This window comes from Blastomyces dermatitidis, assembly GCF_000003525.1.
Source record: "Blastomyces dermatitidis ER-3 genomic scaffold supercont1.2, whole genome shotgun sequence".
Taxonomy (NCBI): Eukaryota; Fungi; Ascomycota; class Eurotiomycetes; order Onygenales; family Ajellomycetaceae; genus Blastomyces; species Blastomyces dermatitidis.
Window position 1 is genome coordinate 1,875,213 of NW_025544775.1, and position 72,089 is coordinate 1,947,301.

General features: G+C 34.5%; 7 protein-coding genes across 10 annotated transcripts; 3 read left to right on the forward strand and 4 right to left on the reverse strand.

Moving 5' to 3' along the window:
* Positions 1–13,488: 13,488 nt before the first annotated feature.
* Positions 13,489–20,149, reverse strand: BDCG_01555. 2 transcript variants are annotated; one of them, XM_045417070.1, is made up of 6 exons: positions 16,092–20,121; positions 15,619–15,725; positions 15,206–15,554; positions 15,053–15,144; positions 14,863–14,976; positions 13,519–14,796 (listed from the first exon to the last, which is right to left on the reverse strand). In XM_045417070.1, exons 3-6 carry the CDS (start codon positions 15,537–15,539, stop codon positions 14,377–14,379), a joined length of 960 nt encoding a protein of 319 aa, XP_045279640.1. In that variant the 5' UTR covers positions 15,540–15,554; positions 15,619–15,725; positions 16,092–20,121; the 3' UTR covers positions 13,519–14,376. The 2 variants fall into 2 exon arrangements, with proteins under 2 accessions (XP_045279639.1, XP_045279640.1); XM_045417069.1 differs by having other exon boundaries at positions 13,489–14,796; positions 15,619–20,149.
* BDCG_01557 (cyclohexanone monooxygenase) lies at positions 17,158–20,573 on the forward strand. Its single transcript, XM_045417071.1, has 2 exons — positions 17,158–19,757; positions 19,869–20,573. The coding sequence occupies exons 1-2, from the start codon at positions 18,291–18,293 to the stop codon at positions 19,995–19,997; spliced, it is 1,596 nt and encodes a 531-aa protein (XP_045273988.1). The 5' UTR covers positions 17,158–18,290; the 3' UTR covers positions 19,998–20,573.
* On the reverse strand, positions 20,233–22,132 carry BDCG_01558 (mRNA cleavage and polyadenylation specificity factor complex subunit). Its single transcript, XM_045417072.1, has one exon. The coding sequence runs from the start codon at positions 21,458–21,460 to the stop codon at positions 20,705–20,707; it is 756 nt and encodes a 251-aa protein (XP_045273989.1). The 5' UTR covers positions 21,461–22,132; the 3' UTR covers positions 20,233–20,704.
* Positions 22,133–23,193: 1,061 nt separating this feature from the next.
* BDCG_01559 lies at positions 23,194–25,934 on the forward strand. Of its 2 annotated transcripts, XM_045417073.1 has the most exons (4): positions 23,194–24,365; positions 24,484–24,508; positions 24,615–24,846; positions 24,970–25,933. In XM_045417073.1, the coding sequence occupies exons 1-4, from the start codon at positions 24,232–24,234 to the stop codon at positions 25,776–25,778; spliced, it is 1,200 nt and encodes a 399-aa protein (XP_045279641.1). In that variant the 5' UTR covers positions 23,194–24,231; the 3' UTR covers positions 25,779–25,933. The 2 variants fall into 2 exon arrangements, with proteins under 2 accessions (XP_045279641.1, XP_045279642.1); XM_045417074.1 differs by having other exon boundaries at positions 23,230–24,365; positions 24,615–25,934.
* A 375-nt stretch (positions 25,935–26,309) lies between these two features.
* BDCG_01560 (uncharacterized protein) lies at positions 26,310–30,892 on the reverse strand. Its single transcript, XM_045417075.1, has 5 exons — positions 28,992–30,892; positions 28,274–28,491; positions 27,585–28,000; positions 27,372–27,493; positions 26,310–27,294 (listed from the first exon to the last, which is right to left on the reverse strand). Exons 2-5 carry the CDS (start codon positions 28,414–28,416, stop codon positions 26,989–26,991), a joined length of 987 nt encoding a protein of 328 aa, XP_045273990.1. The 5' UTR covers positions 28,417–28,491; positions 28,992–30,892; the 3' UTR covers positions 26,310–26,988.
* BDCG_01561 (uncharacterized protein) lies at positions 29,707–30,829 on the forward strand (the record flags this gene model as incomplete). Its single annotated transcript, XM_045417076.1, has 3 exons — positions 29,707–29,748; positions 30,301–30,423; positions 30,468–30,829. The coding sequence occupies 3 exons, from the start codon at positions 29,707–29,709 to the stop codon at positions 30,672–30,674; spliced, it is 372 nt and encodes a 123-aa protein (XP_045273991.1). The 3' UTR covers positions 30,675–30,829.
* Positions 30,893–31,593: 701 nt separating the features above from the next.
* Positions 31,594–34,015, reverse strand: BDCG_01562. Of its 2 annotated transcripts, XM_045417078.1 has the most exons (4): positions 33,953–34,015; positions 33,711–33,785; positions 33,158–33,655; positions 32,330–33,084 (listed from the first exon to the last, which is right to left on the reverse strand). In XM_045417078.1, exons 1-3 carry the CDS (start codon positions 33,986–33,988, stop codon positions 33,209–33,211), a joined length of 558 nt encoding a protein of 185 aa, XP_045279643.1. In that variant the 5' UTR covers positions 33,989–34,015; the 3' UTR covers positions 32,330–33,084; positions 33,158–33,208. The 2 variants fall into 2 exon arrangements, with proteins under 2 accessions (XP_045279644.1, XP_045279643.1); XM_045417077.1 differs by lacking the exon at positions 33,953–34,015 and having other exon boundaries at positions 31,594–33,084; positions 33,711–33,899.
* Positions 34,016–72,089: the final 38,074 nt, after the last annotated feature.

The window sequence follows — 72,089 nt, forward strand, 5'->3', positions numbered from 1 at the left end:
ACTATTCAGTCTGACAAATGCACCTGTCATCTTTCAAATGATAATGAATACAATTCTTTATAAACAGAATGAAATCTCATGTCTTATATATCTCAATAACATTCTAGTCTTTTCAAACTCATACAATGAATATCTGAAGCATTTCAATGAAGTGCTTATAACTCTGACAGAGTATAAGCTCTACATTAAATCAATCAAGTGTGTGTTTGAAATAAAAGAGTTGAAGTTCATAGAACATGTAGTAAGTGATAACTGTATACATCTCATCTCAGAGAAATTGAATATCATAGCAAATTGATCACAGCTGAGAAATGTACATCATATATAACAATTTCTTAGATTGATCTCATACTATCACAGATTCATCAAGAATTTCATATAAATATCTACATCACTCTCAGATCTCTTAAGAGAAATAAATGCAAATCTGTGAAAGAAGAAGTTTCATTCAATTATCTGAAATGCTGTGTGTGAAGAGGCTTTTCTCACACTGAGAGAACATGTAATAATATTCTCAGTGCTTATTCAATCAGATCATGATAAATCTTTTTACATTGAGATAGACATATCTGAATGAGCTATCAGAGACGCTCTTCTACAGATGAGTAAGAATGACAAGCTGCATCTGATAATATATGATGATAGAAAACTATTGAGCACTGAGCTCAATTACTCAGTGTATGAAAAGAAATTACTAGTGATCAAGCATGTGCTAGTGTTGTGAAATAGATATATTGACAACAGGTATACAATAACAGTGATCACAGATCATGAAAGCCTTATCTATCTATAATTAACAACAAAACCTTTCAAATGCTTAGTATATTGAATGTCAGAGTTCTAAGTGTACAATCTTCATATCAAATACTGAAAAGAATTGAATACAGTAATGCTGAACACAATCAGTCACAGACTCAATTTCATAAGTGAGAATTCTGTGAATCAGATACAAGAGACATTCACATTAAACACACTGAGAGAATACAAGAAATTAGAATGAGTGAATATCATGATCTCTCACTTGAAGAATGACAAAATGTTAGATAACAAGTGTCTTGTGAAAGTAGTAGAAGAGATGCTTCTGAACTTCAAGCTGAGAAAATTGAAAAATGACATTGTGCTTTATTATAATCTAGAATACACAGAAGCTCCCTATCTAGAACCTTCATTTAGATGTGACTTGATAACTTATATGCACAAGGAATTCAGTCACTTAGAAAGCTCTGAACTCATAAGTGTACTCAAATCAAGAGTATACTGACCAAGCATGACTGAGAACATTCAGGCATATACTTATGAGTGCCTGAATTGCCAGGTTATGAAAGAATCTAAAAAAGAGTTGAAACATGAGAAAGTATAATATCAGATGAAGTGTATGATACAACTGTTCAAACAATGAGAGATGAACCTCATAGATATATTACTATGAACATCAAATGAAAATCAATGAATAATCACTGTTATTGATTATGCTACTGACTGATCAGTTATGAAAGCAGTTTCAGAGACAACAGAGAAGATAGTAATGAAGTTTCTACATAATAAGATCTATGTCAACTATGAAATGCTATGTGAGATTCTAACTGATAACAGTGCAAATCTCATAGAAGAAGCAGTGAGGCATTTCATGAGTCAGTTACAGACAAGATATCATAGAACAATATCATATCATCTGCAGATAAACAGAAAGATGAAACACTTGAATAAAATTTTAAGTAACATGCTGATGAAATATCTAGTGAGCAAGTCTACAAGACTATGAGATAAATATCTCAGGCAGGCACTATTGACCACACAGATTCAATAACATGCAGTCTTCAAGTGTTCATCATTCTACCTGTTGTATGAATTGCATCCGCGCATTCTGAAGAATGCTTCAGAAAAGGTGGGAGAGAGAACAGCAGTTACAGATATAGCAGAAATAGCAGTTGTGAATACAGCAGAAACAGCAGTTGCAGATGCAACAGTTGCAGACATGAAACCAAGATTGAAAGAGATCAGCCACATACATACAAAAGCTAATAAGTTACTTCTGAATTAAGCAATTCAATTGAAAAGAATACAAGACTCACTTGTTAAGAAATTGAGTCTCAAGATGAGAATATGAGTTTTTATATACAATAAGAGTTCTGAAAAGTTTCAACCTAGGTGATTTGAGTCATATAAGATACTTAAATCACATTCTCTGAGAATGTATATATTGAAAGAATCAGAGAGACAGATCTTACACAACTTAATCAATAATTCATAACTTATGAAAGTAAAAGTGCAAGATCTGAGTAAATTATAATCATCTGCAGCACTATTATCAGTGTTGAAAAAGAAGAGACTTACAATTGAAAAGTCTCATAAAGTAAGAGAAATCATAGACACTTATAAATCAGATAATCTCACTTATTCTGATCTTTTCACAATTATAAGAAAAGAATGAGAAGAAATGAAGAAATTAGATAAATATCATACTTTAATAAGTGATGAGACTATAGCTGATTATATAATAATACACTGCAGATAGTAGATACAACACAGTAAAGAGCAGTCTTAAAGTAACAGACTTACACATGAGTCAGATCACAGAAGAAAAAGAAATTCAGAGTTAAATTCAACTGTTTACATCAGTTCAATTGCAGAGATCACAGAGAACAAACTATCTGAAACATTCATGAATATATGAGATCAAGTCATCTCAATCTCTGAGAACACTCAGAGATTGAGTGAGATTAATTTCAATGAACTGTTCACTGTAGTGATCTAAGAAGATGAAGAGAGACAGTATAATACATGAGACAGAATCACAAAGATGAAAGCTACTGAACCTAGTCACTGAACACTGTATTATATAGAGATCATGTAAAAGTAGTGACTAGCAGATAAAGAAAAAAGTGTAATCAAAGAAAAGAGATAATGAATTGATTATTAACTGTAAGAATTAACTGTAAAAAGATAAATATTATCATATACATCTCATTTATTTTTATATATTACATATTTAATCTATTTTCAACATCATATCATCTGAAAAATGTTAAAAACAAAGAAAATCTCAAAACTTGAGATCTGTAAGAGATTTGAGAGTTGTAAGTCACTCTTATAACAATGTTATACACATCTCTAATTCCTCTATCACTCTGTGTACAACATTAATATCATTTATTACAAGATTGACTGAAATGTCAATATAGAAATGTGCATACATATATATAGAGAAATTGAAGAAGAGCATGAAACCTGCAGAATCAGAAGCCAGAACAGAAAGAACAGAGATGAAAGAAATAGAAGAAGAAGAAGACATAGAACTGAATAAATAACAGAAGTCACTTGAAGTTAAACACTTATAACTCAGTGTATGCATAACTTTTCTCACAGAGAAGAGAGAGAAAGTAATAAGAGAAGCTTAAGAGCAGAAGAAAGTAGTCTCTACAGTATTATCATCTTCAATTAGAATAACCTCTGACATCAGAGCAACTAAGAACTATTATTAGTATATAAAAATTAAAAAATCAGAGATGAGAATAGTTATTAAATAAACACTCACTGATCTTAGAGTTATACACATAATTACAACATATACAAGACTTCTCAGAAAGAGAGAGAGAGATATGAGAGAATATAGAAAGCAGAATACAGTATATAAACAGCTCATTCTTACAACAATATCTTAGATAAGATATATAAGTCTTATATCTGTAAGTGTAAAAGAGTACAATATCTGCATTTTCATTTCTGAAAACACAGATATCTTTCACCTGTATTACAAAGTCAGATGACAGATATCAGAGAATAGACTGATACAGATCAATCATTTCAAAGAAATTTATTAAAGTAGATATTTCTATAATATTGAACTTTACAGTTATAAAAAGTTTCTTAATATCTGTAGACATCATAACTTTATACACAGTAAAACTTATAATGATTTTCTCTAAGAATAGAAAAATCAGTGTCAGAAAGAAAAAATGAAAAAGAAAAAGACTTATAATCTTAATACTATTAAGAGAGAGAGTGATTCTCTGAGATGAATAGATAATTATCTCATCATAAATATTTAAAATAAATGTAATAATCAGTGTCTGTGACTGAGCTTCAGATAGTTATATCATACACAGTCTTTATACAATAAATTGTTCTGAGAGTTGATAAGAAGAATGAGAGTGTATATACTGAGAGACATGATTTATTAAGTCTATGCAATATCTCCTTGAAATGAGAAGAGCTGATAATGAAAGCAGAGACAGTAAAACCAGAAGTTGTGAGAACAGAGGTAGCAGAAGCGGGAGAATCAGATACAGAGACAGGTGTAGAAGATTGAGAGAAAGTGACAGAGAAAGAAACAGAGAGAGCAGAAAGAGATATAGAAGACTTAGTTACATATAACACAGATAATTTCTTCATTATTACATTCTTCAAGTTCTCAATCAATGATTCTACATCAGGTTCACTATCATCAGCAGATATGAATCTGTCAACATATGAAGATTCTACACAAATAAGAATAATATATCAGCATCTGCATTCATGCAAAATCATGTCAGAAAACACAATCAGAAACTCACTGAGAAGAGAAACAGTTGAGAACATACAAGAAGGTGAAAAGAGTGTATAAGAAGATAAAGAAGATGTGTTATTATTCATGATAATACATCATTCTGATGATTATTAGAAGATAAACAAGTTCTGATCACATTTCACAATGTGTTACACTTACTGCTAATAAACTGCCTGGTATGAGCACTACAATAATACTTATTGTGAGAACAGAAGATCATTGTCAGAAACGCGTATAATGTAATAGATGAACAGATAGAAAGAGTTGAACAGAAGAAGAGATAAATCTTGAATAATGATGACATTCAATGATGATGAAATGAGAAAGATGATTGAAGAATGAGAAAAGTTAGTAAATGAGTGATGTAATATAGTGAAAGTTTCTTTGTGAGAGTGTATACAGAACACTAGCTGAATCAGGAATAGATCATACAATCATGAAACACTAGTGGTGAGCTAATCCGCATGAAGCTAGGGCATACAACATGGTCATATGAGCATGACTGAATCTGGTGAGAGAGAATGTGGTTTGAAAGAATGTATGACTGTTGAATAATAACGCGGCTGCTTCCGAACTACTAGCGTACGCGTACGAGTGTAAAGGGGTCATAGCGGCCGCTAATTATAATTAGTGTACGATATTACAATATATAAGAAGCCGGCGTACGCCTGTAATCGTACGCTGGCTTAAGCACCTTTGAATCACACAGATAGATAAGATATCTGCAGAAGCTGAGATATGACTTTTATATTATAAATTCTGATAAGTCAGAATAATATAATCTTCACTAAGAACCTGATTGTAATAAAGATATTAACACTGTTATTTATAAACTCTAGTCTATAAGATGATAAGTTTCTACTGAGATGAACAGTCTGTAGTGTATATAAGAGAAGAAGAAATCATATTCTTATTAAAGTTAAAAAACAGAAAATAAACAGAGCTGTGAACATAATTTAGAGATTAATAAAGAAAAAACAAAGAAAACTTATACTCACACTCTTAACACTTATAACACTCAATTCTCTCACAACTATCAATTTTTCTCTTCAAAGAAGCAGAGAGTATTATACTTATAATACAGACAATTATTGCATTTAATATAAAGACTATTAGAAATGCACAGACTTCAGAGAAGCTTAATATCAGAGTATATATAGTTATAACAGAGTCTTGAGAGCTGACTGTCTATGCATGTGATCAGATATCTCTTATAAAGCTGTATTTACTTCTTCAGTTATGCTGAAGTATTCAGCCTGAAAATAATTAAGACATAGAGAGAGAACTTATCTACTCAGATTAACTTCTATTATGAATTTATAACATTTATATTGTCTTAATTACTCAGATTTTATAAGTATCTGAGAACTTATCTCTCATTGACAATGAGATTACAGAAATGCACTGCAGTACAAGAATCATTGATAGAGAATCTAGACATATTTACATATATCTGATCAGAGATTATGTAAGCAGAAAGAGAGTGATTATAGACCTGTGAGACTGCAGAAGATACTGACAACACTGAGAGCTTTATAAGAACTGTTAGCTAAAGTCTGTAAGAAATTACTTATAAGAAGACTTACAGTAAAAGAGAGAACTACACTGCTTAAAGTCAGAGACTGATCTGAAAGAGGCAGAGAGTTGATCACTGATCTGAAGATCAGATACAGTGATAAGACTGAGAGAGATAAAGATACAGTTATAAACAGTGATACTTCTACTTTATCAGCTAGTAAAAAGTGATTAGAGAAGTTATAAGAATACTTATAAGAAGCTCAGTAGCAGTCAGACATTATTTACAAAGATATTGAAATTGAAAAAATTTTTTATTCTTGAGAAGTTCTTGAATTAATATATGAATATTATCAGAAACACACTCTCTCTCTATCATCTGAGTGAAAACACTTTATAAATGAATGAGAATACTCACAGTTTAAATAAATGAGAGCTGTTACAGAAAAAGAGAAAAGAAGATGAGATTCTACAGACAGATCTGAGATATTTATACTACTTTAGAGAGATTTGTTTACACTGTGAGTAATTCTGCAGAACAGTCAGATCACTCTAGTAAATAAGAGTGATTGTGAATCATAGATCTGAATCTTTCTATGTAACTATAAAGAGTAATTGCAGACTGTAGATATCTTGATTCTACAATTCTATAGAGTTAGTAAAAGAATGAAAAATTTCTCACAATTCTACAGTATCAAAGAACAATAATTCATAAGAATGAATGAAAGATCAACTCATAAATACTTCTCTTTGATAAGAATAATCTTATAGAGAGTGATTCATCTGTGAGATAAATCTATATAATAATTATATAAGAATTTTATGAAAATGATTGAGAGTCAACTGAAACTCTTCTATATAAAAGATATGAGATGAATCTGTGTAGTAGTTAGAGAAGAATCTGTAGACTATAAAGAATCTCACAGAATAAGAAACTGAGTGACAGACTCTTTTCTCTTTATAATAATAAGAGATTTTTTCTCACTGAGGTTTTTTTTTTATAGATGTGAAGAATTTTTAGTGAGTATCACTGCAGTGCTGAGCTGATTCTATGAAGTCACTCAGTGAAAGACTTTACAGATGAAGCCTTAGAGAGAGAAAGATATGTAAGAAATCTTACTTCTTACAGATTCTTTATCTCTATTTCTATCTCTTATATAATCAATAGAGCTAGCGGCTCTTGACTACACACAACTATATAGACTGAAGTTCACAAATACTATTCATAACTCAGCTTGAATACTATTATACATTTTATCTTTCTATTATAAATACTTCTAGTAGTTAACAGTACATATCACGCCAAGCTGTAAACACTCGAATAATCACCTGCGAGCACTTATTCTTACAAGAAGAAGTAGTGAGACATTTCATAAGTCAGTTACAGATAAGACATTGTAGAATAACACTATATTATTCACAGATGAATGAGAAGATGAAATACTTGAATAACATCTTAAGTAACATGCCGATGAAATATCTAGTGAGCAAGCCTATAAAATTATGAGATGAATATCTCAGTCAGATACTATTAGTCACATGAATTCAGCAGCATACAGTCTCTAAGTGTTCATTATTCTACCTGTTGTATGAATTACATCCGCGCATCCCGGAGAATGCTTTGAAAAAGATAAGAGAGAAAACAGCAGTTACAGACACAGTAGTAGCAGTTGCAGATGCAACAGTTATAAATGCAGAATCAAGATTGAAAGAGATCAGCCATGCATATGCAAAAGCTAATGAGTTACTTCTAAACTGAGCAATTCAATTGAAAAGAATACAAGACTCACTAGTTAAGAAATTAAGTCTCAAGATAAGAATATGAGTTCTTATATACAATGAGAGTTCTGAGAAGTTTCAATCTAGATGATTTGAGTTATATAAAATACTTAAATCACATTCTCTGAGAATGTACACATTGAAAGAATCAGAGAAATGAATCTTATACAACTTAATCAATAATTCATGACTTATGAAAGTAAAGATATAAGACTCAAGTGAATTATGATTATCTGCAGCACTATTATCAGTGTTAAAAAAGAAGAGACTTATAATTAAAAAGTCTTGCAAAGTAAGAGAAATTATAGACACTTACAAATCAGATAATCTCACTTATTTCAATCTTTTCATAATTATAAGAAAAGAATGAGAAGTAATGAAGAAATTAGATAAACATCACACTTTAATAAGTAATGAGACTGTAGCTGATTGTATGATAATGTGCTGTAGACAGCAGATGTAACACAGTAAAGAGTGATCTCAGAGTAGCAGACTTGTACATAAGTTAGATCACAGAAGAAAAAGAAATTCAGTGTTGAATTCAACTATTTACATCAGTTCAATCACAGAGATCACAGAGAATGAACTATCTGAAACATTTACAGACATGTGAGATCAAGTCATCTCAATCTCTGAGAACACTCAGAGATCAGATGAGATTAGTTTCAATGAGCTGTTCACTGTAGTAATCTAAGTGAGTGAAGAGAGACAGTATAATATATAAGACAGAATTATAAAAGATGAAAGCTGCTGAATCTAGTCACTGAACACTGTATTATATAGAGATTGTATAAGAGTGATAACTAGCAGATAAAGAAAAAGTGTAAGAAAAGAAATAATGAATTGATCATTAATTATAAGAGTCAGCTGTAAAAGATAAATGTTATTATACACATTTCATTCATTTTCATACATCACATATTTAATCTATTTCTAATGTCATGCCACCTGAAAAACATTAAAAAACAAAGAAAATCTCAAAACTCAAGGTCTGCAAGGAATTCAAGGGCCGCAAGCTGCTCTTGTAATAATATTATGCATGTCTCTGATTTCTCTACTGCTCTGTATATGACATTAATGTCATTTATTGCAAGATTGACTGGAATGTTAATATAGAAATGTGCATGTGTACATGTAGAGAAATTAAAGAAGAGTGCAGAACTCACAGAATCAGAAGTCAGAACAGAGAGAGTAGAGATGAAAGAAATAGAAGAAGAAGAAAATACAGAACTGAATAAATAATAGCAGAAGTCACTCAGAGCTGAACACTTATAATCTGATATATGCACAACCTTCTCTGCAGAGAAGAAAGAGAAAGTAATGAGAGAAGCTTGAGAATAAGAGAAGATAGTCTCAGTGATGTTATTATCTTTGATCAGAATAATCTCTGACACTGAAGCAACTAAGAATTATTATTAGTATATAAAAATTGTAAAATCAGAGATGAGAACAGTTACTGAATAAACACTCACTGATCTTAGAGTTGTATATGTAATTACAACACACATGAGACTTCTCAGAAAGAGAGAGAGAAACATGAAGAAATACAGAAAGTAGAATACAGTGTGTGAATAACTCATTTTCATAATAATATCTCAGACAAGACATATAAGTCTCATGCCTGTAAGTGTAAAAGAGTATGATATCTGTATTCTTATTTCTGAAAACACAGATATTCTTCACCTGCATCATGAAGTCAGACAATAAATATCAAAGAATAGGCTGATACAGGTCAATTATTCTGAAGATATTCATTAAAGTAGATATACTTATAATATTAAATTTAACAGTTATGAAAAGTTTCTTGATATCTATGAATATTATGATTTCATGCACAGTAAAACTCATAACAATTTTCTCTAAGAATAGAAAAATCAGCATCAGAAAGAAAAGATGAAAAGAAAAAGACTTATAATCTTAACACTGTTAAGAAGAGAGATAATTCTCTGATATAAATGAATAATTTCTTCATCATAAATATTTAAAATGAATGTAATAATCAGTGTCTCTGACTGAGCTTTAGATAGTTATATTGTATACAGTCTTCATGCAATAAATTGTTCTAGAAGTCAGTAAGAAAGACAGAAGTGTACATGCTAATAAACATAATTTATTAAGTCTACACAACATCTTCTTGAAACAGGAAGAGCTGATAATGAAAGCAGAGATAGCAAAATCAGAAGTAGTGAGAGTGAGAGTCACAGAAACAGAGATAGCAGAAGTGAGAGAATCAGACACAGAGACAAGTGTAGAAGATTGAGAAGTAGCAGAGAAAGAGACAGAGAGAGAAGTAGCAGAGAAAGAAGTAGCAGAAGAGATAAGAGAGAATATAAGAGACTCAGTCATATATAATATAGATAATTTCTTTATTATCACATTCTTCAGATTCTTAATCAATGATTCAATATTGAGTTTACTATCATCAGCAGATACAGATCTGTCAACATGTGAAGATTCTATGTAAATAAAAACAAACATCAGCATCTGCATTTATATAAAATTATATCAGAAAACATGATCAGAAACCTGCTGAGAAGGAAATGATTGAGAGTGTATAAGAAGATAAAGAAGATATGTCATTCATAATAGTATATTCTAGCAATTATTAGAAGATAAACAAGTTCTGATTATGTTTCATAACATGTTACACTTACTGCTAATGAACTGCCTGATATAAGCACTATAAGAACACTTATTATGAGAATGAGAGATCATCACTAGAAACATGTACAATGTAATAGATAAACAGATAGAAGGTGTTGAACAGAAGAAGAAGTAGTAATCTGAGATGAGATGATGATGACATTCAATGATGACAATGATGAAGAAGATGATTGAAGAATGAGAAAAGTTAGTGAAGAAGTAATATAATATAGTGAAAGTTTCTTTGTAAGAGTGTACACAGAATACTAGCTGAATCAGAGATAGATCACATAATTATGAAACACTAATAGTAAGTTAATTCACATAAAGCTAGAATGTACAACATGATCATATGAGTGTGACTGAATCTGATGAGAGAGAATGTGATTTGAAAGAACATATAACTGTCAGATAATAACACGGCCGCTTCTGAACTACTAGCTTATGAGTGTAAAGAGGCCATAGCGGCTGCTAATTAATTTAGTGTACAATATTACAATATATAAGAAGCCGGCGTACGCCTGTAATCGTACACTGACTTAAGTAACCTTTGAATCACACTTCTGAGTATAGATTTTCATAGATGTGTGAGAAAAAGAATAAGAGAAATACATCTTTAGAAGTAACATGCTCAAATATGATCTGAATAAGTGCTGTAGATTTATAACTAGACTGTATAATCTGCTTTAAGTTATAATGCTGAATTAGGTATCTGAAAAGAGTTGTTACTGCTTAATATTATTGAGAAGTTAATGAAGACTGTTACAAGAAGTTCAATATCTTTTCTAAAGATGACTGATGTTGATACAAAGCCATGAATGATAAAATTAATAAAGAGAGTGTGATAGGCTCTGCGTGAAGTTGATTCATAAGTTAAATATTTAAGAAACTGAAAATGACTTAAATATTTATTTAGATAAGTGAAACTCTCTCGCAAGCTGTAGTAGAGTACTTTCAAAACTCAGCTCTTTATATCTTAAATAATTAATGATATTTCTCTTACTAGAACAATCATTTGAAGCCTTCTACAGCATACAGTTCTCATTTCAGAGTGAAGACTAGACTGATCACTGAGATTATAAATTTCACATTTGATCTCATTTAATCTGATCTTATACATTTCTTGATATGAATCTCACTGAGACTAATCATTAAATAAACATACAAAGTGACTATGTATCAGATCTCAAAATGAAATCATGACTTGAAAAAAATGAGAAAGTAGTTTCATTTGATCTCATTTAGTCTCATTCTTAATATAAAGTTACTATTTTTAGACATTTTAAGGTTTTTTTTAGACTATTTTTAATTTTTTAAAAAGTAACACTTTTTAATAATACTTAAATGAGATTTAAAGTCATTTAAAGCAATAAAAATAATTTAAATTAAGAAGTGAAAATCATAATCTCATTTGAAAAATGTAATAAGAGTAGACAGTAAGTCTCACTGAGACAGTATGAAACTACTATCTAATGTTAGAACTGTGTAATGAAATCTGTTAAATTGATAATAAGACTATCAAAAATTCTGATTCTGATTAGACTGACTGTGTGATCATGTCTGAGACTAGAATCAGATTTTTTGATAGTCTCATTATCAATTCAACTGATTTCATTACATGGTTTTAACATTAGATAGTAGTCTTATACTGTCTCAGTGAGACTTACTGTCTACTCTTATTACATTTTTCAAATGAGATCATGATTTTCACTTCTCAATTTAAATTATTTTTATTGCTTTAAATGACTTTAAATCTCATTTAAGTGTTATCAAAAAGCATTACTTTTTAAAAAATTAAAAATAGTCTAAAAAAAACTTTAAAATGTCTAAAAATAGTAACTTTATATCAAGAATGAGACTAAATGAAATCAAATGAGATCACTTTCTCATTTTTTTCAAGTCATGATCTCATTTTAAAATCTGATATATAGTCACTTTGCATGTTTTTTTGATAGCCAGTCTCAGCAGAATTCATGCCAAGAAATGTATGAGATCAGATCAAATGAGATCAAATGTGAAATTCATGATCTCAGCGGCCAGTCTAGTCCTGGTTTCAGACACGGTCACACGGTCAGTCTAGTGAAGACAATAAGCACTTATAAGTTCTTGAAATCTCTGTTGACTCTGGTAAACCGGACATAAGATCAATCACAAAATATGAGAAGTCACTCTGTTATTTCATTCACGCAATTTCAGTATGAGCTCTGAGAGAATGCTGAATGAAGAGAGCTGAAGAGAGAGAGTTAAACAATTACAGTACTGAATTCAAATGTTCAGATGAAGAATCGTCTTCTCATTCTCAACATAAATACTGATTATTATGAAATACCCGACTCTTACAGCAAATTAAATAAATATTACAAAATCACTACATCTGTGTATTTATGAGAAACTATGAAAGAGAAGGTTGTCAGAGATTTGAGTGTGAGATCATTTACTTAAAATCAATCTTTTATATTTGTATATAGAATATTCATCTGTATATAAAGTTTTTCTCTTAATATACAGAGTAAGTATCAATCAGATACTCTTTCACTCATCACTCTTTAATATACTTTTACTCTAGAGTGTGTGTAGAATCACTCTAGTATAATAACTATAAATTACTTTATAAACAGAATTATCACATCTCTGAGAAGCTTGCACTTCTCACTAGTTTTAAATATACTATCAGATGTGATTCAAAGATGTCTGAGTTAGTGTAATAATAATATGAGTGTATACTGATTCTTTATAAGAAAATAATTAGTGAAGCACTGAAGCTACATTTATAAGTGTATTTAGAAGCAGCTATATTATTAATCAGTGACTGAATATTCTTTCAAATCACTCTCAAGCGGTAATAAGAAATTGACTTGATTCAAAGCTGATTGAAGATGAAGAGATAAAAGAAATTGAAATAGTGTCTGTTTAAACAGCTATTAATACTGTTTTTAAGTTTTTCTTTATTAGTTTATAATTGAAGAAGAAGAAGAATATAACTTCTCACTATTCAGTTTAATTACACTTTTGAAGATTAATACTCTGTAAATAAGAAAAAAAAAAGAGATATTAGAATGACAGACTGAATATAAGATCTTCCTGTGCAGATAATATTGAATAGAGTGAGTAAATGAGTCTTTTAAACAAGATTATACAGACTTGTATGTGCAATCAAACACACCCTGATCTGCAGATTACAAACAGCAGAAGTTCACACAGTAAGACTTGGAGTGTATCACCACTTTGTGATTTATGATTTTGTAACAAAGAGGCTTGAAGATGGGTGAACAAAAAAAGGAAATTTCCTTTTCTCAGGGATTGATTTAGCCCAGGCGGGTGAGTTTAGGCACAACAGACTCTGAAAACGGCCTCTGGAACATCATATGACAACATTCCCAACACTCGTCAAATGAGCTGTTGCACGTATCCTGTATGGGGGGAATTTGTGTCCCTCAGCGCGGAAAATGAAGCAACGGCAGAGCTGAATCGTAGAGACGAATGGAAAGGCTTCTAGAGATTGTAATCTTAATTCGCTTGTGGTACCCAACCAACAGACTTGTTCTATATGTATGTGTTATGAATATTTCTTTTCCTTCTTGAGAAGCCAAAGCTCAATGACCGAATAGAAGGAAGTAGAAGTACAAAAAATCCATGAAAAAATAAATGGAAGGTATATACACCAGTCGAGCTTTTTTAGATCTATCAGTCTCTTTAGGGAATGATGTCAACATTGGAAGGCCTTCTGCTCATCTATCCATGGATGCCCCCTAAAACAGTGAAGAAAACGCCGTGCGATTGCTATGGTTTATAGCCGTCGTGGAGCCGGCGGATGATGTATTGTCAACGCCCGCTCCAATCGAGGAAAAATAACCCCGAGGATAGGTCTCAGAGCGTGCTCTGCGCTCGATGAGTCAAGGGTGCTTGAAATTGTCCCGGTAACTTTGTTGCCACACCTTCCCTACGCTGGTATTGTCCTCAACATCCTCATCAACTCGCACGTCCTTCCGCACCTGAATTACCATGGCAGGTAAATCACCGTCCTTGCTGCTGTCCACAATTCTCTCCATGCTGTCAGAGTCGACGGTGGTGGGCTTCATGTCCCTCGAGTAAAAGGATCGGCTGTTCCGTTTGTTCGATCGATCGCTCGCGAATTTTCCAGACAGTTCAACGGAGCTCCCGGTTTCATAGCCAGAGGGTTTACTACCATTCTTGTAGCCACCGAGCCATATCTTTCTGCTAAAAAGTGGCCGAATGATGGGCGCATTTCCGATGAATACAGCCACCAGGTCTTCTCTGCATGACCAGATGGCTGCAGTTGGTCCGGTTTTTAACTGTTACGTTTTCATGTTAGGAACCCGACGAAAAACGGCATTTTGACGACACATAATTATACGTACAGCGATCACAAAGTAAACACGAAGGCAGGCAGCAATCATGATAAAGATAGTAGCTCCGAACAGGATAAAAATACCGATTCTCCGGCCGAGGGAGACCCGCATTTTGGCGAGAACCTAAGTCCAACAAGGAACAATTGAGTAAACAAAGCATATAGATTAGGGGGCCACATGGCTCAGAGGAGATGATTACCGGTAAGGGAATGGCCATGATCATCATATCGGTCAACACGTTCATTATGAGAATAGGAATTAAGAAGGCTAGACTTTGAGGTGTGCAGAGTGCTTAAGGATATAATGCTAATCAGTATGCGTTTCGTCTCCGTGTTGGATATGGGTAACTCACGACCAGGGTCCGGGTAAACTTGAAACAGCTTGTGGAAAGGGCGGCATGTAAATCCTAATAGGAGCAGGATCGATGCGCCCGTGGCTCCTACAATGAGCTGGGCGGGGAGGATGAACCTTTCAACCCAAAGACCATTGACCACGCGCTTGTAAAAGAAAAGCATGTTCATTTTCAATGTCCAGATAAGGCCAATGTATGTGTACCAGCCCGTCATGAAACATTTTGAGCCAAGGGATCGAAGCGCTTTCTCCTCTTCAGACATTGCGGCTCTCTGCGCTGCGGGTATATTACCATTGTCTCCAGCATACCCTACAATATGAGCCATTGCTGTCATGCCAGCATAGGAGAACTATTGTAGATTCGTCAGCGAACCGCCGTTCGAATGCATCTTTAAAGCTCGAAGAATCACTGACCCAAGCAGGAATAATCAAATAGTCGTCGGGCTTGAGGCCACGGAAGCCAACCAGCTTCAATCTGGTGAAGATACGTAGGAGGATAATACAAGAGCCTGCGGAAAATTCTGCCCAAGTTTCGATTAGCGGACTCGGGGCGCTCAGGGAGCCTCCCATGATGGGCAAAATTCACAAGGCTAGGGGATCTCAGAAAAAGTGTGATTTAAACTTGATGATTAACAAAAAAGAGAGTAAAAAAGGTTCGTAAAAGATTGTGAAGAAATGAAAAGAATGTAGAAGGCAGATGCGAATGTGAGATTCACGGCGATATATAAAATATGTTGTTTGAGGCTATTATAGAACGAGCGATGAACAGTAACGTCTGTCCTGTGTTGGATGTTCTCCCGTTTTCAGGGATGTTCAACCTTAGAAGGCAGAGAGAGCTGTGAGTCGGAATAGCAATTTCATTCCCCAGAACAAATTATATTCCTCACTAGATATTTTCTAATCGCTTTATGGACTAGGCTTCCAGAATCAAAGGACGATGTCCAGTCAACTGGAGAATTTCTTTCCTCGCAGATCCTTCTATCAAACTGTCGAAAAGAGTACGCATACAGGTTGCAGCCGGAGGAGAGCATGGGGATGTCCAAGAACCTAGCGGCCCAGGGTAGTGGCAAGCGGGAACCGAGGCGGCCGCCAAAAAAATTATAACCTGGGCGAAGCCCAACCAAGCGCAGCGTATCACGTTTGGGAAAAGCGGAAAGTTCTCTGGCCCTTGCGGATCATCAAACTATTTTCCTGTCAGTATCGAGGAGAGAAGCGCTGGACCCCCGTTTTCGGGATTTGGTTTGCGGGAAAGTACTAAGGCGTTCATTTGCTGGACCTGAAGGCTGTGGGTTTGACCAGCGAATAGCATGATGGCCTCTTTACCCCGTTAACTTAGTTGTGACTCTTTCTAAACCCGTGCATACCAAACGTCTCGCTGCCATAAAATATTGCATGGCGCATGCCTTGGTTCTTCACAAGAACAAGAACCCGCTTCTAGAGAGCAGGACATGACTCCAAGCTCCAACATAATCAATAACCTTTCATGTTCAGACGATTGGGCCGGAAGAGAGCACCGAACGGGGCGTGATACCCAACGCTCGGACCCTTTATCCTTTCGCCATGAACAAGCGTCTCGTGTTTCAAGAACCATCTGTCGGCTCCGAGATATGGAAAGTTCACTAGCCAAGCATGGACCGCAAGCGAACGTTTGCCCTAACGGCTGAACCTGCTTTTACGCTCTGACAGGCGAATAATGAGAAAGGAGAGGTCTCGTTCTGTTATCAGCCAACTTGTCAGGGTCTTGAAAGGGTTAGGGACAGAGGAGGACTGAGATTTCGGATCCCGCTGTTGACCGGTCATGTTCACGAGCCCCCCCAGGGGTTACTAGCCTCGGAGCTAATTTAGCTTAGTCACCAACTTTCAAACCGCCAGCTGGTTCGAGACAAATTGAAGGGCCTTGGAAACTCGAAGCTAGTGGCCAGATCAGCAGTTAGTTACCTGTCACATTCCGGCTGGAGTCTCGCGACCCACCAAGGGCGAAGCGGGAGCCAGTAGACTGCTGCTGACGATTATTTTAGGATTATTTTGGGTAAACGCGGGACCCTTGGGGAACCGGGAAAGCGGCCCGAACGGCCAGCTAAATCCGAAGCTGTGATCGGCAACGTGCCGCCATTTTTAGCGTCCGCCTTCAAAAAAATACTCAAGCCGCGCACGATGACAAGGTACTCTCCGAACCCTTGTGACGGCAGATTGATGAAATTGCATGGGACCCCTTTGCGTTTCCGTCGTCCTTGGGGAGGACGACTCAAATGCTCATCAACTGGCCAAGGTCCCGAAGAACCGCACTGCTCATTGCACCCTGGCCCCTAGGAGGGAGCGTCCCAGACGTCCTGAGCCTTACGAACGCCCCTGAAACTTGGGCCAGTCTTAAGCTGGTGGTATTTTTTGTGCTAATCCCGCCAAGAATGAGGTCCGAGACAAGCATTAAATTGGCTCTGGCAGCTCCTGTGCGGAGTGAGTGTACCGTTCTACTTCATTCATTCTCTTTTTGGAAGGCAACATTGAAGGAGAGAGGCGCCCACTTTTAATAATCCTGGGCATGTATTTCTGGCATGTTCCTAGAACATTCCTGGGGGGCGATATTCATGATATTTTCATGGTATCAAGAGAGAATGAGCGTTTGCAAAAGGGACCGCTGCGAGGAGGTAGCTCGTATAATTGTAGGAGCTTGCCGACTAGCACATCCTTGATGAAAAATCGAGCTTATGGTGCAAAGACGATCCAAGATGACCACAATTTACCCCTCACCTGCGTGGATGGGCCGTTGAAACCGACCGCCGACTTGAGAGCCGAAATTCAAAGAGCGTCCAATCAAAACAGTTTCCCAAAAGAGGAGAAGAACGAAAGACCAACGTATAGGCCAGCTAACTTTCAAATAATCTCTCTACCAATCATGCGCGCTATGGCGGACCATCCATGCGGGACCAAGGATTGCGGGGTTTCTTTCCCATGACCCCAACAGATGAAATTGGTGACGATTCGAAATTTATAAAAGCCATCCTCCCCTCAGTTTTCAGTTTCTTCAAGGATTGTCGATTTTCAAGATTGTAATCACCTAGAATCTGCCACCACAATCTCCAAACACCATGACCGAACTCGACGCCCTTATTGTCGGAGCCGGTTTCGGCGGAGTGTATCAACTGTGGAAGTTGAGGAATGAAGGATATCAGACCAAACTCGTTGAATCCGGGTCTGATTTTGGAGGTGTTTGGTACTGGAATTGCTATCCTGGAGCAAGAGTGGACTCTGATATCCCACACTATGAGTTTTCGATGCCTGAGATCTGGAAGGAATGGACTTGGTCCGAACGTTTCCCTGGAGGGCCGGAACTTCGAAAGTACTTTGCACATGTGGACCAAAAGCTTGACCTTCGCAAAGACTGCCTCTTCGACACCACAATCGCTTCCGCCATCTTCAATGATAATGACAAGAAATGGCACGTTACAACTCAAGGCTCTGAAACTTTTAAGGCCAAGTTCCTCTTGCTCAATACTGGCTTTGCATCGAAACGATACACACCAGACCTGAAAGGTCTGGATACTTTCCAGGGCCAATGGCTGCATTCCTCTTTCTGGCCCCAGGAAGGTTTGGATATGACCGGCAAGCAGGTAATAATCATGGGAACCGGTTCGACCGGAGTGCAAATCACCCAGGAAGCCGCAAAGGTTGCAAAGGAGGTCACGGTACTGCAACGAACCCCAAATCTTGCTCTTCCGATGGCGCAAAAGAAATACACCAACGGAGAACAGAAACAACCCCGAGATCAGTATCCAGACCTTTTCAAAATACGACCGACAACCTTCGGAGGGTTCATGTGGGACTTCAAGGGAAGGAACACATTCGATGATTCCCCTGAAAAGCGCCGCGAGTTCTATGAAGAGCTCTGGAAGCAAGGCGACTTTAGCTTCTGGCTCGCAACCTATCAGGACATGCTTTTCGTCAAAGAATCCAACGAAGAGGCCTATAACTTCTGGAGGGAGAAGACCCGCCAGCGTATCAAGGATCCCAGGAAACGAGACATTCTTGCACCCATGATCCAGCCCCACGCATTTGGATGCAAGCGCGTCTCCCTGGAACAGGACTATTACGACGTATTCAACCAAGACAACGTCGATGTGTTAGATATTAAAACGCATCCTCTTGTAGAAGTCACTTCAAAGGGCATTAAAACCACAGAGAAAGAGGTTGAGGCTGACCTCCTGATCCTCGCGACGGGCTTCGATTCCTGCACGGGTGGCATGAAACAGATCGATATCCGCGGACCCTCCGGTATTTCCCTCACTGACAAGTGGGTTAATGGCTCCCTCACCTATTTGGGAATGTCTGTCTCTGGCTTCCCCAACATGTTCTTCACCTATGGTCCCCAGGCGCCCACTGCGCTCTGCAACGGCCCGACTTGTGCGGAGCTGCAGGGCAATTGGATTGCCGACTGCATGAATTATATGCGGGAGAAGAACCTTTCGACCATCGATGCAACACTCGAGGCGGAAGCAGCTTGGAAACAGGATGTCCACGACTTTGCGCATGCTAGTTTGCTTCCTACCGCTAAATCGGTAAGTTTATCCATGTTGATATTGCCCGTTTCCTGTTTTCCCACTCTTCTCTGCGCAAACCTCTTCCCCCAAAGCCCAGGGTGATTCCTCGTATGCTAACACTCAAGCCAGTGGTACATGGGAGACAACATTCCAGGAAAGCCACGAGAGTCATTGAACTATCTCGGGGGTGTTCCGCGGTACATGAAGACCTGTAGAACCTGCGCTGAGAAAGGTTATGAAGGCTTCGTGTTGGCGTGAGAGTCGTGCTTGCGCTCTTATACCTAGCTGCCAGGAGCTAGGTTCAACTGGAAAATAAGCTGGGTGTATCTAACAGAGGAACATCGCAAGGAGCATGGTGTCCTCTCTCAATTTTCTCTTGCAGTCAATCCTTTTGATTTTTAGCATTGTGGCCAACAATTGAACTGGTGTACTGAAGGTTGTTGGTCTGTGCGTCGATGGCTTGTTCCCCAGAAAGGGTTTAGTTTATTTTTTTTTTTTTTATTTTTTTTTTTCAATCTATCAAACGTTCCATCCCATCGTTGTTGCTCTGAGCATTAATTAATTTACATATTTTATTGGTTTTATGACATGCACTATTCAGTTGAAAATCATTGGTCCCCTGGTATACAGTCCCTCTTTGAGTATAGAATTGTATTTGTAAATGCTGGTTAATAGCGGATTGAAAGTACAGATCGCGTAAAGGCATGGTATCTTCAGGGTAGATATAGGATATTTTCCCGCAAATTTTCAACAAATATAAAATGCAGTAAACAATGTTGTGATTGTAATAGTCCCATCTTGCAATAGCAAAAGCACCGAAAGTCAACACCCAGAAAACCATGACAAACTCCTCCATTCCAATGAGGAAGCACGAAAAGCAAATAAGCCCGCGCATACAAATGAAAAAGACACCCAGTCCAGGACAAGGAAAGCAGAAAACAAGCCTCATGGAGAAAGAGATCCAATCATCTCTTCCCCCGATACCGCCCTCTACCAAACCGTCCATCCCGACCACGATTCTCCCTCCTCCATTCCCTCTCCCTCTCTTCCTCCTTCTCCTGCTCCTCTCTGATCCGCGCCCTCTCCCGCTCCAAATCCGCTTCCGTCTTCGCTACCTTAACCATCGGCTTTGGCAAATTCTCCGGCCAACGCGGATGCGCACCTTCAAGACACGCTCGTCCCTCTGGGCAAAACCCGGCCAAATAAAACCGACATATCTTTTTACGCACATGTTTCTTCGCGCACAGCGGACCTAGATGGCAGAATCCCCTCTCGTAGTGTTCGCAAGGCGGTATCTTAGCGTCTTCGGGGACGTGTTGGTATAGACATTCATCGCCATTGGGGCAGTACCCGGTCCGCGCAAAATTCTGGCACTCGGGCATTCGCCGTAGGTTATATTCATGCAGGTACTCGCACTTGATCCCCTTTTTGCACAGGCCTTTGAGAAAGTGCTTGCAGACGAGGGTGCCATGCGTTGAGGACGGGGCAATCGCGGGGGATGTGGCAGAGGAGAGTCGGGACGGGGTAGGGTGTCTGTCCGGACATGTTGGGCCTAAGGGGCAGTGGCCTTCTCGATACGCTTTGCACACTGGTACGTCTGAAGCGAGTCCAAAGCCGAAGGTTTTTGTGAGAAATGGGCTAAAGGAGAAATTGAAGTTAGGGTCACGAGGGGCGTCTGGCGAGACGATTCGGTCTGCGATTCCTTGTACGTCCGCAGACATGGCGGGAAAGGTAACTAAGTTCTCTTCCGGACCGGGGAAAATATATGTGTGGTTTAGTAAAGAGAGGGCAAATCCGGTAACAGAGTAACCGCAAATCCCGGTAACAGAGTAAACCTGGACGCAGCTGTCTCGTCCTGTCTCGTACCGTTCTCACTAACTGCAAAATCGATGTGAGGCGGCTAGAGAGGGCACAATTGGAGGGAAGACCCTAGCGGGCGAGACGGTAGCTGTAGGGAGATGTGACGTTCGAAAATCGAGAAGCTGCTTGAGAAACAGTCAAGCCAATAAATAGCAGCAATATGAGAAGTGGTAATCCGTAGGGATCTTGGAAAAGTATCGTCAGCGTGTCATGGGTAGAAGCCGCATGTTGACGTTGTTTGGTTGCTCTCACGCCCGGCGGTTTGTCTGGCTGCGCCAAAGCCACACAACAAGCTTCGGCGCACAGTATTTAACTAGTGGATCGGATAGTTTACCACTCCCATTTCTCAACATCCCTACTGGCTATTTCCCATAGACAGTTGAATAACGATCTGTTGTTCTAATGGTCCTATGCGTGTGGACTATGGAAGAACTGGAATAGGGATATTTGCTGGCTCCAGAGGCCCGGATATTTGTGCGACCTTTTATACTCTACAGAATACATTGCTGCTGGATAGATGCTCCACGCCGGTATATCTAGTTGCATTTCGGAACTACTCCGTATATGTCTCTGGGCTATCCCAAGGAAACCTCTTCCAGCTTGGCTGTGGCCCAGACCAAATCGATCCCGAGAACAAAGCACAACAATTCAAGGATCAACCAGAGGGGGCTAAGGTAGATAGAATGATCTTCCCCTCATGCGTGGTCCTCGATTCATTCCACCACTTTTAAATAAAAGAACAAACAAAAAGGGCACAATCGCAACAGAATCAGACCAAGGTGCTTCGTATTGGGATATTTTCCTATCCCCAGAACAATGTTTACAGAGGGGGATCCTACCTATACCACCCTTCACTCAGAGAATCCGACACGCTCAGAATGCTAGGCTACAGGCATTCCAACATAGCAGAATACAATAATGATATCATTTTAGTATGGCGGCATGTATGTACATGTACATGTACGTGTTCATTTGCACCCTCTTATGGCCAGATATCAAGCTTCTGCGATCTTGTATCTACATCAAATCGCAAGCCGGCCTACACTGATCCTGCCAGCGCGGGACATGTAAATAAATATGGGAATTGCTTGTTCCGTCCCCAGTCGAGTCGTCTGAAGAACTATCCTAGCGTCGATCTAGAATAGCTCTCCAGCTCGACTGCGCAGCCAGGCCAGACCACATTATCCCGCACCAAAGGCTCGCATGGATGGCGGGATCAGAGCTATGATTTTTAATACACAGTCTCTAATATCATGAAAATAGAGTTCTTCTGTGAAATCTGTTTTTATCAGAAGTCAGTGAATCTTATATTTTTCAAAGGTTATCTTTATTTATTTTTATCTATGAAATTAATGAGAAAAATTATTGATTTCAATGTTCTTCTCTCAATATTATTCAAGTGATAGCTGCTCTCCCAACTATTTCATTCTGCGTGAACTTGAGTTTGTTAAAACAAAAAGAAAATACTGCTGCTCCTGGGACGAGGCCCCTGGAGGCTAGGCAGCTAGTTAATAATTAGCAGGACTAAAAAAAGCAACAAAAAGGCTCTGGCAAAGCTCATTAAACTCCCAAGCTTGCTCTTCAATAATATATTATTCATGTATGTTGCTTCCTATCCTTCCTGCACAGAGTAAATCGAGAAGAAAAAGAAAAAGAAAGATAGAAAACACAGACATCTGTTTGATGTCTCTCTGTTCAAACACACAGCACTCAGGAGCTTTTTAAAAGCGCCGGGTTTGTGATCACTGAGAAGAAATACTACATGTACTCTTTTTAGTATCTCAGAAAAACATTAGGCCTCACCTTCTTTGCACTCAAATGAGGCCTCTTCTTCACTAGTTTCTACCCCGGGATCTACTATTTATTCACTCTTGATCCACATAGTTTATTCATAAGGCGTCTAAAAACCCCCTCCGTCATATATATGTAATTCCATCGCTGCTGTTGGTAGAGGTTCTTGCAGAGGAAAATGGAAAGGAAAAGTTAAATAGTTAATCCCCAGGATTTCCATGCTAGTGCGATAATCGCCACTACTACGGCAGATACCCGCTTCCCTAAAATTTTCCTACCCTGGGGTAAAATAAAAAAAAATAACCCAAGAGGCGAATGGGAGTTGTGTCGCCGATGCGCTGAGAGCTCGCATCGTGACTTTGAGGAAGAAAGCGGGAAGGTTTGGCCCTGCTTTCTATCTGTGTTGGGATAATTCCAAACCTCCAGCATAATGAAAACGGATTCAGCCCTTTCAGTTTTCATTCTGGTCCTTTCAACCCTCGTTTTCTTCCGCAGGGCCTGAAACTGGCGGGACTAGGTGTTCCTTGACCTCGTTCTCTGCATATATATATATTCCTATAACTATATCCAGGTATCCATACCCAGCTGCAACCGCCTAGCGATTTTCTCATTCTCGAACCTCCAGTACCAAACAGCCCAAGACTCTCTAGAACAACCCCTTTGTCTTGTCGAATCACTGCTTTCTCCTATCTTAGTGATAGAGATTTTGTTTTCTAGAACGGACTAGGCACCCAGTCAGGGCCCTGAATCGCCTTTGCTCCGCTTGATCGCTCCTGATGTACCCCTCTATGGGACCTCCCTCCGGAGTTCTAGGTTTCATGAACCTTCCGACCAGGACCTCATGCAGGGAGCTTCCCCTGGAATGCCGATGCACTGGAATGCGGTGTACTATGCCAATTGGCGGGCCAATAACATACCGCCTCCCTCAGCGTTGAATCTAGGTTATATATCCCATATATTCTACGCTTTTGCTTGGTATGAATGGAATAAGGGGAGAATTTACCCCCCCCCCCCAAAACTCCTTCCCCCCTTGCTTCACAGGCCCAAATTAAGGCAATACAAGACAGACAGCTTACTGGAATGGAGTTGGTAGGGTGAAAGAGGACGGTAACGTCTCTGTTCGTGTTCCCCCCCCCCCCCCCCCCCGGACAACAACCCCGTGGGGTCATTGATACATGTATATCCTTGTTTTAAAAAGGCAGACATAACTGACGATTTCTCCAGCTTAGCAACGAATGGGTGGACGAATACCAGCCAGTCGATGGCACTCAGGGATATCTTCGGGCACTCGTCCAGCGGAAACACGACAGCCAGGTAAAAGTGCTCCTTTCGATCGGGGGCGGGGGCATAGGCAGCAAGAATTTCGCAGAGGTCGCTGGGAACCCAGCAGCAGTTGAGAGATTTCTATCAAGCGCCACAGAGCTGGCGAATAAATTTAACCTTGATGGGTTTGATAGTACGGAAAACCCTTCCCGATAGGCTGCCCCAACCCCGAGGATGGTTTCAGTTCATATGGGTGACAAGCAAAGACAATATTCCGCTAACAAGTATAAAAAAAAAAAAAAACAAAACAAAACAGTAAACTGGGAACACCCCGAAACCCTCGAACAGGGCTACGACTACAACACCCTCCTGTACCGCATGCGCGAAAAATTCCCAAGCCCAACCTACCTCCTCACCACCGCCCTCTCAGCCGGCCAATGGGTCCTCAACAAAATAAACCTTGTCGAAGCCCACCTCTATGTCGACCTCATCAATCTCATGACATACGACTTCTCCGGCCCCTGGATGCCTCACAGCGGGCACCACGCTCAACTCTACGCACCACCACCGCCACCGCAACCGGCGCCATCAGGAGTGCCAGGCCCGCCGCAAACTGCGGCGGCGACGAATAGTACATGTACCATGTCGTGCTCCTCAGGGGTCGCCTATCTGTTAAGCTGGGGCGTGCCCGCCGATAAAATCCTCCTAGGCATTCCCGCGTACGGTCGTGCGTTCCCGGGGGCGTATGGGATTAATCAGCCGTACGATAGAGGGGGCGAGGAGAAGGTGTTTGATTACCGTGAGTTACCGCTGCCCGGGACAGAGGAGGTGCACGATGACGTGGTTGGTGCGGCTTATTGTGTTGATGTCGGCGGTGGGGGAGGAGGAGGTGGTGGTGGTGGAGGGGGGGGAGGGGCCGGGTTCATTTCGTACGATTCGCCGCGGACAGTAACGCAAAAGGCACATTTTGTATCGGAGTTTGGCCTGGGGGGGCTTTTCTATTGGCATATCGCGACGGATGCGGGTGTGGAGACGAGGAGGAGTCTGGTGGCCACTGGGTATTGTGCGCTGCATCCGTGGATGATTTCTACGTCGAATGAGAGGAGGTGGGGGAGAGAAAGATGATGATGTTGATGATGATAGTTTCGGGCGTTTGGGTGGGATTCATAATAATGGAATGACTTTAATCAGAAGAAAGGCATACATGCATCACTCTCATTTACCCCCTTTTTCCCCTCCCTTCAATTCTATTGTTGTCTCCCCGGCGGGTTGTATTACGCCATTTCTCATTAAAAAAAAAAAAAAAAAAAAAAAAAAAAAAAAAAAAAAAGAAAAGAAAGACATTTTTATTATCCCCTATTTTTAATATTAACCATCACCCCCCGGGGAAAAGAGTAAATTGGAAATACCTATATAAGACGCAGCTCTTTATCATTGTTGACGATGCTCTGGCGTCGGGCAAGGTAACAACGTAAGTATCGCTCGAAATTCGAAATAGGCGAGACAGAAGGGGCATGGTAGTAAATGTATAGCTTGCTGTCTTACTATTCCGTACTTGTTCTATGATATGCAGACAGGTAGATGCATGAATTTTTCCGGGTCAGGGGAGGGGAGGGAGGGGAGGGGGGAGGATATAGATTTTTCTAAACGTTATGTGAAAAGGCAGGGGGCTTCCAGCTAGGGGGGGGGGGGAGGAGGAGGGGAAGAGAAGAGGGGGTTCACATATAACGACCACATCTACGTCCAACAATCATAGAAGAAGAAGAAGCAGAAAATAAATAAATTAGAAACCCCCGAATCAAAAAGAGATAAGAGATAGGTGTGTAGAAAGAATTTTTTTAAGTCGAGCGAGGTGATTAATAAATCGTTCGTAGGAACCACTAAATTAATTACATACATAACTACGGATTATGGCGGCACATGCTCCTTGACATAATAGATAAAACAAAACAAACAAGGTATCATTTTCGGACATCGGAAATAAAATAATCGTATATACTAGCGGGGTGGATGATATTATAGCCACAAAGGATATATACATATATATATAGATATATATATATATGAATAATAGAGACAAAAAAGCGGCAGCGAAGCAAAAGAACATATATATACCCACAGACACGTCGCCGGCGGAAAAACGAAGACAACGACGAGTGTGCGTGTACGTATGTACAGTACATGTACGCTGGACGTTACGTCATAGTAAAGGCCGCCCGCGCTATCATTACCTCCAACTACCACATTAAAAAGAAATCGAAAAAAAAAGAAAAGAAAAGAAAATTGTAAAAAAAATTACTTCACGTCACACCCAAAACCTCTCCATCACCCTTATTTATTTCCCACCAAGCCCCAACAACGGTGCCAAATCCAACTCAATATGCAGCGTATTCGACGACAGCGCAGCGGTGAAATACGGCAACTCCTTGCCGTCATACACGGCCGATTTGCCCACGATGGTCACGGGGATGACGCCGTTCTTGTACTTGGCGTCGTCGCCGTTGACGAAGGGGAAGATCTTGGTGAGTTCGACGGTCGAACGCATTTGGACGAGGTTGTCGCCGGGGCGGATGACGAGGCCGGGAAGCTTGGCGGTGCCGATTTTGGTGCCGTCGACGGAGAGTTCGAGGGTTACGTCTCCCTGATAGCCCGGGGAAGATTAGAAGGTGGTATTTTTTGGGGGTTGGGGGGGGGGGGGGGAGTGACCTGATAACTTACCAAGGTGAGGGTTAGGACGCTGGGGTTTGGGATGAAGACTTCACCAATCATGTTGCTTCCGTCGGGTTGCTTGGAGGCGAGTTCGAAGTGTTTCACTTCGAAGCCCTTGAGTGCATTGAGGCCTGTTTTTGAAAGTGCGATTCCGTTGTCAGCAAATGCATTTTCTTATACAATGGCAACACCACCAACAACAATAATAAAACAGAAACATACCCTTCATGGTAATAACCTTGTGGTAATCCACCGTCGTCTTCGGCAGAGAACCCTCCTTCAAGCCTGTCCTGCCTGTGATCTCAAGATCAACGGTCTCGGACTTCATAACCTGGATGGAGTAGTCCGTGAAGGACTCCAGATCAGGCATGACGATCTGGTCAATCACGGCATTGGCGCCATCGGAGGCCTTGACAGGGGGGACTTCGAGGGTGATGAAGGGCTTCCCGCTGCCAGCAGTGGCGATGGTGGCGTTGAAGGCGTCGAGTTGGGGGTGGAACTTGGACTTAGAGCCGATGGTCTGGTCAACTTTGATGCGGAAGGAATCTGGGGTCGGGTCGGTGATTTCCATGGAGTTGATGGTGAGGGTGGATCTGTTCACTTCGCGTTGGGCGATGTTGGGGTAGCCGACGTAGATGCTGTTGTTTTTGAGGTCAGCGTTGATGCTTAGTTATGTCATTCTCGAAAACGGTTCCTTGCACCATTCTGCGGGATATGTAACAAGATGTTCCCATAAGGATGTGTATATGGACTGTTCATTTATGGAGCACATATACGCATGCTAGACCCCGTCTAACAAGCATATATCTCAAACACCAAAATGAAGACAAGCTGCATCACCGCGCCACCAAAGGGGGAGTATGAGTGGCAATACGGAATCAAAAAACGTAGACAGAACGGCAAGGACTCACACAGGCAAGATGATAACGAGCACAACTGCAATGAAAATGCCCAGATATAGCCACCAAAACCTCTTGAAACTAGCCTTGACGCGGGCACCAAAGCTAGGCTTAGGGGCCATGTCGTTGGGGCCAGCCTCAACCTTGTCCGACATCTTTTGGGATATGTATGGCCTTAAGGGGTGTGGTTTGGTTTAGGAGAAATGTGTTGTTGGCGGTGTCCCCGGAAGCTTTTATTCCCTTCATTAGTCGGTATCACCTTTTGAAAAAAAAAAAAAAAAAAAAAAAAAAAACAACAGAAAATACGCATATTCTATGCGATCTAAATGTGCCAAAATCAGGAAGGGGCTTGAGAAGGACTGTGCAAAAATGTGGAGAATAACAACGGGTGTCACATCCAACGGATGCACATGCACATTACATTCCCAAGCAAGGACAGCAAGAATCGCATTTCTGCAGTGTAAAGATGTATATAATCTTCTGCAACATGCATGCTACAGAGAGAAAATTGTTAAAGCACACAAAGCAAGCATGTACAAACAAACAAAAAAACAAAAAAAAGAAAAAAGAAAGAAAGAAAGAAAGAAAGGGATATTTACTATCCCTGTTATGAAGTTTAAAAAGCCGCGCGAGAGAAAACCAAAGGACAAAGGGTACACGAGAGAAGGGGGGAAATAAAAGGGGGGTGAACTAAGCGCGAGAGGAGAGTAACGGAAGTATGAAGACTTACAGAATGAAGCGATTGATAAAAAACCACACCACAACCACGGTGGCGAGAAGGACGGAGAGGAAATAAGAAGAAGAAAAAGGGAGAGAGGGAGAGAGAGAGGAGCGGGGGGGGGGGGGGGGGGGTAAAGGGGGGAGGAAACCATCCAAAAATGGGGGGGGGAAGCCGCAAGAAGCTGGGGTGTTGGGGTAACTAAATACCAATCCCCCAAGGGAAAGGCAGAGGTAAAAATAATAAAAATAAATAAAAATAAAAAAAAGGAAAGGAAAGAAAAACAAGGTAAATTAATTGATCGAATAAAATAAAATAAAAACGGATACCGGCCAACTAGGCGTAGACCCGGGGATAGATAGGATAGGTCGCAAAAGGGCAGAAGAAGGATCACAGAGCAGACTGTGGGGAATTAAATGCCGTACGTAATTCTGCGCAAAATATCGAGTCGGAGAGGGTTGAGCAAGAGGGACTGGACTAGTAGGGTATGTATGTATATAAATGTTATTACGATGGCGACAGGTCGGTTGCAATCGTTTTTTTTTTTCTTTTTTTTTTGTTGTTAGGGGAAGAAGATTGAGACCGCGAAACTATCAATCACATGCTTCCAGGGAGGCAAAAGAGGAGGAGGCAAAAAAAAAAAAAAAAAAAAAAAAAAAAAAAGGATGAGCATTCATGCAATATCACCGCGGTTGATTTCAACGGCACTAGAACTGACCCTGACGCGATGCGAATCAGCGATGTGCTACTTTGGCTCTTGGCTAACCAAGTATGCTAGCTAGTATGCTAGCTAGTGGATGCGGGGAGGGAAGACATGACAACACTAGCGGGTAGCCGACGGAGGGAGGGAGCAAGAAGATGGAATTGTTCGGTTTGGATATAATCGTGTCATGCCATGACGTTGCTTGCAAAGTTGCGCTCGTGAGGTTTCTACATATCTAAAGGAGGCAACCATATGATGGGGAGAGAGTTTTCAACACATTTCTGGCTGTGTATGAAAAAAAGACAACGGGGATTACCAGTCTAGTCTGGGTAGTTCAGGAGGCTTGCTGTTCTCGGAACAATACGCCGCAGATAATCTCTAGAAATAGGGAGGCCTTCATCTCACTGCTCTCTCACGAGTAACGAAGTTACTGGCCATGTTCAGCCTGTGAGGCTATGATTGACCCGGGATAGCCAGCTCTGGTTGCAGGGGGGGGGGATACCAGTACCATCAGTGCAAGTACCTGGTACATGTACATGTATGTACATATACATATACTCTGTACATATACTCCGTACTCTGTACAGACAGAATTTCCTCAAACCGCAACAATCTTAGCTATACGCGAACTTCCCCGCCGGCTACCCGAGTCAGGCAAGAGGAATCACGAATCTTTCCCATGGCGGCGAGTTGGCGTTTGTCTGGAGTTGGCTCGGCGGGGCAAGAGCTGCTTCGCCTACAGTAGTTAACTTATAGTTACTACTGTGCGTACTTCCATGCTACAGCGTACTACTGCGTACGCCGTAACTTGTAAGTGGCCCCGAGGTTTAGCCCAGATTTTCGCCCAGTTGGCCCAGTTGGCCCAGTTGGCCCAGGTTGGGGATGGTCACGGGCTGCAGGTGGGGCCAATCAAGGCCAATCAAGGCCAGGCAGGGGCCAGGCAGGGTGCTGCAATTTGGAGCAAAATCCTCCTCCTCCCCAGTGGTGGCTAGTAGGAGACCAGCTAGGAGGAAAGATGTACCCAGTACCTGCACATGAAGTAACCACCGCCTTTCTTTTCTCGGGTTCCAATTGTCGTGTTTCTTCACATGACATACATGTCTTGTCTGGCAGGGAGTCAGGGGAGAAAATACAGAAATAGAGAAGTAGAGAAATACAGAAATATAGAAATATAGAAGTAGAGAAATAGAGAAATAGAGAAATAGAGAAATAGAGAAATAGAGAAATAGAGAAATAGAAAAATAGAGAAATAGAGAAATAGAGAAATAGAGAAATAGAGAAATAAACCGTTGAAGCCGTTTCAGCCATTCTAAAGTTTATGTGAAGCCCTTTGATAATTAAGTTTTCTCTGGAATTTTGTGCAGGCAAAAAAAAAAGTGTCATCTCAAACAGAGACATCTCTAACATTTGAATGCTTCCCTCGTATCGCCTCGGGCAAGACGGCCCACATGCAGCAAAACATTGTCCTTGCTGAGCAGTGAAGTAGTGAGGACGGCTTGCTGGGTTGCCATCTGGGGGCGGGCTTCCAATTATTCCCACTAAAAGAAATGCTTAACTAGTTTCGAAGCTAACTTAGTTACTGTAGGGTAGCAGCCAATTACAGCCAGAAAAGGCCCGCCGCAAGCTCTGACTGAAAACTAACCCGCCAAAGTCCAAGTGCCGCAGCCTCCGTCATTATTCCTGATATTCGATATTCAGGTCGCCTTGCGCAGTTATAACCTTCTGTGTGGTTTTTAGCAGTGGGGGCAACAGAGCAAAGAGGCAAGAAAAACCTGGCGAGTTATTCCATTTCATTGGAGATCTAGAAGAACCGCCCATGAAGCAAACCTTTCACATTTCTTGTTATCATTCTGCGCTTTTTTTTTTTTTTTTTTTTTTTTTTTTTTTTGACCTCAACATTAAGGTTTTGAATCGGGCCCCTCCAATTTCGTCATCACGATGGGAAAAGTATAGAGTAGGCTTGAGACAGACAAACAAGTCATTGTTGAGCTCTTTCGCGCCCATTGGCATGCATTGTGCTTTGGATTTGAAGTCGAGCGGGAAGGATTCGTATGCGGGTTATGATAATTAGTTAACTATTAACTTACTCTTCAATATTAACAATAGAACACAGGTTGCCCATGTGGAGCGCGATGTATCACCCCTCAGTAGCTATCATCATCGTGACCACCACACCATGGCACTCATGCTGACACATCAGCTCAGTTCCCAGATCCTCGTACCCCTTTTTATCAATCAATGAGCACAAGCAGTTCAGGCCGGAAGCGACGTGCGGGGTCTGCTCCAGATAGCGACAATAAGACCACTACGAAGACTCATTGATCCCTTGCGTCAACCGATTACGGCGCCTTTTCTTTCTAGACGGCGGACGGTGGAAGAAACAAAATTTCAACCTATCCCAGAACATGATTGGAACACTTCAGCAAGCACAGGATAACTCAGATGCTGTAAACTAGTAAAGATTCTGCGTATTGATAGCATGAATTGCTCTTTGTTTTGTCTTTTAATATAGCATCTTTGACGAAGAAATTGATTTTCTGGAAAGTCATACGGGGTGTACTTATGAGATTGTTGGAATGCCGCAAGGCCCAAAAAAGTTATATGATCCTACATTGAGGCGATGATAGTTGAGCTCTAATTGAATAGAATGTCCACTCCACTTAGACAGCTTACTAAATCGCTAGATGATCACAAGGATATATAAGCCCCAGCAAATATTTCATGAAAAAAGATGGGAATAAGTTTGAACACTAATAAATATCTAGAGGTGGCCGCAGTCCAAAGGTATATTGGTTTTCAGGAGCTTTTTAATGGACGTTATGGACCCTCTGAGACCGGTAATCGCAAAAAAAACTTAGGGCTACTTGGGTGTTTGGGCGGGAATTCGGGTCATTTGTATGGGTGATGCAAGCGGATGCAGTGGAAATACCCAGCATCCTCACAGAATGCTGTCCCCAAACGAATTTCCCTCCTCACCAGATTCTATAGCACATCCCGGAGTTTGGATGCCAAGTCAAAGATGAAAACGATAACAGCCACACCAGGGCAATGTTTAGCGATGTCGACGGAGACAATCTGCCACAAAATTGTTGAAAATATTGATAGGAACGAGGCCCAAGTTTTTTTTTTTTTTTAAAAAAAAAAAAAATAAAATAAAATTACAGAGTCGCCATCCTGAGCCACCAGACCCTATGTTCATGGTTTGGACTTTTAAAAACTATGGCCCCTTCAATGATCTACCAATATTTCCATCAATCATTGAATGCTATTCCTCACACTGCAGTACTGAAAGGTTATCGCACCATCTCCGCAAGTGCATTCCTATCCCAATGCAGAGAAAATTGGCTAGGTGCAATAGTAGAGATAAGTCTCAGCAATCTCGCCTCGTGCATGATCAGCTTCCTGTAAGAAGAAAGTTATGGTCCTGGTTAGTGTTTGACTATGACCTAAGTTGCTGTAAACAGTAGACACTCACTAGTGAATCTGCAAGTTGAGACACCATTAGCTCTTCATCCTCAATAAATCCTCATTGTCTCTCAGTAAGGCTATCTGCGTGATAGGTCTGAGCTCTGTCAAAGTCCAACCAGACCACTCTTTCAGGGTCATTCCTGACAATCATCATGTTCCTCGGTTTGGCGTCGCAATGCAGAACCAATGCTCTGTGAATCTCTTGGATGCCACGGATCAAAGCCTCTCCCCGCTCCTTTGTAAAATTGTGAGGATAGATCATCTCCATTTTTGGAATATACTCCAAGAGGATGGCACTAGGAGGATTCTTGTCATTAAGAAACATCTTCAGGTGAGGTTGATAGTGTGATAAGTCCATCTGTTCCATTGTCCCATAGAACTGAGGCACAATTCCGCGGTTGCAAAGGCCGTGCTTCATTAGTTGTCTGTAGGCAGTTGATTCGCAGATGTGAAGGTTTGTTTCGCGCTCAGGAGATGCGGGCTGGACTGGCCCATTGTCATGATGCTGTCTCAAATGTTAGAATGAACTGTTGTTTTGAAAAGCCTAAGGATACACAGACCACTTTCATTACACATATCTTGTTACGAATATGAACAAGGAATATTTCTGAGAATTCTGAGCTGAAAAGTTTTCGCTTAAATGTTATCTCAGAGGGGTCAATGTCAGTAAAATCCATGCATGAGATGTTGTGTTTCAATCTTCAAGTTTGCTTTGTCCCCTTCAAAATTCGAGGTTTTGCGGGGAAAGGTTGAGCCTTAAGAGAGAAGAGAGCAGGGAATTGTTGGTGATTACTACACCTACCCTAGTCACGTGCCACCCCAACCTATCCATATTCATACGGGAAGAACGTATAGACTGGCCGCCGGGACCATGAATTTCACATTTGATCCCATTTGGTCTGGTCCTATACATTTCTTGGTGTGAATCCTGCTGAGACTAATCATTAAATAAATATGTAAAGTGACTATATATCAGATCTCAAAATGAAATCATAACTTGAAAAAAATGAGAAAGTGATTTTATTTAATCTTATTTAATTTCATTCTTAGTATAAAGTTACTATTTTTATAGACTATTTTTAATTTTTTAAAAAGTAATACTTTTTAATAATACTTAAATAAGATTTAAAGTCATTTAAAGTAATAAAAATAATTTAAATTAAGAAGTAAAAATCATAATCTCATTTAAAAAATGTAATAAGAGTAGATAGTAAGTCTTACTAAGACAGTATAAGACTACTATTTAATGTTAAAACTGTGTAATGAGATCTGTTAAATTGATAATGAAACTATTAAAAATTCTGATTCTGATCTTAAAAACAGTTACACAGTCAGTCTAACTGAATATAGACTTATTATACAACTGAATTATAATTGTTCCACCGTGTTAATCAGTGACACGGCTGCTGAACTGTAAATCATAGTATAATAATAAATGAACTGTGAAATCACAGTAAATAGAGTATGAACAGAAAAAAATCATTATTATATTAACAGTGTCACTGATTTCTATCTATATAATCACTAATTATTAAAAATATCTCATTCACTGAAATTATTCTCTATTGAAAATTAATTATATCTCTACTTAATTTCTTCTGAAGTATCTGAATTAGTCTTTATTTTCAGTCATAATCTTATTATCAATTATCTTATTGAATCTGTGAATTAAGATTAAAGTTTCTGAACTAGTTATTATCTGAGAAGTACTGTCATGAGTTATATATCATTTGAAAGTGAGAATTTTAAGATGATTAATGTAAGAAGCCTACGCTGAATAGATCAGTATAATATTGATAGATCTTATATAATAAAGATAAAAATGTTAAAGAAGAAAGGAAAGAGAAAGTGTGAGAATCAGCAATTGAGATGAATATTTATATATGTATGTAATGAAGCTTCGGGGCGGAAGAATATACATATGTTTATAGCAGCTAAGGATCAGTGATCAAGAATGACTGAGAATCAGAGTATACATATTCATAACAGCTGAGAATCAGTGATCAAGAATGGCTGAGAATCAGAGTGTATATAAAATCTGTGAAGTGTAACAGAATAGTCTATATAATTGATCAGGCATAGTCTGTCATATTAGTCTCTTCTTTTCAGAAGCAGTTCTTATCAGTCAAGAGTCACTGTTTTAAATAATACAGAACTCAGAGTTCAGATCAGTTGATTATAGCTGACTCATTTCACAAGATACTATCAGCTGCAGTTATATAATCTCTCATTGAGAATTTCTTCAATCTCTTACTCAAGTTCATTATCTTCTTCTACAATCTCTGACAGTTGTCAGTCAGAAGTCAGTTGAGAAGAAAACAGATTGATGACAGTATGATGAAGCAAGCTTATATGAAATATATTATGAATCTCTGATGATGTGTTAAGACAGTAGTTGTGACTATCTAGAACTTCTATTACTTTATATCTAATATAACAGTAATCTAGTGTACAGAATGAATATGTGATTTATATATTCTTAAGATTCAATCATATCAGATCTTCTATCTTATATTATTCAATGAGATCTCAGTGAATATTGATTTGATTCTCTTAATCTTATTTCACAGTTATCATGAAGATCTCTGCTTAATCACAGATATCTCAGAGCTTTATTACTATATTATCAGCAATCTGAATTGAACTGCAGAGATTCAGTGTGAACTGTGTAATCTCTAGAAGATTCAACACTTTCATGTGATATTCATATGTAAGAAAGAACAGGCTTATATCTGTTGAAATAGCATCTCAATCATTAATAGCAACCTCTGTATGTAGAAAAAGATCATGTCAATTATCTTATAAGTAGTTACAGAACTTATAAAGATAATTCTTTACAGTCTGAATTGTCTGTTTCAATGCATTATCAGTCTTGAGATGATAGACAGTTGACAGACAGTGTGTAATCTTGAGAACTTGACAGATTCTAGTTCAGAGAGTACTCATGAATTAATAGTCTTAATTCAATACTATGAATCTCAGCAATTCATATATCTGATAGAATAAGCTCTGTAGAAAGACTTCAGTAACTTGTTTAATATTCATCTTATTATAAGATTTTAATATTATATCTTTGCTCAATTAATTCACAATGATCAGAATGTTTCTATAACTCTTACTCTTAGATAGATTGACAGTGAAGTTAATTATTACATCTTATCAGATTCTATCAGAAATATCAAGTGATTTCAGTAGATCTTTTCTATAATTCTTTCATAAGATAATAGAAGAACAGTGATTACAGTTTCAGATAAAGTATCTGATACTGTTTAATATCTTAGATTAATAGAATTCTCAGAAGATTATTCTATACAGTTATTCACAGTCTGAATAATCAGTTATATATAAATCATGCATCTCTTGCATTATTCAGATACATAAGAATTCAGAGTGAGAGACTCAGCATTGTTTATAAAATCATAGAGCATTATTATTATTAATTGAATATTCTGAGATGTTAATTCTTACTTGTAATTCTGAGAGAAATCAGAGTACTTCTTGTCATACTGCTTGTGGCGGGCTGCGCCCGATCAATCATATAGACTATTCCATTACACTCCATAGATTCTTTCATTCCCGATCCGATCCGCGGCTGCTACGAACGCATACACTCCAATTCTCGGCCATTCCCGATCGCCGATCCGCGGCCGCTACAAACGCGCGTATATTCTTCCACCCTGAAGCTCCACCACATACACCACCACATACGCGTATAAATATTCACCTCAATCACTGATTCTCACACTTTCTCTTTCTTTTCTTCTCTAATGTTTTTATCTTTGTTATATAAGACCTATTCATTATACTGATCTATTCAGTGTAGGCCTCTTACACTATAAAAATGTTCATTGTCTTCTTATTAGAAAATAATTATTCACATATTATCTTCTCATCAGAAATGATTATTCATTGAGAGATATTCAAATATGTAACAACACATAAGAAACAGTCACACAGTTAAGTAAACACTGAGTTCTTAGATAGAAGCTTGCTCATCAGTCACTCTGACCTTATAATAAGATTTTATAAGAGAATGTCAGTGAAAGACCTGAGAGTTCTAACACTCAGATATATAAGAATACAATTACACTTCTTCAGATTTCATAGATATTATACATCTGATAATTGATATAATCATGTCTAACAATAATATGAAACTCTTGAACATGAGTATAGATGTAGTATCACAGTGACTCTGAGTAATATTAGAACTATAATAACAATAAATAACTGATATGCATGTAACTTAATAACATTAATATAAAGAGATTCAATAATTATTATAACAAGAAACTTATGCAATTTCAGCATCTATAGAATTAAATATAAAAGCACTGAAAGAATGCTTAAATACTCTTATATATTTTGATACTTCTGATCTCACTCTCTACTCATTATAAAGAATGAAAATGCTTATGAAACTGAGTGTAGATGAAGATTTCATCAGTTTATTAATCAATCAAGATTGATATATCAATGAACAATTGAAGAATCATGTAAAACAGAAGTTTTATTCATGAATGAAAGCATGTGAATCAGTGTTACAAATATCTGATAATATTATAAAATATCTTGATATTCTGTTCTAAGACACTACTATGCAATAGAAAGTATTAGATTGATTACAGAGTATCTGACAGAGAAACACTTCTCTTACAACATTTATCTCTGACTTCAACATCAAGATTCTAGAAGCAGAAGATCAGTCTTGAGAGAATTGAATGAAGATTAACATGCTCAAGAAGACATTAACTTTCAAACTCTTACAGATTCTTGTAAGTATAGATAAAGACTCAACTTATAAAGACTTCTGCACACAGCTCTGAACAATGAATGATCATTTTATCAAGCTTAAGAATATACAGAACAGTGATAGAAGATGTTACATCTCAGTGACTTATACATCTATGCTGAGAAATAACAATGATACAGATGTTATGAATTGAGTAGACTTGAATGTCTATGTATAAGCAAGAGTCTCTGCTGTCTGAACAGACTTCTAAGTTTCTGAAATCACTTCTGAAGAAGTCACTGATCAATGTCAATATAGAGTATACATCAACTGTAACTGATCAGAACACATTGCTTTCAACTGCTGATTAATCTATATATCTTCATATTCAAGAGAAGAATCAGTGTCTTCTTATTCAAAGAATGAATCAGTGTCTGTCCACATCAATTATATTGCATTAGAGAAAGATTCAGAGAATAACTATAAAAATGTCTCAGTGAAACAGAGAAAAGATTAACTTCTATTCAAACTTATAAACAGAAGTTTGAAGAGGCTGAATGACAATAATTTGAAGAGAAGATAACAATGAATGCAATTCTTGTATTCACTATGATTAATAATATGTATAATATGAAGATTATAATAGACAGTGATCTATACTACTATACAATAATAAAATCTTCAGTTGTAAGATATCATAATCTTCAGTATATCTCTCTATCAAAACCTCAACTTCTCACAGAATTTGATGATTCAAAAGACATTTGTATCTGTTATATGATGAAGCTGATCATAGATGTAGAAGAACATCAATATGAAGATATCTATATATATGAAGTTGATAATCTTGATTATAATCTTATATTAGAACTTGCCTGGCTATCTGAATAAGACATCTTATTAAATACTTGAAACAGAAGCTTGATATTCTCTAACAATGATAGAGTTCATGAAAATAACATTCACAAGATCATGAATCTGATACAGATCTCTGTCAACATGTATAAAATACTCTGAAAAAGAAGTTATTATCAAAATCACTGACAGAGTTACTGATAGTAAGATTATATATCAATCTATTTCACCAGTCTGACTGATATTAAAAAGACTTTAGAAAAGTTATCTCATATTACAATAACAGATTCTTGTATGAAACTCTCTTAATAATATCATGAATATCTAGATATCTTCTGATAAGATAATATTATGAATATACTCTTCTTATAAGGTTCTGAAGTGAATCACAGTATCAAGTTAGAGAAAAAGAATGATAAGAACTCTGAACTGTCATGAGACTCTCTTTATAATATGTTCTAAGATGAACTTCTTCTTCTTTGAAAGACACTCAATGATCTGTTGAATAAAGAATTTATACATATTAGCAACTCTTTCATCACAGCCTCTATTCTCTTTGTAAAGAAACTAGATAAAGAACTCTGATTCTGTATGAACTACTGAGATCTGAACAGATTAACAAAGAAAGATTGATATCTTTTATCTCTTATCAATGAAACTCTAGCATGAATCAGATGAGCTCAATAATTTATAAAACTAGATATTATCATCACATTTCATAAGATTTGTATCACTGAAGAAGATGAATGATTTACAGTATTCTGAACATGTTATGATCTCTTTGAATGAATAGTCACACTCTTTGAACTGACTAATGCTCTCAGTACATTTCAGAAGTATATCAACTGAGCATTCTGAGATTTTCTTGATAAGTTTGTATCTGCTTATCTAGATAACATTCTCATCTTCACTGATGAATTCAGAAAAGAATATCAAGAATATGTGTAAAAGATATTACAACAGCTATGAGAAGCAGAACTACTGATAGATATTAATAAGTGTGATTTTGAAATCAAGAGTATCAAGTATCTGAGTTTTATTATAGAAGCTGATAAGGAAATTTGAATGAATTCTGAGAAAGTCTTCATCATTCTTGAATGAAAAGCTTCATATACTGTGAAAGATGTATGAAGCTTCATTGAATTTGCTAACTTCTATCAGTAATTTATATGAAACTTCTCAGATATTGTGAGATCACTTACAGATCTCACTAAGAAAGACTCAGTATTTCAATAATCAGTGAATACTGAAGCTGTATTTACACAGATGAAGAAGATATTTATTAATACCTCTCTACTGATAACATTTGATTCTAATTATAAGACAGTTATTAAAGCTGATTCCTCTGACTACATAATAGAAGAAGTGATATTATAATATAATGATGAAGATATTCTACAATCATGTGTCTTCATGTCTAAGAAACTGAGTTCTGCTGAATACAATTATGAGATCTATGATAAGAAACTTCTCACAATTGTACACTGTTTAGAAGAATGAGACTCTGAACTCTGAAGTGTCTTTAAATTTGAGATAGTCACAGATCATAAGAATCTCAAATACTTTACAACTATTTATAAACTTACTGAATAACAGATATAATGATCTGAGTTTCTAAGCTGCTTTCATTTTATAATACACTATCATTCTAGCAGTCAGAATTTGATGACAGATGTTCTCTCATGATGAGAGTAAGATATGTTATCTGATATAATAGATACTCACTGAATGAATCAAGAGCATCAGCTCTTGAATCTGAAGATATTAATTAATCAAGATAGAATGACTCACAGCATTATATATGCTTCTCTGATTAGAACTGACATTGATATCTTCACTTTCTCTACACTAAATAAACTATGATATACAGCAGCTCAGACTGATGAACTTCTTCAGACTCTCACTGAAGCAGTATATTAAGAAGCATCTCAATTTCTTTCAGAACTATGTATCAGAATTAATATCTCAGAATACTTAATTAATAATAATAATACTCTATAATTTCACAAACAACACTGAGTCTCTCACTTCAAACTCTTACATACTCAGATAATACAAGAGATGCATAATTCATATATAACTAGTCATTCAAGCTGTAAATAACTGTATAGAATAATCTTCTGAGAATTCTACTGATCTGAGATATTAAACAGCATTAGATACTTCATCTGAAACTGTAATCACTGTTCTTCTATTATCTCATGAAAGAACTGTAGAAAAGATCTACTGAAATCACTTAATATTTCTGATAGAATCTGATAAGATGTAGTAATTGACTTCACTATTAATCTATCTAAGAGTAAGAGCTGCAGAAACATTCTGATCATCATTGACTAATTAAGTAAGAGTGTAATATTAAAATCTTATGATAAGATGAATACTGAACAAGTCACTGAAGTCTTCTTACAGAGTTCATTCTATTAGATACATAAATTGCTGAGATTAATAGTATTAAATTAAGATCATCAATTCATGAGCACTCTCTGAATAAGAATCTGTCAAGTTCTCAAGATTACACACTGTCTGTTAACTGTCTATCACTCTGAAACTGATGATGTATTGAAACAGATAATTCAGACTGTAAAAAATTATCTTTATAAGTTCTGCAACTACTCATAAGATGATTGACATGATCTTCTTCTATACATAGAGATCACTATCAACAGTTAAGATGCTGTTTCAACAGGTGTAAGCCTGTTTTTTCTTACACACAGTTATTATATGAAAGTGTTGAATCTTTTAGAGACTATATAGTTCACACTGAACTCTCACAGTCTGATTCAGATCACTGACAATATAGTAATAAAGCTCTGAGATGCTTATGATTGAGCAGAGACCTTCATGACAACTGTGAAACAAGATTAAGAAGATTAAATTAATATCTGATGAGATTTCACAGAGCAGTATAAGATAGAGAATCTTGTATAATTGAATCTCAAGAATATATAAATCACATGTTTATCTCATACACTAGACTATCACTATGTCAGATATAAGGTGATAGAAGTTCTAGATAGTTATAACTATCATCTTGACACATTATCAGAGATTCATAATGTATTTCATATGAGCTTACTTTGCTGTGTTATCACTGATCTGTTCTCTTCTCAGCTGACTTCTGACTGGCAGCCGCCAGACATCATAGAAGAAGATAATGAGCTTGAGTGAGAGATTGAAGATATTCTTGATGAGAGATCTCACAGCTGCAGCTGACAATATCTGATAAAATGAGTCAGCTATGATCAATCAACCTGAACTCTGAGTTTCATGTTATTTGAAACAGCGGCCCTTGATCAATGAGAACTGCTTCTGGAAAGAGAGGGCTAATGTGGTGAGCTGCGCCTGATCAATCATATAGACTATTTCATTACACTTCATAGATTCTTCCATTCTCAATCTGATCCGCGGCTGCTACAAACATGTACACTCTGATTCTCAGTCATTCCCAATCGCTGATCCGCGGCCGCTATGAACACGCGTATATTCTTCTGCCTTGAAGCTCCACCACATACACCATCACATACGCGTATAAATATCCATCTTGATCACTGATTCTCACACTTTCTCTTTCTTTCCTTCTCTAACGTTTTTATCTTTGTTATATAAGACCTATCTATTATACCAATCTATTCGGCGTAGGCCTCTTACACTGCTTCAGTGAGTACTTGAAGAAGTTCATTGATTTAAGCTGCTGTATGCTATAGCTCATCTAATGTAGATTCAGAAGAAGTTAAGATATCAGTAACAGTTCTAATTGAAGAAGTATGTATAGTGTCATGAGCTGTTTCATCTTGATTAACTAGTATCTTCAGATTCAAGAGCTGATGCTCTCAGTTCATTCAGTGAGTATCTGTTACATTGAATGATATATCTTACTCTCATTGCAAGAGAGCATCTGCTATCAAGTTCTGACTGTCAGAACAGTAGTGTATTGTAAAATAAAAGTGACTTAAGAACTCAGATCATTATATCTATTATTCAGTAAGTTTACAGATAGTTATAAAGTATTTAAAGTTCTTATAATCTATGACTATCTCAAACTCAGAGATACTTCAGAGTTCAGAGTCTTATTCTTCTAAACAGTGTACAATTATAAGAAGTTTCTTATCATAGATCTCATAATTGCATTTAACAGAACTCAGTTTCTTAGACATGAAGACACATGATCATAGAACATCTTCATCATCATATTACAATATTACTTCTTTTTATCATATAGTCAGAGAAATCAGCTTCAACAACTATCTCATGATCAGAATCAAAGATTATTAGCAGAGAAGTATTAATAAACATCTTCTTTATCTGTGTAAACACAGCTTTGATGTCTGCTGATCATTGAAATACTGAGTCTTTCTTAGTGAGGTCTGTAAGTGATCTTATGATATCTGAGAAGTTTCATATAAATCACTGATAGAAGTTAGTAAATCTGATGAAGCTTTATACATCTTTCACAGTATACAGAGCTTCTCATTCAAGAATAATAAAGACTTTCTCAGAATTCATTCAAATTCTCTTATCAGCTTCTATAATAAAACTCAGATACTTAATACTCTTGACTTCAAAATCACACTTATCAATATCTATCAGTAGTTCTGCTTCTTATAGCTGTTGTAATATCTTTTATACATGTTCTTGATATTCTTTTCTGAATTCATCAGTGAAGATGAGAATATTATCTAAATAAGCAGATACAAACTTATCAAGAAAATCTCAGAGTACTCAGTTAATATACTTCTGAAATATACTGAGAGTATTAGCCAGTTCAAAGAGTGTGACTATTTATTCAAAGAGATTATAACATGTTCAGAATACTGTAAGCTATTCATCTTCTTTGATGATACAAATCTTATGAAACACAGCAATGATATCTAGTTTTATAAATCATTGAGCTCATCTGATTCATGCTAGAGTTTCATTGATGAGAGATAAAGAATATCAATCTTTCTTTGTCAATCTGTTCAGACCTCAGTAGTTCACACAGAATCAGAGTTCTTCACCTGATTTCTTTGTAAAGAGAATAGAGACTGTGGCAGAAGAGTTACTAATATATATAAATTCTTTATTCAACAGATCATTGAGTGTCTTTTGAAGAAGAAGAAGTTCATCTCAGAACATGTTATAAAGAGAGCCTCATGACAGTTCAGAGTTCTTATCATTCTTTTTCTCTAACTTGATACTGTGATTCACTTCAGAATCTTGTAAGAGAAGTATGTTTGTAATATTATCTTGTTGAAAGATATCTAGATATTCATGATATTATTAAGAGAGTTTTGTACAAGAATCTGTTATTATAATATAAGATAACTTTTCTAGAGTCTTTTTAATATTAGTCAGACTGACAGAATAGATTGATACATGATCTTGCTATCAGTGACTCTGTCAGTGATTTTAATAATAACTTCTTTTTCAGAGTATTTCATATATGTTGACAGAGATCTGTGTCAGGTCTATGATCTTGTGAATATCATCTTTGTGAACTCTATCATTGTTAGAGAATATCAAGCTTCTATTTTAAGCATTTAACAAGATGTCTTATTCAGATAGTCAGACAAGTTCTAACATAAGATTATAATCAAGATTATCAACTTCATACACATAGACATCTTCATATTGATATTCTTCTACATCTATGATCAGCTTCATCATGTAATGAGTACAAATGTCTTTTGAATCATCAAATCCTGCAAGAAGTCAGGGTTTTGATAGAGAAATACACTGAAGATTATGATGTCTTATAACTGAAGATTTTATCATTGCACAGTGACATAGATCACTATCTATCATGGCCTTCATATTATACATATTATTAATCACAGTGAATATAAGAATTACATTCATTATTATCTTCTCTTTAAATCATTGTCATCTGATCTCTTCAAGCTTCTGTTTGCAAATTTGAACAGAAGTTAATCTTTTCTCTGTTTCACTGAGACATTCTTATAGTTATTCTCTGAATCTTTCTCTAATGCAACATAGTTGATGCAGACAGATGCTGATTCATTCTTCAAATGAGAAGACATATAGATTAATTAGTAGTTAAAAGTAATGTGTTCTGATCAGTTACAGTTGATATATACTCTATATTAATGTTGATCAGTGACTTCTTCAGAAGTGATCTCAGAGACTCAGAAGTCTGTTCAGATAATGAAGACTCTTGCTTATGTATAGATATTCAAGTCTACTCAATTCATGACATCTGCATTATTATTATTTCTCAGTGTGAGTGTATAAGTCACTGAAGTGTAATGTCTTCTGTCACTGTTCTGTATATTCTTGAGCTTGATAAGACAATTATTTATTGTTCAGAGCTGTGTGCAGAAGCCTTTATAAGTTAAGTCTTTATCTACACTTATAAAAGCCTGTAAGAGTTTGAAAGTTAATGTCTTCTTAAGCATGCTAATCTTCATTCAATTCTCTCAAGACTGATTATCTACTTCTAGAATCTTAGTGTTGAAGTTAGAAATAAATGTTGTAAGAGAAGTGTTTCTCTGTCAGATACTCTGTAATCAATCTAATACTTTCTGTTATATAACAGTGTCTCAGAACAGAATATCAAGATGTTTCATAATATTATCAGATATTCATAACACTGATTCACATGCTTTCATTCATGAATGAAACTTCTGTTTTATATGATTCTTCAATTATTCATTGATATATCAATCTTGATTAAATAACAAACTTATGAAATCTTCATCTACACTCAGTTTTACAAGCATTTTCATTCTCCATGATGAGTAGAGAGTGAGATTGAAAGCATTAGAATATGTAAGAGTATCTAAGTATTCTTTCAGTGCTTTTGTATTCAATTCTGTAGATGTTGAGATTGCATGAGTTTCTTATTATGATAATTGTTAAATCTCTTCATATTAATATTATTAAGTTGCATGTATATCAGCTATTTATTATTATTATAATTTCAACATTGCTCAGAGTCACTGTGATACTGCATCTATACTCATGTTCAAGAGTTTCATATTATCATTAGACATAGTTATATCAATTGTCAGATGTATGATATCTGTGAAATCTGAAGAAGTGTAATTGTATGAATATCTCATACATTTGAGTGTCAGAACTCTCAGGTCTTTCACTGATATTCTCTTATAAGATTTTACTCTCTTTATAAGATCTTGTTATAAGATCAGAGTAACTGATGAGCAAGCTTCTATCTGAGAACTATCTGAGAACTCAGTATCTACTTAACTGTGTAACTGTTTCTCTTTCTTACACATTATTATGCATTTGAATATCTCTCAATGAATAATCATTTCTAATGAGAAGATGATGCTGAATAATTATTTCCTAATAAGAAGACAATGAATGTTTTTATAGTGTAAGAGGCCTACACTGAATAGATCAGTATAATATTGATAGGTCTTATATAACAAAGATAAAAATGTTAAAGAAGGAAGAAAAGAGAAAGTGCAAGAATCAGTGATTGAGATGGATATTTATACACATATGTGGTGGAGCTTCGGGGTGAAAGAATATACACGCGTTCGTAGCGGCCGAGGATCGGCGATCGAGAATGGCTGAGAATCGGAGTGTATGCGTTTGTGGCGGCCGAGGATCGGCGATTGAGAATGGCCGAGGATCGGAGCGTACGTGGAATCTGTGGAGTGTAACGGAATAGTCTATATGATTGATCGGGCGCAGCCCGCCACAATTAAGAGTTAGATATTTAGAGATTTATATAATTATTAACTTCTGAATAAATCTGAGAATTAATTTACTGACTCTAACTTACTGTTTCAGTGATTATTTCATAAGTCTAAAGACTCAGAACACTCATCAGAGTCAGAAGATTAGAGAAGAAGAGAGAAGAAGAATTAATAGCAATAGCAGAGAGATCAGTGAGAATTGCAGAGAGAGAAAGAGAATTATCACTATTAACAGATTTCTTATTACTGCTGCTCTTATTAACTGTATTACTGAGAAGTTTGACAATTATTTCAAATCAGTTTATTATTTCATACATTTCAATGAAAATGTACTGTGCTTTCTCTCTGATAGTATTAATTAAGTTTATAAGATTCTTTATCACTGCTTTTTAATTCTTATAATAATTATTAACTGATCTCAAGATCTTCTACTGAATAGCAAGCTTTATATTTTCAATATTCAATTTTATCTTTTCAATAATAATTTTCTTCTTCTTCATAGTAATTTTCTTCTTTTTAATCTTTAATTTAACTCTTTCAATATTCAACTTGATCTTCTTAATTTCAAGTTTGACTTTTTCAGCAGAACTGATAGATATATTCAAGACTTTCAATATAATAGCTATACTCTTCATTTTTTAATTTTCTGCTTTCTGTCAGCATGTCTTTACTTTCTTGATTTATTTGAATAAATTCTTCACTGTCTTCAGTATAACTGACTTGACTGATTTCTTTATAACTGTTGAGATGATAAAATAAAACTTATGAATTCAGACTAGGTTTTCAATTTCATCTTTGAATTCATTGAGATATATTATACAATCTTTCTTTTCATAATTACAGTTTGAACATGACTTTGTACTTTCTTCAACTTTGTCACAAACAGTATCAATATAATGAGAAAAGATATACAAGATGCAATATTTATACATCATTGACTTATCAGACTGATTGAGAGTTTTCAGTCTGATTACTGTCTCTTTCTGTTGTGCTTTTACAGCTGCTGTATGTATATACTTGAGAGTATTACTGGCTATTTATACTACTGTTATTATTATTATTACTGTTGTTATTGCTGTTATTGATACTGTTATTGATACTGTTATTAATACTGTTATTGATACTGATATAATAATTCACTGATATTCTTACTGTACTGTACACACACAGTATCTTATATTAGAACTTTTAATTCTGAAAGCTTTCTATTACAACTGATAGAATACTAATCTTACTGAAGATGAGAAAAGACTGAGTGAGCTGAGTGAGCTGATAAATCAATATTTGTATTGTAATATGATTATGAGAAGAAAGAAGAAAGAAAAGAAAAGAAGAATGATAAGTTAATATTCTCTTTATATATATTATTAATTCTTTTGTATTACTATGTAATAAATACTTTCATATTTCAGAAGACTTTCAAATATAATCAATCAGTGCATCTGACAGATTTTATTTATATCTTATTTTCAGAATAAATACTTTCTATGCAGACTATCATTGAATGAACTACAGCTATTTTAAATACAAAATCATTTCTATTAATCAGAAATAAGTGTTTAATATACTGTTAAAAATATATCTACAGAATTTCAGATAAATAAGAAGGTTTTCTGATACAGTAAAATCAGTGATTCTACTACAGTTATAATTATATCAATTTTAGAGAATATGACAATTTTCATCAGTGAATATCAAGACAGGTATATTCTAATTATATATATTAAAGTATATATTAACTAATTTATATATAAAACTCATAGAAAACTAAATATATTGAAATAAAAATAAGTTATGTCAGAACTCTCTATATCACTGAATACTCTATATTATAGATTTATCTTTTACTGAAAGTACATCTGAAAATTTTATCTTTTTTCATATCTTCTCTCATATATCTTTTATTATATATCTTTTTTTAACTGTCAGAGTATTCTGAATTGTCTCTGTAAAATCATCTCTGATAATTTATTGATATTCAGAAATATCACTTATAAGATTTTAAAATATCAGAATATTTTATCATTGCAGTATAGCTCTGATGAAATTTTCATTTATATCAGTATTATTAAATATTTTGACTTGAGTTATCAGATTTGTATATATCTCTATTTTTTAAAATTAGTTTCTTATTTTCCAGTCTGATGTTTTTCAAACTGATGTTAACTTATGTTTTATATATCATTGTCCTCACTCAGAGAATTAATCAAAGTCAATGATTTCTCACACGCAGTAAAAAATCAAGAAGAACTTTTCAGCAGTAAATGAATTATAAAAATAGTCAAAGATTGTCAACTCTTTATAGCAGTTATATAATCTGATTATCACTGAACTTTCTCTGCTTTTTACTTTCTCTCATTAAATATGATTCTATATTAATAAATGATTAGCTAAGTTGATCAGATAAGTTTTAATATCTCAATGAAAAGTTTAGATTTATCTAAGATTCTCTGCTGAAAAGTTGATATATTTCAGAGATTTAAGATATCTCATTAAGAGTTTATTATATCTCACTGAAAGTTTGTTATATTTCAGCAGAGATTTAAGATATTCTGTTGAAAGATCAAGATATCTTATCAGAGACTTAATATATCTCACTGAAAAGTTGAGATTTTTACTAAGATCTGAAATACTGAAAATACTTGTCTTTATTTCTTTCAATGTTCTTGACTTTCATGTCTTTATTGTATCAAGCATTGTAATTCAGCTTGATGAGAATATGTATAAGATTTTATTCTTTGTTTTCATTATCTCTGTGACTGTCTTGTCCAGATTATTCTTTGAGAATGTAAGAAAATACATTCATCTAGTTTCAACATGAAGCTTTTATTCTGTCAGCTGAATTTCCTTCTCATACACTTCTGTATCTGAGTGCTGAATTCAGTGACATCTCTTCAACAGATCACTGAATGTTGAGAATGAGTTTGATTTCTTATCTGTCTGATATTTTTCATTGATATCATTATATTCATTCTATGATATAGATATATCAATATATAATTTCTTTTGAAATCAGTGATTTGTCTCAGTAAACCTATTAGATAAGAGAGTTCAGAGAGATCTATTAAACTGAGATCTATAAACATGCTTATTTTCAGAATTTTAATAGAATTTTGATAGTATTCTGATAAAATAATCAGCTACTTGCAGAAATATAATAAAGAAAGTATGATTATTAATATTAAGATAATATTTATCACTGATTGCAGCTCTTATTAATATATCTCTTTTCAGTAATTCAATCTCATCTCTTTATTTTATCAAGACTGCTCATTTACTTCATTCATATCTTTTCAACTATACAACTTTTTTCTACAAATTATATCAGAAAGTAAAATGTTGTGTCTGTTTAATTAAAATCTGAAACACTACCTGCTATCTGTCTCTAGACAAGAATTCAAAGGTGATTAATGAAAATTTCAACATCAGAGTTCTTCTTTCTCAGAAACTGCAAATAAAGATTTCACTGACAGTGATTCAGATAATGATGCTTTCAGTGAAGAATAGACTGGCCGCCGGGATCATGAATTTCACGTTTGATTTCATTTAATCTGGTCTCATACATTTCTTGGCGTGAATCCCGCTGGGACTGGCTATCAAAAAAACATGCAAAGTGACTATATATCAGATTTTAAAATGAGACCATGACTTGAAAAAAATGAGAAAGTGATTTCATTTGATCCCATTTAGTCTCATTCTTGGCATAAAGTTACTATTTTTAGACATTTTAAGGTTTTTTTTAGACTATTTTTAATTTTTTAAAAAGTAATGCTTTTTAATAACACTCAAATGAGATTTAAAGTCATTTAAAGCAATAAAAATAATTTAAATTGAGAAGTGAAAATCATGATCTCATTTGAAAAATGTGACAAGAGTAGACAGTAAGTTTCACTGAGACAGTATGAGACTACTATCTAATGTTAAAACTGTGTAATGGGATCAGTTGAATTGGTAATGAAACTATCAAAAAATCTGGTCCTGGTCCCAGACACGGTCACATGATCAGTCTAGTGAAGAAGCATTACTATTCTCAGTAAGTTTATCACTTTTGATATCTCTATTATTATAAAAACTAACATTCTCTAAAGACAGAGTCATATAATGAGAATGCTGCTGATAATATTGAGTATATTGAGTAGCTTTTGAAAGCAGCTGTTGAGAAGAATATTTCTGAAAATAATAATTAAGAGAATTCTGATGAGTCAGTTACTGATAATATTGAAATATCAGCTGCTGATGCAATTACTGTTACTATTACTGATTAATTTAGTGATTCTGATTCAGTAATTAATATATCTCACAAATACAGTAACTTTGAAATGAATTCATTTATTCTGACAATGAGACTCTGAGCTGAAGAGTCAGATATTTTCTGAAAAAACTACAAATCACTACTGCAAATTCTGTATTTATTGAAGAATATATCACTGATAAGTCTGCTCTCTGAAGATCTATTAACTTTGAAAAAGTAATGCAGAGCACAATTTCTGATTTTATCAGTTAAGAAAACCTCAATTTCAATAGTATTATTAATGTAAATATCAACTCTGAGTTTTGCTCAGAAAAATCTCACTGAATTCTTCATGAGATTACTCTACTTTCAAAATCTGATTCTCTTGATATCTGCTCTTCTCAAATCCTCAACTTTCCGATGATAAATGCATATAAAAATGACAGAAATTGTTAACAATCTCACAGAGTTATGACAATGTCACAGTTGAGAAAGCTCAGTTAAATATTATTCTAATAACTTTGTACAATATTCATTAAATAAACCTATTTTTTCTTTTAATTTTATTCAGTATCAGTGTGAGAATCTTGAATGCTTTTATAAATCAGAATTGAATGATATATCTCACATTGAGAGAGTGTATTTTATCAGATGTAATTACTGACATTCAGACATGAGATCTCATATAATAGTTCTGAAAGTTCAAGAAGCTGTTCACTATACTCTGCAGACTGTACAAAGATTACTGTTCTTGAATTCATCATTTAGTCTCTTTGAAATAATTGCAATGAAGAATGAGATGAAATATATCTTAATTACTCAAGTTCTCAATTAACTTGATATTTATATAAATACAGTATTTGAATCAGGTTCTGATCTGCTAGTATATAAGAGTCAAGATCAGTATTTTCTTTGCTGAATCATGAGAATCAAAACTGAAGTTGTTGAGATATAATTATATTGCAAATCTTTGCTGATTCAGACTGAGTTGAAAATTGTGACACATGATTGAGATCTTTTAAAAAGTATATTTTACTCTGATATACAAGTTATTTCTCTGTCATATCAATTATTTATTGATGAATTTGATTTATATCAGAACATGTACTGAAGTTTAATAAGTTTTTATATAATTTCTGCACTGAGTGCTGTTGAGTACTTGAAGTGAAATAATATTTTTATTCTAATCTTTGATTCTCATAGTATCAATTTTTCTGACACTGTTACTACATTGTCATATGACTTATCTACATTAGATTATAAGAGAGTTATAATGAATATCAGTGAAGAAAAGATGAGAATTGTTGCATCTTATATTACATTTCTTGAAAATATACTGCAGTAAAATAGCAATGCAGAGATCAAAGAATCAACTGTAAGAAGATCATGCTGAAGCTGCTTTATTAATGATAAAAATCAGCTGAATCTGAACTATAATCTATGTAATAACAGCTGATGTCATCATTATATACAACATCTTCAGTCTAAACTGAATGATCTGCTGAATTTCACACACAGAGAGTAAATGTGTCAAGAGTAGAATATAACAGTATAGACAGTGTCTCTTTTTTAAATATACTTAAGTTTGAATTTAATCTTCTTTTTTTCTTCTGATTTATATCATAGTGAGTTTGCTGATATATCAGAGATTTCATACTCATTACTAATTAGTACTGTCTTATTATTATATAATTAACTAGAATACTTCTGAATATTATAGATATTTTCTTTTTCTCACAGTTAGAATTGTCTGCAGTCACTGATCACTCATCTTAAGAAGTATCAGCTTTAAGAATATAGTTAAGCTTCAATCATTATATCTCTTATCTTACAGTATAAGCTTAGAGAGAAATGACTCAGTCTGATGATTAAGTAGATTATTTCTACAGCATTTTCAGCATTAAATCAATTATCTATTAATCTTATTATTCAGATATATACAGTCATTGTAAGAAATAATAGTCTATTGATATTTTAATCTCTGAGAGAAAATGATTCTGAAGTGACTTATTAAATCATACTTATAGCTTACTGACAGTTATAATTTCTTATTAAAGCTGCAGTAAGAGCAGCAGTGACATTTAAATTATTCTAAGCTAGTTCAGTTGTTAGTTATCAGTCATTTTCTGCTTCAATAATGAGTACAGTTACTACATATATCAGTGATTATATTAAAAAAGCAAAGCTTATATAATATATAAAGAGTCAGCTGAGTATGTATATTAGTTTATACTATATTAAGCTGATTAAAGAATACACTGTATCTAATAACTGCAATATTCTGATAGAAGAGAATAAGTATTAAGACTATAAGAATCTAGTACAGTGAACAAATCATTGAAATATAAAGAAAATACTACTCTTATAGAAGAGCTTTCACTGTATCTTATAACTAGACTGATCATCAGAATCATGAATTTCACGTTTAATCTCATTTAATCTGATCTTATACATTTCTTGACATGAATCCCGCTGAGACTAATTATTAAATAAACATGCAAAGTGACTATATATCAGATCTCAAAATAGAATCATGACTTGAAAAAAATGAGAAAATGATCTCATTTAATCTTATTTAGTTTCATTCTTGACATAAAGTTACTATTTTTAGACATTTTAAGGTTTTTTTTAGACTATTTTTAATTTTTTAAAAAGTAACACTTTTTGATAATACTTAAATAAGATTTAAAGTCATTTAAAGCAATAAAAATAATTTAAATTGAGAAGCAGAAATCATAATCTTATTTGAAAAATATGATAAGAGTAGACAGTAAGTCTCACTGAGACAGTATAAGACTACTATCTAATGTTAGAACTGTGTAATAAGATCTGTTGAATTGGCAATGAAACTATCAAAAATTCTGATCCTGGTCTCAGACACGGTCACACAGTTAGTCTACTTATAACTAGTATTAAGAGATTCTTTTAACAGATCTGACTTATATCTGACACAGAAGATTTCACAGCTATATACAGTTTATTCAGTACTGTTCAATAATCTTCTGAGAATAAATGAAGAATTAGATAATAATATTGATTCACTGAACTACTCTATTAAGTTAGAGTTAATAAAAGATTATATTACTCTGAAGATTTTTAGTCATCTATTATTAAATAAGATATCAGAGAAAGTCAGTATATAAGTTATAAATCTCTTAAAACTTGAACTTCTTCATTTCTTTCTCAATAAGCTGTGAGAATTCTATAATACTGATTGAAATAAGTTCTCAGTTTTAAAACTAGATTACTATCTGATTCTTTTCTATAATAAGTTAACATTCTCAGTTCAGTATATTTATCAATCAATTAGTTATTAACTTATCACTAACTTATAAATCAGAGATTGCATTCACTGAATCTCTCTTATAAAAGAGAATATTATTCAATATTAAGAGACAGAGCTTGACTGAATTACAATTACATTTATTCATGAAATGAAAGAAATTAAGTAAATTTTCTTTACACTTATTTCTCTATATTATATCATACATGATTATCTACTGAATCTGCTGATTTTATAAGAGAATTCTGATAATTACACTATTATTAGACTATCAGCAGTTTGAAAGACAGCATTGCATGATATTCTGATACAGAATAGTGATAAAAATAATAATTATTTAATATATAAGTCTCAGATAACAAGATATTTGTATTATAATTGAAATATCTTATTTCTTTAGATAGAATAGATAGTTAATGAATAGCAGCTGTTATACTGAGTAATAGATAACTAACTAGTTTAATAGTATTGATTTCACTGACAGAATAGTATACAGTGTCTTGTAGTATCTTAGTAGTATTCTGATAATAATATCTGTTAATTATATAATGACTGAGTAGTATTATAATGATGTTAGAAAGTTCTGTACTATCTTAATATTATCTTGATATTTAATATTCAGCAATGTGTTGCTGAATATAATGATGAAACATGTATTATAATCAGTAACATATGACATGAGTGAAATAATAAATTCACGGTGTAATTACTGTAAATTAACTCTATATTCTTCTCATATGAATTTATTTAGTGTAACTCGCGTAGTTAGATTACAATATAACACAATAATGTTATTCTTCAAGAGATTATAAAGCTCTTCATAAGCAATGAATAATTATAATAACATGTCAACTACATCTTCATGTATCATTACACGTGTCTAGATGTTTTTTTCATAATTGATTAAACTCATGATTAATCTAAGATTCAGAAAGATGTCTGACTTAACAAAAGAATACATGTCTTCAAGACAGAGAAATGAGAAAACATCAGAGTAGTAAACATAAGATCACAGATTACTATTAATATTAATAACAAATTAGAAGACAGCTTCTGAGATGTTTGAGCTGAATGACACAATTGTGAAAGAACAGTCTGACAAGTTCAATAATAAATATAAAGATCTGATTAAAGACATTAGTGAGATGTCAGATAATACAGAGAGCTTAAGTAATTAGAATAATAATAGCTCTATAAGTGAGAAGACTCACATGAGACTAGAAATTGCAAGACTTCAGTATGAAGTTAAGTGAATGAAGACAGACAAAGATAAAAATAAAGAGCTTAGTACAGATTTAATAAACTATCTTTAACAGAAGAATAGAATATCTGTATTAATAAAGATTCTTAATGAATTCAGAGATTAAGTAAGATTTATAAAGAAGTCTGTTATACTCACTGACTCTGTAAATTATTCTATGTAAAAAGAAGAGATTCTGCTTGCAGTAAGATAATCTGAAACAGATGATATTCTTAATGATAAGCAGGTTAATTCTGACAGAAATACTAGTATAAATATGTAATATTTTTAATCAGAATGAAATATCTAGTTATATAACTATATATAGTCTACAATCACTCTACAGATTAAATCTCACTTTATTATACTTAAGAAGTTTCAACTATCTGCTATTCTCTATAATCTGTTATAAAGAATAATTTCACTGAGAGATCTGCTATCTACAGAACTTATCTATTTTAAGAATTAATTGAGATAATATCAAAATCAAAAAGTTCTGATTATGTATTTATTAAATATTTAATTACAATCAGAACTGATTATATTTGATTAAGATATAATGTTAAAGATTTCATGTTTTTCAACAGACTTCTTACAGAGAGATTAGTAAAGATTAGTCATCTTTTACAAAGAATCAAATGAATATAATAGATATGAATAAGAATACTAGAACACTTAAAGATAATTTCATGAAATTATGTTAAAATATTCTTCTATAATTACTAGCTACTGATGAATCTCTTATCTCTGATAAAAAGATCTCTGCAAATAATACTCAAGATTTCAATAGAAAGAATAAAAAGAATAAGAAGAAGAAGATCTCTGAAAATAAAAACAAAGATTTCATCAAGCTGAATAGAAAGAGTAATAGTACTATTAAAACATATTATCATTATCAGAAGATTTGTGATTCAAAGATTGCTTAAGTCAGCATACGATTACAGACGTACGCCGGCTTCTTATATATTGTATGCTAAATTAATTAGTGGCTGCTATGGCCTCTTTACACTTGTAAGCAAGTTCAGAAGCAGCTGTGTTATTATCTGACAGTTGTATATTCTTCTGAATCACATTCTCTCTCATCAGATTCAGTCACACTCATGTGACCATGTTATACACTCTAGCTTCATGTGAATTAGCTCATCACTAGTGTTTTACAATTGTGTGATCTATTTCTGATTCAGCTAGTATTCTGCATACACTCTCACAAAGAAACTTTCACTATATTACATCTCTTATTTACTAACTTTTCTCATTCTTCAATTATCTTCTTTATTATTGTCATTATTGAATACTATCATCATCTTATTTATACTTCTTCTTCTGTTCAACTCTTTCTATCTGTTCATCTATCATATTGTATATATTTCTGACAATGATTCTCTGTTTTCATAATAAGTATCATTGTAGTGCTCATATCAGGCAGTTTATTAGCAGTATGTGTAATACATTGTGAAACATGATCAGAACTTGTTTATCTTCTAATAATTACTAGAATGTATTATCATGAATAGTACACTCTCTTCATCTTTTTATACATTCTTGACTGTTTTTCTTCTCAGTGAGTTTCTGATCATATTTTCTAACATGATTTTACATAAACATAGATACTGATATGTTTGTTTTTATTTATATAGAATCTTCACATGTTGACAGATTCATATTCACTGATAATAGTGAACTCAATGTTGAATCATTGATCAAGAACTTGAAGAATGTAATAATGAAGAAATTGTCTGTATTATATATAACTGAGTCTTCTATGTCTCTCTCTGCTCTCTCTGTTTCTTTCTCTGCTACTTTCTCTTAATCTTCTACATCTGCTTTTGTGTCTGACTCTTCTGCTTCTGCTATTCCTGTTCCTGCAACTCTCACTTCTGCTACTTCTGATTTTACTGTCTCTGCTTTCATTATCAGCTCTTCTCATTTCAAGAAGATATTGTATAGACTTAATGAATTACATTTCTCAGTATGTACACTCTCACTCTTCTTACTAACTCTCAGAATAATTTATTATATGAAGACTGTGTATGACACAACTATCTGAAGCTCAGTCATGAATATCAATTATTATATTCATTTTAAATATTCATGATAAGATAATTATTCATTTATATCAGAGAATTATTCTCTCTCTTAACAGTGTTAAAATTGTAAGTCTTTTTCTTTTTCATCTTTCTTTCTAACACTGATTTTTCTGTTTTTAGAGGAAATTGTTATGAGTTTTATTATACACAAAGTCATGATGTCTACAGATATTAAGAAGCTTTTTATAATTATAAAGTTCAATATTACAGAGATATCTACTCTAATAAATTTCTTCAGAATAATAGATCTGTATCAGTCTATTCTCTGATATCTGTCATCTGACTTTGTAATGTAGATAAAAGATATCTGTGTTTTCAGAAATAAGAATATGAATATTATACTCTTTTACACTCACAGATGTGAGACTCATACATCTTATCTGAGATATTATTATAGAAATGAGCTGTTCATACACTGTGTTCTGCTTTCTGTATTCTTCTGTGTCTCTCTCTCTCTTTCTGAGAAGTCTTGTATGTGTTGTAATTGCATGTACAACTCTAAGATCAGCAGGTGTTTATTTAATAACTATTTTCATCTCTGATTTTACAATTTTTATATACTAATAATAATTCTTAGTTACTTCAGCATCAGAGATCATTCTAATTGAAGATGATAATACTGCTGAGACTACTTCTTCTCATTTTTAAGCTTCTTTTATCACTTTCTCTTTCTTCTCTGCAGAGAAGATTGTATGCATATCAGATTATAAGTGTTTAGCACTGTGTGACTCTCACTATTATTTATTCAGTTCTGCACCTCTCTCTTCTGTTTCTTCTGTCTCTGTTTTCTCTACTCTGACTTCTGATTCTGCAGGTTCTGCACTCTTCTTCAATTTCTCTACATGTATATGTACACATTTCTATATTAGCATTTCAGTCAATCTTGTGATAAATGACATTAATATCATATACAGAGTGGTAGAGAAATCAGAGACATGCATGACATTGTTATAAGAGTGACTTACAGCTTTCAAATTTCTTACAGATCTCAAGTTTTGAGATTTCCTTTATTTTTAATGTTTTTCAGGTGGTGTGGTGTTGAAAATAGATTAAATATATGATATATGAAAATGAATGAAGTATGTATGATAACATTTGTCTTTTACAGCTGATTCTTACAGTTGATAATTAATTCATTATCTCTTTTCTTTTCTTATACTTTTTCTTTATCTGCTAGTCACTACTCTTACACAATCTCTATATAATACAGTGTTTAATGACTAGATTCAGCAGCTTTTATCTTTTATAATTCTGTCTCATATATTATACTGTCTCTCTTCACTCACTCAGATCACTACAGTGAACAGCTCATTAAAACTAATCTCATTCAATCTCTGAGTGTCTTCAGAGATTGAGATAGCTTGATTTCATATATCTGTGAATGTTTCAGATAGTTCATTCTCTGTGATCTTCATAATTAAACTGATGTAAACAGTTGAATTTAACTCTGAATTTCTTTTTCTTCTATGATCTGACTCATGTGTAAGTCTGCTGCTTTGAGACTGCTCTTTACTGTGTTATATCTGCTGTCTGTGACATATTATTATACAACTGACTACAGTCTCATCACTTATTAAAGTATGATGTTTATCTGATTTCTTCATTACTTCTCATTCTTTTCTTATAATTATGAAAAGATTGAAATAAGTGAGATCATCTGATTTGTAAGTGTCTATGATTTCTCTTATCTCATGAGACTTTTTAATTGTAAGTCTCTTCTTTTTCAACACTGATAATAGTGCTGTGAATAATTATAATTCACTCAGATCTTGTATCTTTGCTTTCATAAGTTATAAATCATTGATTAAGTCGTGTAAGATCTGTTCCTCTGATTCTTTCAATGCATATATTCTCAGAGAATGTGATTTAAGTATTTTATATAACTCAAATCATCTAGGTTGAAATCTCTCAGAACTCTTATTATGTACAAGAACTTATATTCTCATCTTGAGACTTGATTTCTTAACTAGTGAGTCTCATATTCTTTTTGATTGAATTGCTTGATTCAGGAGTAACTTATTAGCTTTTGTATGTGTGTGGCTGATCTCTGTCAATCTTGATTCTGTGTCTGCGACTGTTGCATCTGCAACTGCTACTGCTGCATCTGTAACTGCTGTTTCTGCTATGTCCGCAACTGCTGTTCTCTTTCTCATCTTTTTCAAAGCATTCTCCGGGATGCGCGGATGCAATTCATACAACAGGTAGAATGATGAATGCTTGAAGACTGCATACTGTTGAATCTGTGCGACCAATAGTGCCTGTCTGAGATATTCATTTCATAGTTTTGTAGACTTGTTCACTAGATATTTCATCAGCATGTTGCTCAAGATTTCATTTAAGTGTCTTATCTTCTTATTTATCTGTGAATGATATAATGTTGTTCTACAATGTCTTGTCTGTAACTGGCTTATAAAATGTCTCACTGCTTCTCTCATGAGATTTACACTGTTATTAGTTAGAATCTCATGCAGTATTCCATAGTTAATATAGATCTCATTATGTAGAAACTTCACTATCATCTTCTCTGTTATCTCTGAAACTGTTTTCATAACTGGTCAGTCAGTAGTGTAATCAATAGCAGTGATTATTCATTGATTTTCATTTGATGTCTGTGATAATATGTCTATGAGATTCATCTCTCATTATTTGAATAGTTATATTATACACTTCATCTGATGTTGTACTTTCTCATATTCTAATTCTTTCTTAGATTCTTTCACAATCTGATAATTCAGACACTTGTGAGTATACATCTGAATGTTCTCAGTCATGCTTGATCAGTATACTCTTAATTCAAGTATGTTCATGAGTTCAGAGCTTTCTAAGTGACTGAATTCCTTGTACATGTGAGTTATCAAGTTACATCTAAATGAAGATTCTAGATAGAAAGCTTTCATATATTCTAGATTGCAGTAAAGCATAACATCATTTTTCAATTTCTTCAGCTTGAAGTTCAGAAGCATCTCTTCTACTACTCTTATAAGATACTTATCATCTGACATCTTGTCATTCTTTAAGTAAGAGATTATGACATTCACTCATTCTGATTTCTTGCATTCTCTCAGTGTGTTTAATGCGAACATTTCTTGTACCTGATTCATAGAACTCTCATTCATGAAATTAAGTCTGTAACTGATTGTATCAGATATCACAGCATTCAATTTCTTTCAGTATTTGATATGAAGATTATACACTTAGAACTCTGAGATTCAACATACTAAGCATTTGAAAGGTTTTATCATTGATTGTAGATAGACAAGACTTTCATGATTTATAATCACTGTTATTATATATCTGTTATCAATATATCTATCTCACAACATCAGTGTGTGCCTGATTACTAGTAATTTCTTTTTATACACTGAGTAATTAAGCTCAGCACTTGATAGTTTTCTATCATTGTACATTATCAGATGCAGCTTGCTGTTCTTACTTATCTGTAGAAGAGTGTCTCTGATAGCTCATTTAAATGCATTCATCTCAATATAGAAAGATTTATTACAATCTGATTGAATAAGCACTGAGAATATTGTTACATGTTTTCTCAGTGTGAGAAAAGCCTCTTTATACACAGTATTTTAGATAATTGAATAAAACTTCTTCTTTCACAGATTTGCATTCATTTCTCTTAAGAGATCTGAGAATGATGCAGATATTTGTGTGAAATTCTTAATAAATCTGTGATAATATGAGATTAACTCAAGAAACTGTTGTATATAATATATATTTCTCAGTCACAGTCAATTCACTATAATATTCAATTTCTTCAGAATGAGATATATACAGTCATTATCTACTACATGTTCTATGAACTTCAACTCTTCTATTTTAAATACACACTTAGTTGATTTAATATAGAGCTTATGCTCTGTCAGAGTTATAAGCACTTCATTAAAATACTTCAGATATTCATTATATGAGTTTAAAAAGACTAGAATGTTATTGAGATATACAAGATATAAGATTTAATTCTGTTTATGAAGAATCATATTCATTATTGTTTGAAAGATGACAGATACATTTATCAGACTGAATGATATTATCAGAAATTCAAACTTTCTTTATTATATATTAAATGCAGTTCACAGAACTGATAGTTCATCTATACAGATCTGTCAGTATTCTGAGAGAAGATCAATCTTTGATAGATATTAAGTGTTTTCAACTGTATTCAACTGTTGTTAAATCTGTGACAGTGAATATTCATTCTTAATCATAAGCTTATTGAGTGCTTGATAATTGATACACATCTGTCACTTCTCATCTATCTTTTTCATAAATAGAACTGAAAAGTCTTACGCACTTGATGAGAATTGTATGAGATCATATTCTAGAAAGTCTGTGATCTGACACTTCTGTTCTTCAAGATGTGTTTGTGACAGAGAATATGCATTCTGATTGACTGGTTTTGCATTCTCTGTGTCAATCTCATGTATGAATTCTTGTTCTGGTGACAATTCTGATAAAAGATCTGTTCAGAAGATCTTCTCATACTTCTTCAGAAGCTTCTTTATACACTTGTTCTTCTGCATATTCTTTATCTTAGTTTTCTCTGCTTCTGAGTTCTGTATAATATACAGAATGCTGTCAGATGAGGTCTTGCAAATCATTCTCTTTACTTGTTAATACATAAGCAGATTTCACTCTTCTATATCAGAGGCATGAAATATTCTTCTCATATCAGTTGATAGAATTGTATGAACTGTTTTCTTTCTATCAGTTAACTGTATATAATATGTACATCATTGAATCTGCAGATTGAATCTTTGAAATCAATTAAGTCTGAGAATAAGATTGTATTTCACATTCTGCAGCTCTTGTACTTAAATATAGCAAGATCATTCTCTGAAGTGCAAGAAAACTCTTACTCTTATAAGTGATATCAAATATTAACTATCAGATAATCTTATGTATTAGAAATTCTTCACTCAGCAGATCTCTTTCAGTCTTCAGATTATATAATCTTTAATATATTATATAGAAGCTTCTGTATTCACTAACACTTTTGCAATTATCTCTCAATTCTTATTCAAGTGTCTCTTATACATTAACATTTCAGGTCTTAAGATATTGAGATGAGTGTTCACTTCATTCTCATCTGCATCTCAGTCAGAAGTATGCTTTCTCTTGATATTCATAGAATTCAGAGAGTTATCTAACACAGGCATCTCTTTCACTTTGAAGACTTTTCATAGAATATCAGCAAGTGTCTCTGAGCTCACTAATTCTGCTAGTTTTTTGACTCTCTTACTTCTCTTGACTGTGTATGCTGAGTGTAATCTTTTATATCATGATTTTGATATCTGCAGTTGAAGCAAGCTCAATGCTTATAATATCAAGATTTTCACTTAGAGAATCTCTTTTTCAGAGAATTCAGTACTTTAGCAATAGCATTCAGATCTAGATTCATCATGTTCAGATGTATAACTTGTGTCATAGAAGTCTGATTATCTGTTCTCTGCTGAGATATACTTAATTATAGTATTTTCTGTTATAATTGACTTACTTGTTCTTATACAATGAGAATATTGTATACTTTCTTCACTGTGTCTGACTGTGAGATTAAGCATTTTCATTTCACTCTCAACTCAGATGTAAGATCATGAATGAAGATCTGTAAATAGAAAGATGTTGAAAGCTCTTTATTCAACATAAGATAGTGTAAGCTGAAGTATATGAAGTATAATGTAAGATTACTCACTTGTTTACACTCAGTAAAGTATTTATAATGCTTATCTCATATATTCACTTTCTCAAAGTTGTATAAGATTCATTTGAAAAACTCATTTCATATTTATGAGAATGAATATCACTTCAGATCTATAAGATTTATCTTTTTATCAGTTATTTATAATAACTTTACTTTTCTGTGTAGAAATGCAGCAGATCTTAAGACTTGTTAAAATTCTGTTAACTGTCTGTCTGTGAGTTCATATTTAATCTGATAATATAATTACATCTGACTTAGTCAGCTGATTGCGGCATTATTTTTTCAGTTGTTATTAAAGCTTAATAACTTCAGCAGATCTTCTGACTTAATATATCTCATACTCAGATTCTCATTCTGTGCAGTGATCTATGATAATGTGTATACTTCTGAAGAGATTGTGAATAATTATGATGAAATCTTCAGATTCAGTATAGTTATCTGTCTGTGTAAATATTCAATCTTCTGCTACAGATCTAAGATCTGATTTTCTCTATTCTTATTAATGATAATAATTATGTCAGTGAAGCTCTTCATAGTGAATACTTGATCTGCAGTGAATGTCAATTGTTATTTAACTTCTGTCTTGATCTGTCACTGTGTATGCAAGACCTTGATCTTGTTTAGAATTCTTATACATGTACAGAGCTTCAATTTCAGTTCAGTAGTTTCAGCTACTTTTCTTACTGTTTTAAGTAAACTCTCTGAGAGATTCTGTATATCTTTCAGTTCAGATAGCAGAGAAGAATGTTGTTCATATTAGCTAGAAGAGATATTCATTTCAGTGATTTCTTATTAATTGTACAATGTCTATTATTATATCACTGTATTATTATATAATTTCTGTTATTATTGTATGACTTCAGTGATAATCACTCTCTCTTTTATTTCTTTAAGTAAAGAGCAGTCTTCTTTGAATCTGATTCACTGCTCTTATCTCTTTTCTCACATCTCATTTATTTGCATATATGATATTCATCTGAGTGTGAAGTTTTCTCTCAATAAGTAAAGCAGTATTAATTGAATGCTCTTTCACTCACTGCTTTTTATACACTATCTTTTGAGATGTTCTAGAATCACACTGATATGATAACTATAAATCACTTTATAAACAGAATTATCACACTCTGAAGAAGTCTGCACTTCTCATCAATTTTTAGACATGCTATCAGATGTGATTCAAAGATTGCTTGAGTCAGTGTACGATTACAGGCGTATGCCGGCTTCTTATATATTATACACTAAATTAATTAGTGGCCGCTATGGCCCCTTTACACTCGTAAGCAAGTTCGGAAGCGGCCGCGTTATTATCCGACGGTCGTACGTTCTTCCGAACCACAGATTGATCACATTTAAACAGATTACTGATTGAAATTTTCTGAAAAACACTCTACTAGTCATAGTAAGAATAAGAATAAGAATAAAATAGACTCAGCACTAGTTTATAATATTATTAAGTAAGTATTTCATATAATAGAAACAGTCTATTCTACTAATTAAACTGATAAAGATATCTGAATTCTGAACTCTGAATTCAGTGCTCATGCTACATCTTGTAAGAATCTCATATTAATAGTATTATAGAAGATTAATATTATATTGAAGATAACTGATAAATTAACAGCTTCTGTAACAGCTATAGAAAAGATGAATATACTAGTTAAAGAAGTGAATCTGCTACTGCAGAACATTCACTATATTTTCAAGCTGAAGATTAATTTTATAAGTTTTGAGAAGCTTGTATATCAGAGCTATACATATAAGTAACTGATCTATGAGAATACTTATTCAATCTTGCTAATCTCTTCTGATAAGATGTTGAGTTTTACTGTTAAATTAAGTGATAAGAACATCTACATTCTGAAAAAATAATCAATAACCAGAGACTTAATTCAATTTACAATACTAAATAATGAATTTAAATCTGTAAAAATTCTACAGTCTGCAGAGAAAAAAGATTCTCTACTAGTATTATTTAATAAGAATATCAAGATTGATGAACATATAATGTTATAATAACATCAAAAGCTTGATCATCTAAATCTCACAGATATTGTTAAATTAGTAGCAGATTTACAACTGAGAATGAGAATCAAGAATAACAGAGCTTTATCATTCTATAAGACCTGTATATAGATAAAAATGACACATTCAATATTTATATCAATGATAAGAACTGTTAAATCTGCAATGAGATTCTTCAGAAATCTTGCAGATAATGACTGTACACTATATAATGAAATTAATCTCTCTACTCATGAGAGAGCTAATTATTGAATAAGTATTACAGATAATATTATACACTACAGATGAAATATTTCTATAATATCAAAGAGTGAGATCACTGCACATTTAATGATCTTTATTGACAGAATTAAGACCACTACTCAACATTGAATTTGAACTTTACACTGAGATGACAGATGTGATTCAAAGGTTGCTTGAGTCAGCGTACAATTACAGGCGTACGCCGGCTTCTTATATATCGTACGCTAAATTAATTAGTGGCTGCTATGACTCTCTTTACACTTGTAAGTAAGTTTGAAAGCAGCCGTATTATTATCTGACAGTTATATGATCTTTCAAATCACATTCTTCCTCATCAGATTCAGTCACGCTTATATGATTATGACATTCACTCTAGCTTCATGCGGATTAGCATGTCACTAGTATTCATGATTTTATGACCTATCTCTGATTCAGCTAGTGTTTCATGTATACTCTCACAAAGAAACTTTCATTATATTACATCTCTCATTCACTAACTTTTCTCATTCTTCAATCATCTTCTTTATTATCATCATCATTAAATATTATCATTATTCAAGATTTCTATCTCTACTTCTGTAAGAATAAGTGCTCGCAGGCGATTATTCAGGTGTTTGCAGCTTGGCATGATATGTACTGTTAACTACTAGAAGTATTCATGATAGGAAGATAAAATGTAGAGGTTAAATGTATAATAGCATTCAAGCTGAGTTGTAAATAGTATTCATGAACTTCAGTCTATATAGTTGTGTGTAGTCAAGGGCCGCTAGCTCTATTGATTACATGAGAGATAGAAATAGAGATAAAGAATCTGTAAGAAGTGAGATTTCTTACATATTCCTCTCTCTCTAAGGCTTCATCTATGAAGCCTTTCACTGAGTGACTTCATAGAATCAGCTCAGCACTGCAGTGATACTCACTAAAAACCCTTTATATCTATAAAAAATCTCAGTGAGGAAAAATCTCTTGTTATTATGAAGAGAAAAGAGTCTGTCACTCAGTTTCTTATTTTATAAGATTCTTTATAATCTACAGATTCTTCTCTGACTATCACACAGATTCATCTCATATCTTTCATACAGAAGAATTTCAGTTGACTCTCAACTATTTTCATGAGATTCTTGTGTGATTATCACACAGATTCATCTCACACCTTTCATACAGAAGAGTTTCAGTTGACTCTTAACTATTTTCACAAGATTCTTATGTGATTATCACACAGATTCATCTCACAGGTGAATCACTCTCTGTGAGATCACTCTCATTAAAGAGAAGTATTCATGAGTTAATCTTTCACTCATTCTCACAAATCATTGTTCTTTGACACTGTAGAATTGTAAGGAATTTTCCATTCTTTCACTAACTCTGTAGAATTGTAGAATTAAGATGTCTGCAGTCTGTAATCACTCTTTATAGTTATATAGAAAGATTCAGGCCTGTGATTCATAATCACTCTTATTTACTAGAGTGATCTGACTGTTTCATGAAATCACTCACAGTGTAAGTAAATCTCTCTAGAGTAGTATAAATATTTCAGATCAGTTTATAAAATCTTATCTTCTTTTCTCTTTTTCTGTAACAGCTCTTATTCTTATAAACTATGAGTATTCTTATTCATTCACAAAGTGTTTTCACTCAGATGATAGAGAGAGAGTATTTCTGACAATGTCTGTATATTGATTCAAGAACTTCTTAAAATAAATTTTTTTTTTCAAATTTTAACATCTTTATAAATGATGTCTGACTACTGCTGAGTTTCTTATAAGTGTCTCTGCAACTTCTCTGATTACTTTTTATCAGCTGATGAAGCAGAGATGCTGCTGCTCATAACTGTGTCTTTATTCTCTTCAGTCTCATCACTGCATCTGATCTTCAGATCAGCAGCTTATCTTATTTCTTTCTCAGATCAGTCTCTGACTTTAAGTAGTGCAGTTTCTTTCTTTGCTGTAAGTCTTCTTATAAGTAATTTCTTACAGATTCTAGCTAACAGTTCTTATAAAGCTCTCAGTGTTGTTAGTGTCTTCTGTGACTCTGTGAGTCTATAATCATTTTCTCTCTATCTGCACAATCTCTGACCAGGCATATACAAATATGCCTAGGTTTTCTATCAATGATTCTCACACCATGATGCATTTCTGCAATCTCATTATTAATGAGAGATGAGTTCTCAGGTACTCACAAAATCTGAGTAATCAAGACAATGTAAATGTTATGAATTTGTGATAAGAGTTAATCTGAGCAGATGAGCTCTCTCTCTATATTTTAATTATTTTCAGACTGAATACTTCAGCATAACTGAGAGAGTGAACACAGCTTTGTAAGAAGTATCTGATCACACATGCAGATGATCAGTTCTCAAGACTCTGCTACAACTATATATACTCTGATATTTAGCTTCTCTGAAGTCTGTGCATTTCTGACAGTCTTCACATCAAATGTAACAATTATCTGTATCATAGATATGATACTCTCTGCTTCTTTAAAGAGAGAAATTAGTAGTTATAAGAGAATTAAGTGTCACAGATGTTCAGAATGTGAATATGAATTTTCTTTATTTTTTCTTTATTAATCTCTAAATTGTGTTCACAGCTCTGTTTATTTTCTGTTTTTTTTTTTTTAGCTTTAATGAGAATATGATTTCTTCTTTTCTTGCATATACTGCAGACTATTCATCTCAGTAGAAACTCATTATCTTATAGACTAGAGTTTGTAAATGACAGTGTTAATATCTTTATCACAATCAGATTCTTAGCAAAGATTATATTATTCTAACTTATCAGAATTTACAGTATAAAAGTTATATCTCAGCTTCTATAGATATCTTATCTGTCTGAATAATTCTCAAGTGAACTTATTCATCTTATCAGAATACTCTTATCACTGAATCTTGAATCAGAGCTTGTAATCTCACTTCTCTGAGTCAATAATTTCTTTAATCTGATATTCTCTTTCACTCTCTAGTACTTCATGAACAGAGTGATGAGTCACAGAGTTCTCTTCTAAGAATTTCTTATATTCACAGAGTAAAGAGATATGAAAAACATTGTATATCTACAACTCAGATAACAGTTTCAATCTATAGAACTGTGAGCTAATTTTCTTCATAATCTTACAAGACTCTGTTTATAAGAGATTCAGCTTCTTACTAGATCTCTATATAATGATGTTTTCTAGACTTAGTCAGACTCTATCATCTTTCTTAAAACTCTTTGTAATATGCTTGAAGTCATAGTATCTCTTCTAATACTCTTGAGTCTTTCTCAAGAATTTATAAGCTTTCTCTCAGATCTTCTGAATTCTCTCAGCCTGTTCACAGGCATCATCATACTCTATAATATACTCTTACAGATTCATCAAGATCATTCATGAATAAGTCTTAGTAAGTATTTCAAAGAGAGTTTTATCTGTACTGACATGTTTTAAGTTGTTATACATAAACTCTGTAAGTGATAATTAATGTATTCAGTTATTCTGATTGTAATTAACAAAGCACTGCAGATACTGTTTCAATATACTTATCAGATATTCTGTCTGACTGTCTGTCTGTTAATGAAAAGTCATACTTAGATCTCATGAGATTGTCAGTATAGTTATTAGATCAGATTAGAACTCTTCTATAAAGATTGATTCTCTGTCTGAGACAATGTTTACAGATAATTCATGCAACTGAATCACATTGTAGATGAAGATGTGAGTTAAATTCTTTGACTTCAAGTTCTTACAGATGAGTATAAAGTGTGTCATCTTAATAAAGTAATTCACTATCATCAGCACACTGTCAAAGCAGGTATTATATATGTTCTTACTTTTCAGAAGACTTATAAGAGTATTCATTTCTAGCTGTTCTTAAGGTTTCTGTAGAATGAGTAGAGAAGTAAGTTCTTTATATAATCTGAATCACACTATCTGTGAACTCTGATAAATAGTATAAAAATTCACTATCTTCTTCACAAGTTCTCACATCTTTAATCAGAAGTATTTTCTTATAAGTAACTCATGAGTTCTAGTATCTGTAAAATGACTTACTAGAGAAGAGTTATAATGCCTTCTAATAAGTTCTATACATGAAAACTTATTTATAGATATATAAATTCAGTTCTCTCTTTGTAAGAGATTATTTAAGTCTCTTCAATTCTTTATTTCTGCAGGATTGATTTCTGATATAAGCAGTTTCTGAATATACTGAGTATATTTATTCTTCAGTTACAGTTCAGATAATCTGAATAGAAGATTTTATAAAGACTTATACTCTGTTTCTTCTTGTATCAGGTCTTCTACAGTGCTTCTCAAAGCTCACAAACTCTTCAGATTATAGATACTCTCTTCAAGAATTCTTGTGAAGATTTTCAGAGTGTTAACTCTCAGTGTTATAGAGAGTAGTTGTACAGACTTCTTTTCTCTCTCTTTCTTCTTCTCTTATAGAGAATTGAGAGACTCTTCAGTTAATCTCTTTATAACACTCAGTTCAAGTATTCTGTAAAGCTTTTCTGTCTTCTCTAGTCTCTCTATATCTATTGCTCTGATCTTCTTAATATAGTCTGATCTGTGAGAGAGTCTGTCTGCTGAGTTCTTAGTTCTCTTGATATATTCTATCTTGAATCAGAACTTACTCAGTTTCTGAGCTCAGTGAATCTATCACTGTGAGAGTTTCTTGATTGAAGTAAACTATTATAAGCTGTTATAATCAGTTTTAACAGTAATCACTGTTATAAGACTCTTAAAGTAGTGATATCAGTGATGAAAGAATTTCACTATTATAAGAAGCTTCTGATTATGAATATTATAGTTGATCTCTGTAGATTGTATCTTCTATGAGAAAAAGATCACTGAAACTCAGTTTTCATTTAACTGTAGTTATGAGATTATTTCTGAAATTATAAAGAAGAAGATATCTGTCTTTAATCTGATTAAGAGTAAGAGATCAAAGTGAAACAGCATCACTGTATCTGTGAATATCTGTTTTAATCTTATAAAGACTCTGTGAGCTTCTAAGATAAGAAAGTTCTTACAGTTCTCTCTTCTTAATAATCTTTTCATTCTCTGTTTATAGAAGGACTTCTTCTTGTTTTCATTCTTCAGTATATCTGTAAGAGTCAAGAAGATTCTTATGAATACAAAGATAAACTGTCTATAGAAATTCACAAAGCTCAGAAAGATCTGAATCTTGTAAATACTAGTTAACTTCAGTTATAATAAAATAGTCTTAATTAATCTGTGAAGATTTCATCTGAATATTATCTGCAGTAATTATATATTCTAGAAAATTAATCTGATAGACACTGAAGTTACACTTTATAAGCTTAATATACAGTTCTGTCTCATCTAAGACCTTTAACATACTTTGTACATGCTCAGTGTGTTCTTTCTTCTTCACAGAGTACATTATCACATTATTCAGATATATTATTACAAAGATATTCAGATATATATGAAGTGTTTTATTAATAAAAGACTGGAATACTGTAGAGATATTAGTCAGATTAAAAGATATTACTAGATATTCAAATAATTTCAGTGCAGTTCTAAAGACAGTCTTTTATTCATTCTCAGACTGTATTCACAGCTGTGTATATATATTAATCATATTCAGTTATGTGAATATGACAGCTTCTGTGAGATGATTAATCACATTCTCAATCAGAGACAGGAAATAGCAGCTCTTTATTATCTTGAAGTTCAGATTACAGTAATCTATATATAATCTGAGATCTTTATTCTTCTTCTTTATAAATATTACAGAGGCTTCTGCAGAGACCTGTAAAGATCAGATGAAGTCATTCTTCAGATTCTTCTTTATATAGATTTACAAGATCTCTGTCTTGTAATGAGAGAGCTTATAGATTGATTCTTAGAAGAGTTTCTGCTCTTCTATTAAATCTATTATCAGATTCTTCTTATAATGAGAGAGAAGCTTAGCTGCCTTTACTGAGCTGAACATCTCTGTGAGATCTCAGTATTTCTCTGATATCTGAAGCTTAGTTTTCATGATTATAAGATTCTCAGACACTTGTAAAGCTATTATATAGATAAGCTTGTCTTCTCTAATTAATTCTGCAGCATCAACTGATTCTATCTTTGTAAGTGAGTTTATCAACACTGATTGAAAGTATAAATCTGACTTATGAACAGCTATGTGCAGATTATATCTTTGAAGTTATACAAGTCTCAAGTACATGTTATCTGTGATGTCTGTGATAATCACAGTTTCTGCAAATCTTCTTCAGATTTCAGAGAGATTTTGTAATTCAAAGATAATTCTTACAAGTTTCTCAGCTCTCAGATCTGAGTTCTTATACTCTGCTTATTACAAGAGCAGGTTTTCAGTCTTTATCTTTCAGCTTATTCACTCTGTGAGCTTTAGAGACATCACAGTAATCTGAGATTCTGAGTTCATCAATACTTTTCATACTTGCAGAGCAGCAGTATTATAATGCAGTCTCTCTCTGTAAGTAAGTATTTTCATTGAGAGAGTAACAGATTCAGATATCAGCTTCAAGACTCTTAAGAAGGCTGTTGCTGACTCTGTCTGTGACTTCTTAAATTTCTATTTTGATTTATTCAGACAGTTTATATGAAGATATTCTGATTTAGAACAGATAAAGCAGAGTTTCTTTTTCTTAATCTCTCTATTATATACTCTGTTTATAAGAGCTTATAAAACTCTCTCTCTCTACTCAGCAGTCAGATATAAATCTCTCTATGTCTTATTATCTTTTTCTGATAAATCTGTTCTCTGTTATTCTGACTCTCACAGAGTTAGTTAATGATCTGCTCTTCACAGATCTGTGACTCTCACAGTGATCTGTAAGTAATGAATGAGAGTCATTAGTAGACTGGCCGCTGGGACCATGAATTTCACGTTTGGTCCCATT

What these genes read in the sequence shown, in the direction of transcription:
- BDCG_01555 (XM_045417069.1), bottom strand. Translation starts at nt 15,774, where the DNA reads ATGGGAGGCTCCCTGAGCGCCCCGAGTCCGCTAATCGAAACTTGGGCA. An exon ending in ATTTGATTATTCCTGCTTGG is followed by an intron (nt 15,555 to 15,618) that starts GTCAGTGATTCT and finishes AATCTACAATAG; the next exon opens with TTCTCCTATGCTGGCATGAC. An exon ending in GTGTTTACTTTGTGATCGCT is followed by an intron (nt 14,797 to 14,862) that starts GTACGTATAATT and finishes AAAACGTAACAG; the next exon opens with TTAAAAACCGGACCAACTGC.
- BDCG_01557 (XM_045417071.1), top strand. Translation starts at nt 18,291, where the DNA reads ATGACCGAACTCGACGCCCTTATTGTCGGAGCCGGTTTCGGCGGAGTG. An exon ending in TGCTTCCTACCGCTAAATCG is followed by an intron (nt 19,758 to 19,868) that starts GTAAGTTTATCC and finishes CACTCAAGCCAG; the next exon opens with TGGTACATGGGAGACAACAT.
- BDCG_01558 (XM_045417072.1), bottom strand. Translation starts at nt 21,460, where the DNA reads ATGTCTGCGGACGTACAAGGAATCGCAGACCGAATCGTCTCGCCAGAC.
- BDCG_01559 (XM_045417073.1), top strand. Translation starts at nt 24,232, where the DNA reads ATGCAGGGAGCTTCCCCTGGAATGCCGATGCACTGGAATGCGGTGTAC. An exon ending in ATATTCTACGCTTTTGCTTG is followed by an intron (nt 24,366 to 24,483) that starts GTATGAATGGAA and finishes TGGAGTTGGTAG; the next exon opens with GGTGAAAGAGGACGGTAACG. An exon ending in AAGAGGACGGTAACGTCTCT is followed by an intron (nt 24,509 to 24,614) that starts GTTCGTGTTCCC and finishes CGATTTCTCCAG; the next exon opens with CTTAGCAACGAATGGGTGGA.
- BDCG_01560 (XM_045417075.1), bottom strand. Translation starts at nt 28,416, where the DNA reads ATGTCGGACAAGGTTGAGGCTGGCCCCAACGACATGGCCCCTAAGCCT. An exon ending in CTCGTTATCATCTTGCCTGT is followed by an intron (nt 28,001 to 28,273) that starts GTGAGTCCTTGC and finishes CAAAAACAACAG; the next exon opens with CATCTACGTCGGCTACCCCA. An exon ending in GCGTCCTAACCCTCACCTTG is followed by an intron (nt 27,295 to 27,371) that starts GTAAGTTATCAG and finishes CCGGGCTATCAG; the next exon opens with GGAGACGTAACCCTCGAACT.
- BDCG_01562 (XM_045417077.1), bottom strand. Translation starts at nt 33,827, where the DNA reads ATGGATTTTACTGACATTGACCCCTCTGAGATAACATTTAAGCGAAAA. An exon ending in AGATATGTGTAATGAAAGTG is followed by an intron (nt 33,656 to 33,710) that starts GTCTGTGTATCC and finishes CATTTGAGACAG; the next exon opens with CATCATGACAATGGGCCAGT.